This window comes from Rosa rugosa, chromosome 1 (assembly GCF_958449725.1).
Source record: "Rosa rugosa chromosome 1, drRosRugo1.1, whole genome shotgun sequence".
Taxonomy (NCBI): Eukaryota; Viridiplantae; Streptophyta; class Magnoliopsida; order Rosales; family Rosaceae; genus Rosa; species Rosa rugosa.
Genome location: NC_084820.1, coordinates 70,310,879 through 70,372,037, shown reverse-complemented (window position 1 = coordinate 70,372,037; position 61,159 = coordinate 70,310,879). Strand labels below are relative to the sequence as shown.

General features: G+C 37.0%; 5 protein-coding genes, 1 long non-coding RNA gene and 1 pseudogene across 9 annotated transcripts; 3 read left to right on the top strand and 4 right to left on the bottom strand.

Annotated features, from left to right (window-relative positions):
- Positions 1-16,257: 16,257 nt before the first annotated feature.
- On the bottom strand, positions 16,258-19,638 carry LOC133726563 (protease Do-like 1, chloroplastic). Its single transcript, XM_062154127.1, has 8 exons — positions 19,162-19,638; positions 18,947-19,069; positions 18,146-18,317; positions 17,562-17,599; positions 17,119-17,317; positions 16,862-17,014; positions 16,578-16,712; positions 16,258-16,353 (listed from the first exon to the last, which is right to left on the bottom strand). Exons 1-8 carry the CDS (start codon positions 19,578-19,580, stop codon positions 16,276-16,278), a joined length of 1,317 nt encoding a protein of 438 aa, XP_062010111.1. The 5' UTR covers positions 19,581-19,638; the 3' UTR covers positions 16,258-16,275.
- Positions 19,639-19,770: 132 nt separating this feature from the next.
- Positions 19,771-24,847, bottom strand: LOC133726565 (uncharacterized). The gene is made up of 14 exons (XM_062154128.1): positions 24,661-24,847; positions 23,995-24,139; positions 23,801-23,868; positions 23,635-23,688; positions 23,447-23,530; positions 23,279-23,364; positions 22,768-22,848; positions 21,997-22,127; positions 21,728-21,769; positions 21,565-21,641; positions 21,354-21,489; positions 21,184-21,265; positions 20,588-20,660; positions 19,771-20,436 (listed from the first exon to the last, which is right to left on the bottom strand). Exons 1-14 carry the CDS (start codon positions 24,747-24,749, stop codon positions 20,268-20,270), a joined length of 1,317 nt encoding a protein of 438 aa, XP_062010112.1. The 5' UTR covers positions 24,750-24,847; the 3' UTR covers positions 19,771-20,267.
- Positions 24,848-27,446: 2,599 nt separating this feature from the next.
- On the top strand, positions 27,447-32,218 carry LOC133726561 (L-aspartate oxidase 2-a, chloroplastic). The gene is made up of 8 exons (XM_062154125.1): positions 27,447-27,687; positions 28,352-28,469; positions 28,760-29,114; positions 29,498-29,740; positions 29,973-30,029; positions 30,188-30,268; positions 30,459-30,520; positions 30,832-32,218. The coding sequence occupies exons 2-8, from the start codon at positions 28,360-28,362 to the stop codon at positions 31,841-31,843; spliced, it is 1,920 nt and encodes a 639-aa protein (XP_062010109.1). The 5' UTR covers positions 27,447-27,687; positions 28,352-28,359; the 3' UTR covers positions 31,844-32,218.
- Positions 32,219-32,622: 404 nt separating this feature from the next.
- LOC133726562 (GDSL esterase/lipase At3g27950) lies at positions 32,623-34,702 on the top strand. Its single transcript, XM_062154126.1, has 5 exons — positions 32,623-33,189; positions 33,273-33,473; positions 33,637-33,791; positions 33,886-34,156; positions 34,240-34,702. Exons 1-5 carry the CDS (start codon positions 32,958-32,960, stop codon positions 34,476-34,478), a joined length of 1,098 nt encoding a protein of 365 aa, XP_062010110.1. The 5' UTR covers positions 32,623-32,957; the 3' UTR covers positions 34,479-34,702.
- A 76-nt stretch (positions 34,703-34,778) lies between these two features.
- On the bottom strand, positions 34,779-38,030 carry LOC133726560 (protein KINESIN LIGHT CHAIN-RELATED 2). Its single transcript, XM_062154124.1, has 3 exons — positions 37,793-38,030; positions 35,440-37,386; positions 34,779-35,296 (listed from the first exon to the last, which is right to left on the bottom strand). Exons 2-3 carry the CDS (start codon positions 37,347-37,349, stop codon positions 35,080-35,082), a joined length of 2,127 nt encoding a protein of 708 aa, XP_062010108.1. The 5' UTR covers positions 37,350-37,386; positions 37,793-38,030; the 3' UTR covers positions 34,779-35,079.
- A 12,479-nt stretch (positions 38,031-50,509) lies between these two features.
- LOC133726559 (peptidyl-prolyl cis-trans isomerase, chloroplastic-like) lies at positions 50,510-55,533 on the bottom strand (annotated as a pseudogene).
- Positions 55,534-55,758: 225 nt separating this feature from the next.
- Positions 55,759-60,709, top strand: LOC133726558 (uncharacterized). Of its 4 annotated transcripts, none has more exons than XR_009854874.1 (4): positions 55,759-55,836; positions 56,081-58,121; positions 58,682-59,172; positions 60,016-60,709. It is a non-coding gene; the product is annotated as an uncharacterized LOC133726558 (long non-coding RNA). The 4 variants fall into 4 exon arrangements; XR_009854873.1 differs by having other exon boundaries at positions 56,081-57,842; positions 58,045-58,121; positions 58,682-60,704; XR_009854872.1 differs by having other exon boundaries at positions 58,682-60,705.
- Positions 60,710-61,159: the final 450 nt, after the last annotated feature.

Here is a 61,159-nt window from a genome sequence, read left to right as displayed (position 1 = left end):
TGCAGTAGCAGAACAAGGGAGTATATGTAGTTTGCTATAGGATTTCAAAACACAATCCTGCACTTGTACTCCTGTTCTACTACTGCACTCGTTCTGAGCAGGATTGTGTTTTGAAATCCTATAGCAAACTACATATACCCCCTTGTTCTGCTACTGCACTTGTCATCGCTTAATCCTGCTACTGCACTCGTTCAATCCTGCTACTGTACTCGCTGCACTCATACTCGTCCAGTTCTACTACTGCACTTGTACTCGTGTTCTGCTACTGCACTAGTTCAATCCTGCTACTGTACTCGCTGCACTCATACTCGTCCAGTTCTACTACTGCACTTGTACTCGTGTTCTGCTACTGCACTCGTCATCGCCTAATCCTGCTACTGCACTCGTTCAATCCTGCTACTGTACTCGCTGCACTCATACTCGTCCAGTTCTACTAATGCACTTGTACTCGTGTTCTGCTACTGCACTCGTCATCGCCTAATCCTGCTACTGCACTCGCTGCACTCATACTCGTCCAGTTCTACTACTGCACTTGTACTCCTGTTATGCTACTGCAGTCGTTCAATCCTGCTAACTTTTTAAGGAATACAATACGTAATAATTGGGGGCAGTAGCATTTGTGCACTGCTATTATTGCCTTTGACATAAGTGAATAAAGGTTTCATCTTGAATTATAAAAATAAAAAATAAAAAATAAAAAACAATAAAAGTGGCATCAGAACCAAGTTTTCCAAGTATTTGCAACATCAAACTGTTAAGCTAATAGAAATGGCTCAATAATAATTATCTTGTACTAAGATAACATTGAAGATATTTAGTTTCGAGAACTATTAAGACTTAAGATAAGAGAAATGACTCAATAATAATGCCTCAAAGCTGCTGTGACAGAGCATAGCTCCCAAGTCTTTTTAGACCCTCCCGTAACCAAAAAAATAAAAAGAAGAGCACAGCTCCCAAGTAAATGTTGAAGAAAGATCTTATCGTTTAATTAACATTTGGGTTGCATAATTAATATGAGTCAAGAGTAGGGATGGTGAGTTTCCTTATCATCTTCACTCTCTCTCTCTCTCTCGATGAAAGCTCAGTAACCCACCAGACTCCATGGACCTCCTCTTTGTTAACCTGTACTCTATCTCCGACGGCCTCAAACTCTCCCCCAACCTCACTGCCTCCTCTCTCCCTTCCCAAACCCATCTCGTCATCCGTCTCAGACCCGCCTCATAATCATCCATCTCTGTAGGCCTACATCTCCGTCATTGAAGATGTTTAGTACCAAAGCTTTACGGCAAAACCCGAGTCTCAGAGAGTAGTAAGCTGAGGAAGATGACTGACCGGAAGAATGACCGGGCAATAGACCTGGGTGGTCCATTGCTCAATGACATCGCCAATGCTTTCGTAGATCCCAAAATTTTTTGGGTTATACTTTGTAGTAGCAGCGATGAAATCTGTGTTCGGGACGATAATGTGTTTGGGGTTAACTGATCCTCAATGGCATTAATGTAAATTTTTGAAAAAACTAAACATTTTGGTAATTTTTCATAAAAATTCAGAAGCAGGCCTACTTTATTTGTTTTGCACGTGAGCTCCATGTCCTTATTTGTTTAAATCTCATACAAGGTGAGTTTTCTGTTTTTCATTCTTTGGTCTGTTACTTGTATGTAATTTTCTAAAAAAAAAAAAGGTTTAAAATATGAAAGGACAGAAATACCCTTCAAAAATGGTCAGCTGGCAACCTCCGTAACAGAGGTAACGGTTATAAGTACCAATCTTCGGTCGGACAAAGAACCTCAGGTACTGTATTGATATTTTTTGAAGTTCATGTACCAAAAGTTATAAGGAGGAAAAGTTCAGATAACTTACGGACTATTTTACCTTAAAAACATCGAAAAAAATTAGTTATTTACACTTGGAGCCAGTGTACTTGATTATTGAATCATCCACCGCCCCGCTTTCCCGATCAAACTTCACCGCCCTGCTCTCCCGTTATTAAAGCTAAGATAAAGACTATGAAGGAATAAGCAGCAGCTACCCAGCAAATCCATGTGAGGTTGTTTGGAAGGAAGATGCTTGCCAATAGATAAAACCCGACCGCAGTAGAAAGAACCCCCATTTGCTCAAGGAAGCGTCCTGCCCTTAACCTCGGATAGGCACGGCTTAGAACAGTACCAGAGAAGGAACATGCAAAAGCAAGTAGCATGATCATTCCAAAGATATGCAAATGATGCATTCCGTCTGACTGATCAAGTGGTTTGCCTACAAGACCCAAGCCAACAACCGCCTGGAATGTGAGACCCGTAACTGTGTTGTCAAAGCCAAGTGGAGACTGAGGGTTTTGTGGCTGCCTTTGCATGTGCTGAGTAACTGGCAAGCCTGGAGAGGTACTTTCTGAACGATACCAGAGACCGCGTATCAAGGCAACCGGACTTTGAGAAACATGACCTTCTCTTTCCGTCACCGAGTGGTCAGCCGGAGGTGAACCGGTGGGGCTCTGGATTCCTAAACTTTGCCTCAGCTGAGTCTGGGAAGTGATGCCTCCGCTGGACTCAGGAAGATTACTAGGATTCGCTGCTTCCAAATCATCTGCAGCTGACAGGACGAGCTGATTCGGATTCGAAGAGCTGCTCTCCTGATGAGGCCGGAGACAGCTTAGCAGAACAAGTGCGATGAGGAGTACTGTCTGAATTCTTTGGTAAAGTCCTGTCGGACTCGGCGGCGCCATCTCGATTTAGAAAGCAAGTATATGGGAGAAATTAATTCATAGGACTTTATAGAAGTGAATTGTTCCCTATTCCTTTACCACATTTGGTGGTTATTTTCGTAGATGCTTCGCCACATTTGCTTGGCATTTTAATGACAACAAAAGCTGTAGCTTTGTTAGGTGATGACTTTTCTGGACATTCTTTAAATTCTCGTTCATTAAGTGAATAAATGCATTAATAAGATTTTTAATTATGAAGAATTTAAAGAAGGAGAGAGAGAAGAAGAAATATATTAATGCATAATGATTTAATATTATATATTGCATGTATTTGAATAGAACTAATAAATTATTTTTAATCTCAGCCATTAATAGTTAGTAAATTTAATAGATAAGATTTAGAGTATAATTTTAACTATAATTTAGGTGGCTACGGATCTGCTCCTTTTTATTTTTGTATTTTTTTTTTATCAAAATGAGAATTCATTCATTCAAACATAAACTATATCTTCTTCTTTTTTTTTTGAAAAGATTTTGATTTTTTTTATTGTACTAAAATAAACCATTTACATGACTGCATTATGAGTTTTTATTTAGTGGATTACACGGTATTCTAAACAATCCATATTTTGATGAAACTTAAGCGCTCAACTTTAGAGCATCTTTAGCAGACTCTCTATTTTGGCTCCTTAGCTATTTTACAGAGCATGTTTAGTTTTTTATCTATTTTATTAGCTGCACCAGACATCTAAGTGATTCTCCATTATAATTTTAGCTATCTCGCTCATAAATATAGAGAATAATATGAGACTCTCTATAATTTAAAACATTTATTTTGATTTATTTTACGTAATTTATAAATACATTTAAACTATTTAATCTTCATTTAAAAATTAATATAAATTCAAAATTAGCTAAAATTAATTTTTTTTTTTTTTGGGTGTGCTCCCAGTTGATCATGAAAGCTAACTGGAGTTTAGAAGTGTGCAAAAAAAAAAAATTCTTTTATTATTGGAACATCGCATATATAACAGAGGTATGAATAGATAAAAATAGGGGTAAATTAGGAAGTTCAGTGGCAAAAAAAATGAAGAGAGGTCCAAATAATAAATTGGGAGGTCTGAATAGACCCACCCCATAAAAATAGGCAATTGACACACGCGTAAGCGTATGTTAAGAGGCCAGTAAAACACTGATGCTAATAATAAAACTCGTGAAGCTGATCATGCAAATCAAGTCATATGCTTGAAAGAAAGACCACTCATGGAATACAGTTCTTTACAAACTCAGGAAGATAAAATGCAAAAAAAATTCGTGCCATTCTCTTCACACTGCCTATGATTTTAGGTTATTTGGGTAGTTCCTTCATCATTTTGTTAATTTTAATTTGTTTTTTTTTTTTGGTCACATAATTTTAATTTTTTTCTTTAATTTTCTTTCTTTTTGTGGGTTATTTTTTTGTGTTTTTAAAGTGACTAGACAAAATGACTTTTTAACTGTTTTGGCTAAAATTTGACAAAAAAATTACTAGCATTGCTAAAGATACTATATAATATAGATATAATATTTATAAAGTTAGCTATATATGTTTGAATTTCTATCATAACGTAGTTATTATTATTTCAAAAATAATTAATCCGATATCAAAGTTAACGGTTCTAGAAAGGTATTAAGAAATTTAATAATTATTACCACCCTGAGACGTTATTGATAGTTTGATACTGTATTTCAGACACTATAATTATTAAATATGTTAGTGACGGTCGTCTCTTGACAATGCATTCAACTATGGCTGCTAAATATTTTCTATGTTATTATTATTTCTTAATACTCTTCATGTTAGTTCGCATGTGAGGAATACAAGTGACAGATGGGAATGAAATGAATATGGGACCATGTGGGTTTCCTGCTCTTTTCCTTCTATAATGAATATTGACCATGAGTTTCCTTCTCTTTTCCTTCTATAATGAAATTGAAAGAATATTGACCATGAGTTTCCTTCTCTTTTCAATGTGGGTTTCCTTCTGTTTTCATTCTATAATGGGAAACCTTCTCTTTTCCTTCTATAGTGAAAATAAAAGAAAATTGACTATGAGGGTCTTCCATGCTCGGAGCTTTGCATGCTCGGAGCTTTGGGCCCAGACACGTGCAGCTCACATGTCAAACATATAAAGAGGAAATATTAATGGGAAAGGCTTAGCCTGTTCACGGTTGACGTTGGGTGAAAAGATTTCTACGCAGAAGGACAACCCCATTCTCTTAAGCCGAGACTGCTGGGTTCCTTTGAAGTCTGAAGACCCATGCTTGCGTTCATCTCCTTTTCCCTACGAGAGGAAGGACATGGCCTGAGGAAGATTAGGAATTCTAGTTTCGAGGTCCGACACTCCGACCTGTGGCAATCGATTAGCTACTGGCGCAGTCAAGTGATCAACTTCGTTTGGTGCAACAGGATCGATCAGATAGGACTCAGAAGGAACGCAAGCAACAATACCCAACAATAGCTATCGGAGACGAATCAAAAACTCCGGAACCGCTGCCGGAAACCCACAATTTAGAGTTTACAGAACCCGATTACATATCAACAACTTCATATGAGCATATCAACAACTTCACAACCATTATCATGACAAAACTTCAAGTTTACAGAACCCGATTACATATCAACAACTTCATACGAGCAACCCATTCCAATCCAATTAACCATTCTCATAAACGCAGATTCACCGTAAGCACAAGCAACACATGCAGCCAATTTTAGTCCACAATCTCAATTCAAATATCAATTCCCAGATTTACTTGCAACAACTTAAAACACCATAAACAAGACAACATAACCAATTCGATAACAGAGTCTTCAATTTCACCATATCAAACCAAACTCAGTTCCATAACTTCCGATCACTAACACAAGAACAAAACGTGATTCTAGTTCGAGATTATACCTTCGAAATCGGAAATCAACTTTAATCAACCCAACTCAGTTCCCAGGACAAGCCTGATGACGAAAATCCAATTTCCTAGTGTCACTGCCGAAGATGAACTTGTGAGTGTGATGCCAACAACCAGAAAGCTTTTCGATTGTTAGCCTATGAGTGCAGCCGAGCAAGAAACGAAGCCTAGAAAGGCCGGAGAAGTTGTCGGCGTTGAAGAACACGGCGGAGCAGAAGGTAACCCAGAAACCCAATCAGTCAAAATCGTTCGAATTGAAAAAATAATTGGTCTAAGGTATAGAGATTGACGAGAGGATGAGTTTTCCTATCACATGCAGCTTAATCGGTGACCGGAGTCGCCGGAATTCGTTGAAACTCACTAGAGGAGACTCGGAGCTTCGGGTCTTCGATTCTCCTTCTTCGTTCAATGCATGGACAACCAGAGGCCACGGGCGTGACGAAGATGGCTAGGCGGAGAGAATGCCGGTGGTCCGCCGCTGTGCTGTGGCCAGACGGAGTAGAGCCAGTCGGATCCTCTTTGCGGGTCTCCGGGTCGCGTCAAGTCAGAGAACTCTGGTTCTCTCTCTCGATCCTTCTGGATGGATCATCTGATTACAAGCCTACTTATAGGCCTTTTTCAATTAATATTCGATGGCTGTGATCAGTCGGTGGATTTATGGATGGCTAGGATCGCACCAAGTTGATCTCTGCTTTTCCAAAATATTTTCCTTTAATCTGAAACTTCCAAAAATCACCAAAAATAGCTTGAAAGTTCGGAAAATTCCCCGAAAATTCCAACAAACTCGTCATGTCGCGTACTTTATTATCCAATCCTTAAATCGAGGATTTCACTCATGAAAAAGTTCAGAAAATATTCTCAAGCACCTTTTCTAAAACCCGAGATCGATAAGTAAATTATCAAACTATCTCAATTAGGCATGATAAACTTTTCGGCTCACAGGTAATGTCAAATTTATCGAATTTCAATTTCAATTTTTTGAATCGCACAATATTCTTATATGTCTACTAATGTGGTATAACAAGTTTATTAGTTGTAATGAAAAGTATACATTCCCTGAGCAACTATGTGTAGGAAATAGACTTTATCAAAATCGACCATAGGATGTTATCATCACAAGAAGAAATGGTTATGGTCAAAATTTCAGCTATTTTTGTCGTCATTTGGGTCTCGATCTAATAGATCAACCCTAAACATTAAATACCACATATATCTAATATGCACATAACCGCTCACTCGTAACTTATTTTTTTGATCTGTCAGCTATCACACTCTCGTGGGTAGGAGCTGTATCAAATAATGTAAAATTTTCGGAAATTTTATCTCCTCAATGGTCAGCTCCCCTTAGGGAAGTAGAAGCTTTTAAAGGGTTGACCGGTTTATTTCATGTCGAAATGGTGGCGAATTGGGTTAATTTTTTTACACAATACATATTAATACGCTATAAATATATGTGTAATATCAAATTTATCGATTTTTAATTTCGATTGTTTAGATCGCAAAAAATAGTTATATGTCTACTAATGTGTTCAAACTTCTCTATTAGTTGTAACAAATACTATACCTTCCATGGAGAACAATGTGGAGGAAATAGATTTTATCAAAATCGGCCGTTGGATATCATCATGACAAGAATATATAATTATAGTCAAAATTTCAGCTATTTTCGTCGTTATTTGGGTCTCGATCTACTAGGTCAACCCTAAACCCTAAATACCACATAAAACTAATATGCTCATAACCGCTCACTCGCAACTTCTTTTTTTGATCTGTCAGCTCTCACACTCTCGTGGCTATGGCCTATATCAATTAATATAAAAATTTCAGAAAGTTTATCTACTCGTGGTTAAGCTCCCCTTGGGGAGTTATAAGTGTGTAAGTTGTTAACCGCTTTATTTGACAACTAAATGATGGCGGATCGGGTTAATTTTTTTACACAATACCTACTAATACGCTATAAATAGATGGGTAATGTCAAATTTATCGATTTTTAGTTTTGATTGTTTAGATCGTACGAAATCCGTATATGCCTACTAATGTGATTTAACTTGTTTATTAGTTGTATTGAAAAATATACCTTCCATGAGGAACAATGTGGAGGAAATAGACTTTATCAAAATCGTCTGTTGGATGTCATCATGATAAGAAGATATAATTATGGTAAAAAATTTCAGCTATTTTTGAAGTTGTTTGGGTCTCGATCTATTAGGTCAACTCTAAACCCTAAATACCACATAAAACTAATATACTCATAACTGCTCACTCGCAACTTCTTTTTTCGATCTGTCAGCTCTCACACTCTCGTGGCTATGATCTATATCAACTAATATAAAAATTTCAGAAAGTTGATCTACTCGTGGTTAAGCTCCCCTTAGGGAGTTATAAGTGTGTAATTGGTTGACCGCTTTATTTGACATCAAAATGATGGTGGATCGGATTAATTTTTTTACACAGTACCTATTAATAAGCTATAAATAGATGGGTAATGTCAAATTTATCAATTTTCAGTTTCGATTGTTTAGATCACATGAAATCTTTATATGCCTACTAATGCGGTTTAACTTGTTTATTAGTTGTATTGAAAAATATACCTTCCATGAGGAACAATATGGAGGAAATAGACTTTATCAAAATCGGCCGTTAGATGTCATCATGATAAGAAGATATAATTATGGTCAAAATTTCAGCTATTTTGGAAGTTATTTGGGACTCGATCTACTAGGTCAACCCTAAACCCTAAATACCACATAGAACTAATATGTTCATGACCGCTCACTCACAACTTCTTTTTTTGATATGTCAGCTCTCACACTCTCATGGCTATGACCTATATCAACTAATGTAAAAATTTTAGAAAGTTTATCTACTCGTGGTTAAGCTCCCCTTAGGGAGTTATAAGTGTATTAAGTGATTGACCGCTTTATTTGACGTCGAAATGATGGCGGATCGGGTTAATTTTTTTACACAATACCTATTAATACGTTATAAATAGATATTAAGTTCAAATTTATCGATTTCTAATTTCAATTTTTTGGATAGCACAAAATTCTTCTATGTCTACTAATGTGGTATAATTAGTTTATTAGTTGTAATGAAAAATATATATTCCATGAGCAACAATATGTAGGAAATAGACTTTATCAAAATCGACCGTAGGATGTTATCATGATAAGAAGAAATGGTTATGGTCAAAATTTCAGCTATTTTCGGCGTCGTTTGGGTCTCGATCTAGTAGGTCAACCCTAAACCTTAAATATCACATAAAACTATTTATGCTCATAACCGCTCACTCGTAACTTATTTTTCGATCTGTCAGCTCTCACGCTCTCGTATTTTAAATCCTAATTCTGCCCTTGTATAAATAGTTTTTTTCATTTTCATGGATTATATTTTCTCAAAACTTGATTATCAGAAAAGAGAAAATAAAATTTAATGATAAAAAAGTTCTTATATTTTAATATTTAATTATTTATTAATTCAACTACCCTAACCCCTCGAGACCCAAAAAAAAAAAAAGAAGAAGCAAAAAGCTGCCTGAATCCCTTTCGTCTTCTTTACATCTCCATCACCCTTCTACTCTAGTTTTTTTCGTTCTCTCCAGTTCACCCTCACAGATGCTGCATCTTCTAGTTTACTTTTATAATAAAACCTAACCCCAACTCCATCTCAACTTCCTACGACGTCGAAGAAGACGGTCTTATTTGATTTTGTGAGGTTGGAGACCGTTTGGCTTGGACTTTAGACATCGCCGACGGCGTTAATCGAGGTAGAAGAGGGTAGATTCCGGGATCTTTTCGGGGGTGATATAGATGGATTAGCCATCAGTTGAGTTTGAAGGGAGAGAGGTTTTTCGCCTTCGGTGGTATTTGAGAGGTAGAAAAATGTTCTACAAAAAAAGTGTTGTAATAGAAAAACAAATTCTCTGCCCAGATCCTCTCTCCCCAACTCTGCCACGACAACAACAAACCCAATTCGCAGAGATTTAGAATCTGAAATCTTGGATCAATAGTAGGGAACTCATATCCAACAATAATCACATGAGCAGCTCCTAGTCCATTTGATCAATTTTATTCCATAACTCGTCTCACACCTTTTGAGATCTATCTCTTGCACTGAATTTCTGTTTTCAACCCACACCAATACTGGTTATCTAGTTTCTTTATATTCATGAGCTAATGATTCGTGAATCTTCCTCTCATCTAATATTGTGTTTTTCATGTGGAACAATTCAGTAAATTTGGTCTATTTAAGAGGAAAAATTAAATGAATAAAAAATTTGTTGGCAAAATAAAGATCAAAGGATCGTTGGCTCTGCTCTGGTTCGACTCTGTTGGAGTGTCTTCGATGGAGTATTCAACCTTGATTGTTTCGATGGATGGTGATATCACCACGACACCACTGACACAAGGGAGGTGAGCAAATTCATTTCCTCCTTCACTGTGTGTGTTGCGTAGACAAATTGATTCGACTGCCACCAGTAAATTTCCGTGTGTGTTGGTTGTATAATTTTATTACTGACTCACTTTTGCAGTAAAACAATCAAGTGCATGTGAAAAGTATGTGGGACCGGTGTAGTGTTATTAAACTTCTTTAGCAGGTTACCAGTTTATCAAAATATGTGGCCATGATTACACAATCAAAACTGACCATTGAATTGGCTGCTTATGTGGCCGAGCACTCCATGCTTGGAGCATGGAAGAATTTTCGCTTTTTCCTTCTATAATGAAATGTGGGTTTCCTTCTCTTTTCCTTCTATAATGAAATAAAAAGAATATTGACCGTGAGTTTCCTTCTCTTTTCCTTCTATAATGAAATGTGGGTTTCCTTCTCTTTTCCTTCTATAATGAAATAAAAAGAATATTGACCGTGAGTTTCCTTCTCTTTTCCTTCTATAATGAAAATAAAAGAAAATTGACCGTGTCAGCCTTTTCCGTCTACCGACTAAAAATTTGACCTTGTTCTTTTGACCTGAGTCACCTGACTGACCTCTACATGCAGGTCAGGAATACCAAGTGACAGACGGGAAATTAGTATGTGGGTTTCCTTCTCTTTTCCAATAACCGTAGTTCATGTGGGGTCCACAACTTTTTTTTTTCCTTCGCGGACCCTTCCTTCTCTTTTCCTTGACCAGCTGGTCTCATCCAGCTAACATAAATAGGGGCAGTTTTTTCGTTACATAACCAGGAGGGGATCCAATTCCAGTTTTTATATCTCAAAATTGAGAAAAATCCACCGTCGTTCTCTCAATTTAAGTGTTAAGGCCAATTTAAAACTCAAATTCACAATCACAATATCTGAACTCTATATTTGCTATCAATGACATGCTTTCGTTACTTTTCCGTCAATGCTATGTTAGATACGAAACATTTTACCTATTTTATTAACTAAAATGACATAATTATCTTTGAAATTCTTTATCTATTTAATTAAATGGTTATAGATAATTTTTTTTCTCTCTCCACTTCTTCTTCCTTTGTTTTCTCTCTTCCTCTGCAACAAATCAAAATCATAACCAGATCAAAACTTGTGATCAAACTCACCTTGTGATCAAACTTGATCAAGATCAAAACTCCAAATTTGCAGGTATGCGTCCGACGAAGAACACAGCAACCCAATTTCCTCACTTAAGCCACCAACAAAAAATATTCGGACTTTACTCTCAAATCAAGTTAGGTATGCTGCGGGCCTACAAGCTGTTTTGTAAGAAAGTTAGGCGTTGATATTTTCATAACATAGTATTTCAACAGAGTATCCAGTTAATATGAGCACATCAACTTTCTTACAAAACATAGCTTGCAGGCTTGCAACATACCTAACGCTTCTCTCATGAGCAATCTGATTGTAAGAACACCCACAATAACACAAATATCAGATGGCGCAAGTGCACTCAAAGCAAATAGAGTAGTCATTCGTGCACTCTTTGCTAATTGGTGCTTGTTAGAATACATATATTTTGTAGAGAATTCTGCTATTATTTCAAGATATTCTCTTTATGCTTATTGTAATCTAGGGTTTAGATTCTACGTCCCCCCTTGTATTCTGCAATTTCATTAATCAAGACTTGAGGGCTGCCGCACTAGCCCCCCTTTCAAAAAAAAATAAAGATAGAATTCAAGTTACCAGAAAAAGAACCATGGAGTGTGGATTTCATTCCCCTAATTTTATCTTAGTTAAATTTTAATTTATTTTGAAATAAGTATTATGTGAATGGAAGATTTTGAGTGTAATTTATAATTTATAATTTTAAATATTCTATAATGAAAATAAAAGAAAATTGACCGCGTCAGCCTTTTCCGTCTTGCGACCTAAAAATTTGACCTTGTTCTTTTGACCTCTGCAAGTGCATGCAAATGCAGGCGAGGAATTCACCAAGTGATAGACGGGAACGAATATGAGACCATGTGGGTTTCCTTCTCTTTTCCTCAACCAGCCGTTGTTCATGTGCGGTCCACATCGGATTTGAAAAAGGAATTGATCGTGATTTTTTCCTTTCCCACACTTATTTTCCTTGTCTTTTCCTCAAGCAGCCATAAGCTGAACAGTTCTGTTCCCTTTACACGCACCTTCCTTCTCTTTTCTTTTCTTTGTTTTTTGGTCTTTGACCTTCCTTCTCCCGAAGCAGCTGGTTACATAAATAGATGCAGAGTGTTTATCGTTACATAACCAAGAGGGTATCCAATTCCAGTTTTCAGATCTCAAAATTCATATTAGCAAGAAGATATGAAGGTCGCGCAAACGCCTGTACGGTATCAGCAGCATAAGCATAACGACGATCAGCCGAGATTGCAACATGGTGGGATTTTCACGGCAATGATAAGTTGTATTATCGTTGGTTGCTTTGCAACAGCCACCGTTCTCATCCAAAGTCCACATGAATATATTAACGGAGCTCCTATTCCGACAGTACCATTTAAAGGCCTCCCATCTACCTTCTACGCCTTCATCATCTCGATCATCTTAGCTTTCTCCTGTGCTTTCAGTGCGTTGATGATGTTGCCGGGAAGGCCCAATATTGCAACGATTAGCGGATACTGTTCTATACTTTCTATGGCTTCAGCTATGGCTCTGCTGATATGGGCAATGTACTCGTCATAAAGCAACAATTATAGACGGTAAGAGGAAGGAGCAGGCAGCTGGTTCCTTTTTGTTCTTGTTTATATAAACACTTATAATTTATTTTATCGAAGAACACCACAACTAAAATTGTCGTCTTCCATCTCTTCTTCTTCCGATCCCCGCTGTTACAGACTTTCTCCTCACTATTTCTCTCTGTTTCTCTTCACCTTTGTTAGAAGAGTATTTTACTAAATAAATCTGATAAGAGCTGGGATTTGAGATTCAAGGACGGGATTTTGGTTTTGGTTTTGGAAGTTCTCCCTTTCTCCCTATACGAATAGAGAGAGGGTCAAGTGTGTCGTAGACATCTGTAACATAGCTTGATGTAACTGTGTGTTAAACTTTATGTTTTTGAATAAGATAGTTGGGTACGTTGGGTATCCTAATTCTTAAGAAGTCAGTTGGTTTACCAAGTCTTTAGGAGTGAAGTTGAGTAGGAGTCTTGTTTTGATTTACTTCCTTAATTTGTGTAAAAGCTATTTCAAGTGCAGTGTGTATATATATTTGAAACAGAGGAAATAAGATACGCTTTTGAGTCGAATTGCTCACTAAGCTTTCAGTTACAATTCTCTCTTGCTTTTAACATTGTGGTATCATAGGCCCCACTGGGCTGAGGTAGAAAGAAGCAGCAGCTTTCTTGCAGTAGCTAGTGAACATGGCATTCGACAACAACAACTATGTGCAACCAGCGATTCCACGCTTTGATGGTCACTATGACCATTGGAGCATGCTCATGGAAAATTTTCTGAGGTCCAAGGAGTAATGGAGCATCATTGAAACCGGGATTGCTAAACCAGCCGCTGCTGGAGAAGTGTTGATGGCTGCACAGAAAAGGGTGTAGGAAGAGCAGCAGTTGAAGGATCTCAAGACGAAAAATTACTTGTTTCAAGCAATTGACAGCACAATTTTAGAGACTATTCTCCAAAAGGACACATCCAAGCAAATTTGGGATTCGATCAGGAAGAAGTATCAAGGATCAGCCAAAGTGAAGCGTGCACAGCATCAAGCCCTCCGCAGAGATTTTGAGACTCTTCGAATGAAGACTGGAGAGTCAGTCAATGATTACTTCTCAAGAGTCATGGCGATTGCAAACAAGATGCGAATCCATGGTGACAAGCTGGGAGATGTCACCATTATTGAAAAAATTCTTCGATCGATGCATACACAATTTGAGTATGTTGTATGTTTGATTGAGGAATCACATAACATTGATGAAGTTTCGATTGATGAGCTGCAAAGTTCGTTGTTGGTTCATGAGCAGAGAATTAATCAAGGGGCTACAACAGAGGAGCGAGACCAACACTCCAGTTGCTTTTGACGGTGTAGGACGTGGTCAAGGAAGAGGAAGAGGCAGAGGCAGATTCAATTCCTATTCCAGAGGCAGAGGGCGTGGTCAAGGATCAAGGTTTGACAAATCCAATATTGAATGCTTTAATTGCCACAGGTATGGCCATTATAGGTCAGAATATCCTAATTTCTTTAGAGGTCAGGGAGAAAGATCAAATTATGCTGTGATAGAAGAAGAAGAAGAAGAAACAACCTTATTGATGGCATGTTATAACAAGGAAGAAAAGTCTAATGATCTGTGGTTTTTAGATTCAGGATGCAGTAATCATATGTGTGGCAATAAGTTGTTATTTTCTGACTTGGATGAATCCTTTAGAGATACTGTGAAGTTCGGAGACAATTCTACTGTCTCTGTTATGGGGAAAGGAAGTATCAATGTTCGTATGAAAAATGATGTTGTTGAAAGAGTTCCCAGTGTGTTCTACGTTCCAGATTTGAAAAGCAACTTGCTTAGACTGGGTCAACTACAAGAGAAGGGCTATCAGATCAGCATTAAAAATGGAGTTTGCCTCATTGAAGATTCAACAAGAGGTGTAATTGCTCGGGTTAAAATGACATCAGACCGATTGTTTCCCATAATTATTCAAGATGATGGTCCAAGTCTCCAAGCTTGTTTCTCTGCAAAAGTAAAAGATTTGGCATGGCTGTGGCATTTTCGTTATGGGCATCTCAATTTCAATGGGCTGCAGACTCTAAAACAGAAAAGCATGGTGACAGGTCTTCCACAAATTGTCTCTCCATCACAAGTGTGTGAAGATTGTATTGTTGGCAAACAACACCGTGATCACTTCCCCAGAGGAAATGCATGGAGAGTTCTAAACCCATTAGAGCTGGTTCATTCAGACATTTGCGGAACTATAAATCCAACCTCTAATGGTGGTAAGAGGTATTTTATACCGTTCATTGATGATTATAGCCGGAAGACATGGCTATACTTTTTTGCAAGTAAAGTCTTAAGGCTTTTACGGTTTTTAAGAGCTTCAAAGCTCTTGTGGAGAATGAAGTTGAAAGAGCAATTAAGGTCTTGCGAACAGATCGTGGTGGAGAGTTCAACTCTAAAGAGTTTGCAAGTTTCTGTGAGATGAATGGCATTAGAAGGCAACTCACTGCAGCTTACACACCACAACAGAATGGCGTTAGTGAGAGAAAGAACCGTACAATCTTGAATATGGTTCGAAGCATGCTGTCAAACAAATGCATTTCCAAAAGCTTTTGTCCTGAAGCTGTGAATTGGAGCATCCACATATTGAACAGAAGCCCAACATTTGCTGTCAAGAACATGACTCCTGAAGAAGCCTGGAAGCGACACAAACCAGCAGTGGATCATTTCTGCATTTTTGGATGCATCGCTTTTGCTCATGTTCCAGATGAGAAGAGGAAGAAACTTGATGACAGGGGAGAGTAAGTGCATTTTTCTTGGTGTGTGTGTGTACATATCAATAAGGAGCAACTGCCAATTTCAGACACTTTGAACATAACGTCTCAAAAGTTTCAGAGGTTCTGTGCCAAACTAGAAAAATGACACACCTACATGCTTGTGGATGAAAATTTCATTAAAATAACAAAAAAGAAAAACCAATGAAAATTTCATTAAAAAAAAAAAACATGTAAATGCATTATAAATATGAATTTATAAATTCAGTCACATTCAGCTACTGCAAGTAATGGTTGTTTCAAAGGTCAAACTTGTCCTCCAATGTACATGTTGTTGGTGCCCCTCTCATCACGACTTCACGAGTCACACAATAATACAATTGCTTCTGGGATACAATCCGAGGCATGCATGCTGCAAATTCAGATTAGTTTTGAAGGCTATTGTTTGTTTCTCTGAAAACTAATTCCAATGTGGCTAGCTAGACACGCCAGTTAACATCCTTCCAATCTGGCTAGCTAGACAGGCCAGTTAACAATCCAATTCCATCATTCTGACCTTATAACATGCATTTCATATTCTTCGCCAATGACATAAAAGGGCTCTGTTTTATGCACGTACTAGTTCTACATCATATGCATTGAACTACATATAAAGCATAAGGGGTAATTACAGCAGTTAAATTATGTACAAGAGAACCCTTGCATCAAGCTAGTATACAAAAGAACAAATGGCAATCCATCGATCTGATATGTATTACATTTTAGATACACGAACCCAACCATTTGGTAAGTCACGACTCGTCAGCCTTCGGTTCCAGTACAACAGGGATTTTCTCTTTCTGATCACCACGCAACACCTCGACAATCACCTGAGTTCAAAGCAGTATATTATTGAAAGATGCACAAAACATGCAGAGTCACATCAGTTTTGCCCATCTAAAATTCCCATTAGAGACTAGAAATTCAATAAAACTCATCACCATATGTATGAAGAAATGTGTGGTTGTACTAGAATTACTAGTTCTAAACGGTTCCAGGGTAGTTTTAATTTGGAAATAATAAAGGAACAAGGTCATGGAATGGAAGACTATACCTTATCACCCACGTGACATTGGTCAAGAATTCTATACAGGTCGCTGCCATTGGTGACTTTTTTTCCATTCACAGAAGTTATAATGTCACCCAATATGAGTCTACCATACGAATCACGCTTTGTTGGTAGCAGTCCCTGCATATTGGAGGCTCATGAGCTCTACTTCAATGGAAGCACAACAACATATTTCCATCCCACGATTCTAGAATCATGTTAACTTGAAAGTGGAAATCATTTTCTGTAGTACATGAAACTCAAGGAAAAAGAGATGAGGCAAAAAGTACCGCTTTTCCAGCTGGACCATTTGCCGGTGCATCTAGGACAAGTACTCCACTGACCCCCAACTGTTCAACAGATTGATCGGGTGCAAACTTAATTCCTAAAATAGGTCTGGTGACCTTCCCGAATTTGACCAACTGGTCAACAATGCCATTTACCTGAATATTTTTTACAAAAAGAAAGAAAGAGTCAGAAGAGATATCTCTCGCATGAAAGAATTGAAGGATTATTAGTGAAAGGAACTTCATTGGTGTCTACTCACAGTATCAACTGGAATAGAAAACCCAACACCGGATGATGCACCCGATGGAGAATATATTGCAGTATTTATCCCGATAAGGCTCCCTGCACTGTCTAGAAGTGGCCCCCCACTATTACCAGGGTTAATGGCAGCATCTGTCTGTATAACATCTTGGATTGGACGACCAGTTGCAGCAGAACTGATTTCTCTGCGTAGTCCACTATTTTTATAGGAAAGGAACTATGTTAAACAAATACATACTGTGGACAAAAAGTTCACAGGAGAAAAAAAATTTACAAGAGCTAAAACAACACAAAGCATCATCTAAGAAAAACTAGCTAATAGCTGCCTTCTAAATATGAAGCTTATTTCACGTTAGTTGTGCACGACTCAAGAGTGAAAGAATCAAATAAAGATAGAACAAAGGACTTCTTTTTAAGAGAAATGGATAATGGACTTTGTACCTGATAACACCAGTTGTAAGGGTATGGTCAAGTCCAAACTGCAAGTTACACACAAGGAAATAAACGCCTCAGTTAAGTGCAACCGTGCAACTATCTAGTAAGATGTAATCAGCCTTCATAACCAGTTAGTGAGTGAAGGATCATGCCATTATAAGGCTTGTTAAAAGTCAATAGCATTTCATACCCAACTGCATTAATAGTTATAAAAGCCTCTTGTTTGATAGAAGGCAAAACCCTGCTATGGCAAAAGCAATTCTAGAGCGATGGTCTTCTTTGCCTTAACAGAAAAGATGGGTATAAATAATACATTCAACTTTCAACCCATTCTCCAGAGATAAGGAATCAATACATTAAGTGATTTAAATAATAGAGGATCTTAGTAAATCACAAGGTGTTTGATTACGTAATTCGTGGACAATTTTGTGACATACAGTTCTAAAATCAACATCACCACATTAAGTGATTTAAACGAATAGAGGATCTCAGTAAATCACAGGTTTGATTACGTAAGATATGTCTAATGTATTAAGAAGTAATACCAACAATGCAAGGACGAATCAATTATGAAGTAATATCAAGCTTACAGGATTGCCGATAGCAAACACTTTCTGGCCAACTAGCAAGTCTGCAGAGACACCAATTGGTATGGGCCTTAGTTTGTCTTTGGGTGCATCAACATGTAAAACCGCAACATCCTTGTCTTGGTCAAATCCAACAACTTTTGCATCGAAAGTTGACTGGTCAGCAAGAGTGACCCTGGAAACAACTAGCATATCTTTAGATGCAAACCATGAGAGGTGCCATTTCACCGCAAAAGAAAAGAAAAGGAATACAAAATGAAATCTCCATCAAATAGAAAGCTTAGCTCAATTAGCAAAGGAAAGATGTCCCACACATGACAGGAGAAACATAAAATTGCACTAAACAGACTTTAAGAAGAGTTGCATAATACAGAGTATCATTTTGAGATGATGAAACCACCAAATATAGAGAAGCCCATCAATTAGTAGAACATACAGTTCCATAAGCACCACACACTTTTAACAAGATTCCATAGATGGCAGAAGAAATAACAAATTAACCATGCATCTGAGTCTCACAAACAAATCTTGTACACTCCAGTCCCGATAACTATACTGAAAGTATGTTAAATTTTAAATGAACTACATTCCTACAATTTACAATCGTATGAACCTATCGAAATTGAAGGCCAAAAGCATAGATAACTCATACATCTTTAGTACACTATTTTACCACTTACCAATACATACATTTCATCCTTAGCTAAACCAGAGGCACACAAATCATCAGATAAACAAAATTCTGAAGTAACAGAACACTATATATAGGCATTCCAATGGAACAAGAATTCGAATCCGACGAACCTGAGATCAGAAGCGCCGCGAATCACGTGGTAATTGGTGACAATGTTCCCACCTTTATCCCACACAAACCCCGACCCAGACCCCTGCGGCACCTCAAACACGTCCAAAGTAAACGCATCCTGCCTAAACCACCCCACAAACACTCACCCCATCAAAAACCAGTCCACGAAAACCACAGAATTGTCAACGAATCGAAACAAAATCAGAGCCATTACCTGGCCGCGAGATTGGTGATGTAAACCACAGAGGGAGTGTTCTCCTGGAACAGCCGCACCGTAGCCAGCTCATCCGTCTGCAGCTTCCTCTGCGGCGTGACCACAAAAGCAGAGGCAGAGTCGACGTCGGCGACGAGCAGGGACAGAGCCAGAGCTAGAGAAGTGCAGAGAATGAGCAAGGAGTCGAAGGCAAAGGAGAATGGATTCTTGGTGGTGAGGAGAAGCTTGTTGAGACATGGAGGGCAGAAGGGTCTGCAGGGAAGCAGAGAGCGTTTGTGGGGTTTGACATGTGAAGAAGATGGGGTTGGGATTTTGTGGAGGGAAACAATGGTGAGCTTTCGGATTGAGGAGCGAGGAGGAAACAATGGAGGAGGAGAAGAGAAGAGGAAGTTTGTGGAGATCAGGGAAGAAGCAGCCATGGCTGAGCTGCCCAATAAGGATTGACTAGTTTTGATTCCTCTTGTTATTTATATCCAAGTATTCATATTACAAAATGCTGATGGTGGATTCTAGATTGTAGTGAAAGCAGCTGGATATATCTACACCTTTTTTAAATAATAAAAAAGAAATAATTGGGTTTCTTTCACAGTTAACCGTTATGTACTTGTAACCACCATTTGAAAGGAATTTTTCCCTCGAGCCAAATGACTAGGCTGATATGTACAATGCTATATCCTTCTCAGGAAATTTCGTGCTTATTATAAAAATCTAAAGCAGAAATCTTTGTCATCAATTTGTTATCCTAATCGATCAGTCTAATCCGCTTTGGTAAATAATGTAATGAAGTAAAAAGGAAAATTACATGGGGTGAAAATTCTGACCTATGAAAGCGAACAATTCATTAGATTAGATTAGACTCTCCTAGGAGTACTCCAAAAGGATCAGCATATTCACAAAACTCATGATCGAAACTCCCATTTTATATCCCTCAAAAGAAAGAAAAGTAAAACCTCCTATATATTGAGATAAAGGCGGTTGGGATTCCAAACCCATATGGCTCTAGAATGCTCGGTGGAAATTTCCAATTGTGAAAAAAATCCAGTCTCTGAGCATTGATTAGTTCCAACTCCAAAGACTTCTGTAAATGAGCCACTCACGACGCAAAGTTACAGAATTTTTCGCAAGGGTTGTAATTCCATTGGTACGCCGTCAAAATTTCCAGCATTTATATTTGACTCTAGCATCGGCCGTTTCCCAGCTTGCCAAACAATGCCTTCTGCCAGGTGCTCCTTACTTGGTGTCAACATTACAAAATTTGGATCGGCTCTTTGGTAGCTGAAAAACGATCAAAATGAACAAATGAACCATCAGAAGTATGGCCTCAAAATGGAGAGCCCATTGACCCTTACACAAACAAATCATCCATCCCTGAAAAGAAGAAGAAAAAAGAAAATAACAGAACTAAAGAACAAGCAAATATGTGAACCTGGCTTGTCTGATATTCTCAACACGAATGCCAAAACCGTAAGCTGTATTTCCAAATATGTGATCTCTGACAGCTGCACACTCAAAAGGATCAGATGTCAAAAAGGATCCAGAACTTATAAGGAAAATAAAAGTGTCATTCAGACCCAAATCCAAGACATATACACTGGTCCTTAAGATGTCGAAAATGGTGTAGCAAGTCATAGGGTGTGCATCAAACAAAACAAATTTACCATGTATACTTCATTAGTTTAGGAAACATGGACTACCATCACCACTAGAAACTGCATTAGTTCTGTAGTTAAATGTGAAATGATCATTGGATCCCTAGATATAATTACTTGAGAAAACTGGCACCATTTAGAATATGTATGGGTAACAAAGCTAAAGTAGTAATTATTCCCATCATATGACCGCAAGATAGATGAATTTGTTCTGTCACTGCCTTACAACTCATGGCATGCCATACAAACAATGTCCCCATTTATGCCTGTAGATATGTTTGTATAGCATAGCAATCCTGGTGTACTTAACTAACTCTTCAATTAGGTGATAATAGGTCTGATGAGTCTCACAAAATCTAACATATAAAGATACCTGAAATGCTGAATGTGAAAGAAGGTTTCCACCATGATTTGAATGCCCATGCTAGCGATGAGCTGAGAGGGCCCACCTTTCCCTGCAGGGTTAAATAGAAATTAAGCACAGGTTTCATGATCTTGATATGCTCCAATATCACAAGCATAAGATTGCATCAGATAGGGTACCTTCAGCAAAAAGTTCTTGTTGGCTTGCCAAGATGCAGCTATTTGAAAGGTGGAATCTGGTATATTCTTAGGATCTGGTACTTTGTTTGAGTTTGATTCATCGTCTGATGTTTTGGTATCATCAAACCTATCAACCCTATAAACCAGCATCAAAATATAATCAGTCACCCAACATTTCTATTACTTTTTTAATATATATCTAATAATTCACCTTGATTGTAATTCAAAGCCAAAATCGATATAATTCGTAATCCCAACAACTTGATTTTCTTCGAGGGGGTTTTTCACCTGTAGCATTAAAGCAGTACAAAGTAATGAATGCCATATATGTCGACTAAAAAAATATCAAAAAACCATTGTTGATAGACTCTTACCCGTCTTTGGACCACCACATGTTGATAGAACGAGGCAGTGAACTGCAGTAGAAAAAATTAGTATTTGAGATCCACCGAATTGTTGTATAACACAATATCAATCGTGACTCACAGTGACTAGCGTCAGAACACAACCATACATATATATAATTATTAGCTTTAACTTTTAGAGGTGCTCGAGTTACAATTGTATGCAGGCTGTATGCAAATATATTGGACTGGAATCAGTTTGCACTCTAATCAATGGATCAAACTAAACAAAAACAAACCTGATTACTTCTCGAAAGCTCGAGACCAAAATTGAATGATGGACTCAAAGGGCTGCCTGATCCCACTCCATACCCAATTGCACCACTCCAATTCTTTAAGTCTTTGTATTTTTGACCATCTTTGCTCCCAACTTAAAAAATAAAAGAATAAAAAAAAATTAATACCAAATAGTTTCGTCTTCAATCAAATTGTATTAAGAATTTAAGATCCTTATCTATACTTTTAAGGAAACAGCTCGCGGCACTCAGTTTGAAGGTCCCACACAGTGGCAAGGTGCACAAAAGCGACCAAATTGAAAGTGAATAATCAAAAATTTGTAGAGTAAATATATTTCATACTATACATGGTCTTATTCTCTGCTAAGATTTTCTAGTAAAAAGGTTCTCATTTGACAAAACTACAATTTATTTTCAAAACATTCATGTGCAGCCAGTCTCAAACTCTAGCACTACAGTCATGGGAAAATCTGTTTCCCCCTCACACTTTTCAGAAAATGCATGATAACCATGAGTTTCAGTATAGAAGATAAATACACAAAACTTAGCATCATAAAGAATGTGAACAATCAGAAAACATGTCCATTGCAGAGCTCTAATGTGCACTCCATCCTAATTGCACTATAACATGATTTGCAGGTTCAGCTTATCTAGTCATAAATGGTAAGACTGAAACCAGTTCATCCAGTCAAGGCCAAGATCTTTGAAGAAATGAATAAGCAACAGAAGAGACAAAAATTGAACTCCATAACAAAAAAGAACTTTGTGACTTACATTCTGGCTCATACTGCACACCTGCAGTTAGACTTCCCATTTTGGTCACCAACCATGCCTTTCTTGGCAAATCATCTTTCACTGCAAAACAGAATAATTATTACTTAGTAATGCAAAATGCTACCGTAGAGTTCCCTCCTATCTAAAGCCAGATGATGCAAAAACAAAAGAAGGTTATAAAATAGTAGTAAACCAAAATGTTCAGAGCACCCAAACAAGAATTTACCAAACAATGTTTCACTTTTCCCATATTTTCTCATGGACATTCATAGCTACTAACTGTATGGACCAACCAGATAAAATAAGCTGCTCCAAAGCTGTTTGACTCGAAAATCGGAGAAAAAATAGGATCCAACTCATTCACAGCGACCTAGCCCCACCCCAAGAAAGAATTACTCCCATGTCAGACCTCTAAGTATTTGTGTGCTTGTGTGTGTGAGAATACAACAACGTAGGTAATTATAACTCACATGGGAAGAAACCTCATAAAACAGAAGGTCAGGTTACATACCAGAGAAAGGCATGACTGTGGCTCCAATTGATAAGTTTGCTGAGCCATATCTCAATCCCATAACACCAAAGTCCTCACATGTTATTCTACAGAAGTAATGAGATTTGTCAATATACACCCAAGAATCACTTAGAATATTTACAAGTTAGTTTTCCAGTATGCATGAACCTTTGTTTTAGCAGCACCGGGAAAACACCAAATGCTCCAAATCCAAATTTTGGGTAGTAAGCACATGCCCTCGTCTGCAAAATCCTGAAGTGACAGAAAAGTATGGCAGTGTGTAGATAAACAACAATTGCTCTGAGTATGAAATGTAGCAAAATGATACTCTTTTACTTCAAAAAGATGGTCCTTACGGATCTGAGTTTGATACGAAGAGGTCCACGAATGTGTGAGGATCATGAACATCACTGGTCAACAAAAGAAACATTAAGCAACTTTTAGCTACGACATAATAGTCCCCCAAAAAAAAAAAAAAACAACTCGATGTAAAACTGGAAATCTGAACTACTACAACAGTACCTTTGCCAGCGGAAAAATGCATTCCCAACAATGGTCTCCTCAGGTTTGTGATCAAGTGGACCAGAGAGCTAAACATGTTTAACAAAAAAAAATGGGAAGACTTAGAACTATTAAAGTGCTGGAAAGGTGCGCAATGAAATAGCATGATAAATATCTACAACAGTAAGAGCTAAAAGACAGATTATTATGGATACCGTTGCAACTAAATCCACATGAGGGTCATCAATCGGCTTTAGCATGATCATTGTGCTGAAATGCCTTGCTTGTTCAAAATAATCCTGAAACAGACCTTTCAAAGCAAGCTTCCCAAACAACAAGTCATATGACGACTCCAACATCCTGCATTGAAATTTTTCAGAACAGAAACACAGTCAGTAACTTGCTTTACATTGATCAACAATACATATGTTAATTAACCATATACAATATCATCTTCACATCCCTAAACTATTCAAGCCGGCCAATTAAGCCTTCACTTCCTTAGTTATGCCACTGTTCTTCTTCGTTTAATTAGAAATATTTCCAGTAACTACTAATTACTAAATTTCTTGTTCTTCATTGTGAAAAAAAAAAAAACATAGATTCAATCTTATTTCATCTAATTAACTACTACAGCTTATCTATAATCTAGCATAAACATGAAAATTAAATTTAAAGGAATTTAAAGGACTCAACACAAAGCTGATCAAAGAAAACGATTTTGATGCGTGCATAACAAAAAAGAAATGAACAATGCAGTCAAAATTCAACAAGGAACAGCCTCAATCCGGCTTAGTCTAACTAAGCAATTGAGAATTTGATACAGTTACAGCGCATAAGGTTAAGAACGAAGAACGACAACAATGAGGTGGAAGAGAAACCTGGTGCGAGCGGCGAGAGGCGGATAATCGAAGAGCGGCGGGACGAGCACTATAGGCGGCGGCGGCTCCTTGTCGAACAAATTCCCCATTCTAAACGATTGTGAACTCTCCGGCGATGGAAATTTCTAGGGTTTCTAAGAGAGAGTGAGAAGGAGTGAAGAAGAAGAAGAATAGGAGAAGCGAAAACCGCGCCTGAAAAGTTTTATTCAGGCCAAGACGATTTCAACCTTCCTAAAACGTGGCGGGTCCACGTGGCACTCTCTCATGGATCTTTGTGACAAAAGTTCCATACAGGCTCAAATTTTTTTAAATACAATTTATTAAATACAATGAACTCTATTTTGTTTTTTATTTGGTAGAACTGTAGAACTTTGGTTGATATCGATTTTAAATTTTATTGGTAATTTATCTATATTTATACTATTATTAAGAGAAGATGTCTTGTTAGCTAAAATTAAAAATTTTAACAGAAATAACTCTAAAATATTTTAAAAAATTAAGAGCGAGATTGCTAAGTTTTCTAACATTCTCGTCGAAAGAAGTTCTAACGCATGCCTGTTTGGTCTGATACAGATAGAGAAATCACTTTTATGGTATCCCATCTCTAAGCTAATTCAGTCTCTTGTGGATACTATATATGAGGTAGTTAGAAACGCCCCTTGGGGGATCAGCTGGGAAAGAGAGACTGATTAGAGAAAAGACTCGATCTAGGGTTTGCTATTCCCTGTACGTAGTACATATCCTATTTTCTTTTGTCCTCCGATCTCCTAATCTCCTATATATCTAATTTTAATTAATCATCTTATTCTCAAGGGTTTACTTTCATGTACATATATTTAGACACACTAGTCTTATATCATTATAAGTTACAATCAATGAAAACAAAGAAACAAAGAGAATGGTACTGTGGCACCATGGAACTATTGAAAACTTCTTAATCAAGTGCTTCATGTGAGTGCGTGGCACAAGCACTAACATTTATATGGTGTGGCCACCTTGTATTGTATATGACTATATGTTACATTTATGTGAGTGTGACTGCGTCGCGCATATATATCTTTAGTAGTGTTTGAGATCACAAGTCATGTCTACATGAACCCGACCATTTCGAATATAATCCATTCCACTCCCACTCATCACCGAGATACCTATGGTTTTTCTAGCCTCCTCTTTTGTTTCTTCGTTTTTAACAATAATAACAGTTGTCTTTCATTACTTTTTCTTTTCTAAAAGAAATATATATAAATACTTTGCACGTGCAGAGTTTGTGTGGACGAATGCTAGTATTTGGTAATCAAACAAAAAATTTGATATTATTAGCCATCGAATTGTGTTGTGTTAAGTTGGAGTTAATATTTATACCATATCGAGTTTGGATTGTGTCATTTTATACTGGATGTTAGATATTTGCATGCATCAAAATCCTGAAATTTGACAATTCTAATAATCTCTTGGATTGTCAAATCTCTACACAGAAAGAAAACCTGCCTGCCGAAACCTTTGTTCTTCCACTTCCATTCAATTGTCATATCCCTAAGGACCCTAACGAACATTTTCCTACTCCGAAATGAAAAAAACCCCAACCTTCCCTTTGTTTCCCTACAAACTTCAAAGCAGGTTCCTCAAAACTCTTGGAGATGTCTTGCCCGTAAAGTCATAGGGAGGAACAAGAGGAACGTACTAGACCTATATATATAGTCGTAGTATTTCAATTTGACTTAATTTGTTTGCTCACAACTCACATGCATCTCAATTCTCAAGGACCTACTTGCCCGGTTGGACTAAGGTTCTATGCGCATCGATCAATCTCAACAGAAATGGGACCCTACTCAGATTGGTTTTATTCCTCTTTTTGGACTGTGGGTGGCCAATCCATGATCACTTTTTGAAGATTATGCTGGAGTGGCTCAAAATTCTCGTGAATGTACCACGAAATGTGTAGTCTCTTTTCTAGCCCTTTTGACCAGGTTGGAAGTTGGAACTGCCTCCTCAGTTTTTGAATGGACAAGTTCATTCTAATCAGCCATCATAAATCAGTCAAAGAAAAAACAAATTCTAACTACTCATGGGATTATTTTCATACCCAAATTTGCAAAACAATGCTTACTATCTACTATGGACAATTGGTTAGTGTTTGTGTGAACTTTTTTCATTTCTTGGAATGTTCTATGACCTAATAGTTCCGGTCACTGAGTAAGTAATTAGATGAGCAATGCAATGTGCGAGACATGTGGACTTGAAACCAAATGAACGAGGTTGATCACATTTTAGCGAAGTCACATAAAACGCGTTTTCAAATTCTTGAGTATAAAGCGCCACACATTAGAAGTGGGAGGAGTAGGCTCTCTAAAATAACTTCTAACATCAATAGTCTATATAGATAACAAACGTAAATAATTATGAGTAATTCGACACTTTTAATGTAGTGAAGTAAACCACTGCAAGTGGCCTAGTGGTTCTTGCCCAGTTGGGTGTGCTCCCCAACCTAGGTTCGAACCCCGAAGCTGTCAAAGTGGCGAGGCACTGTGCTGCAATGCACAGTTGGAGCATTTCACATGCGCCGAAGGGGTTTATCTTGGGCCTAGGAAGCCTTTGGGTTCCCCTTGACAAAGTCAAAAAAATGTAGTGAAGTAAAAGAGAGAGAATTTTAAGTACATGACAGTTTATCTTTTTGATAAAAAAATATCCCACCTAGTATTACCGTTGAAAGTAAAGACAGAGAAAACAATCAAGGAAAAGAAAAGAAATAAAATGAGGGATGGCTGCCTATAAGGGAAGTATGGCGCGAAGTTCCAGGATGGTTCTGTAAGCAAAGGCTTGGTTGGGTTGGTGGGGGCGTATCGTTAATGAATGAAGACGTGATTCTTTTCCTCTTCATTTCTCTCAACCTCATATTTGTTGTATTCCACCTATAAAACTCTCGTAATATTCAGAATCTATTCGCTCCTTCCTTTCTTCTTGTTCTTCTTCTTCATTGGGTTAGGTTCATTGAAGCCCAAATTCAGATACTTGGTCAGCATAGTCTCTGTAAGTACTGAGATTCCAACTGTCTGGTTCTGTGTTTCAATCGGTTCTTGAATTTGTGGTGGTTTTGTTTCCGTTGAGAATGTTCCAGTGGGTTTTGTTATGGGGTGGTTTTGCTCATATGTTCAGTTTCTTAGTTTCTTTTTATCAGCTCTCATTTTTGGTGAAAGTAACTTAATGGGTAGTAATTTGGATGTGGGTGGCTGCTTTCCTCGTGATTAAAGATTGCTTCTGCTCAGCAAAGATTAAAACTTTTTTTTTTTTTTTGAATGGACAAAGATTAAAACTTTACCTTAATGGAGTTGGTGGGTGTTCTTTTGTACTAGTTGGTGTGGCAAAGTTTCGTTTTTGATAGATTCTGGGATACAATTGTTCCTTGTTTTTGTGTGGAAGTGATATGTGAATTGTTCTGTATGGTATTTCGATCATGAGGACACCTTTTTTTGATTGAAATGGATCATATATTGAAATGGGTTGAAGAAGAATCTTTCTTCATGAATGAAAAGGAGTGTAGGTGCATAGATGTGATCTCATTCCTTTGGTAGGTTCAGTTTACTTTTTTCCTTTTATAAGAGTTCTGTGATGGGGGTTTTGTCTAAAAAACAGGGTTCTTGTTCCTAGTTGAAACTGCTGATATAATTTTACACCAATTCTTGTAAACCTACAGAAGGAGCAATGACAACTTGTATACCAGCTGGAACTGGTAAACTGCATTTCAGAGTAAGGGACTTCAACGCACAAGGCTGTAGAAAGGCTTCTTGGGTCACATTTAGTGAGCTTTCATGGTACCTTATCACTGCCTTAGTCATGCAGCATTCCACATTTTTCTGAAATTAATTGTGCACATGTGGAATCATATAATGCCATATTGAAGCATCTCAGATACCATTTTTTATGCATAGAAGTTTTTATTGCACGCATATTGATGATACAATGCCAAATGCATTCACTCTCTCATGAATTCCAACATCATTTAAGTGTTTAATGGTAGTAGTGAGATTGCCTCTTTGATAGCAAAATGTGGGATTTTAGACAGCTTAACTTATCATTTATGCTTTATTGTATAACCATCCAGGTCGCGTGGGGTTTCAAAGTTCTTGCAAATTCAGAGATGTAACTCCTCCCAATCTCCAATTAATGAGAGCTCAAAGCCCTTAAGAACCATCACTTCATCAAGCTTGCGAGATGGTTCCACTAAATTCTTCGATTTTACTGTTATTGGTAGTGGAGTTGCTGGCCTCCGCTATGCCCTGGAAGTGGCAAAACATGGATCTGTTGCTGTCATTACCAAGGCTGAGCCTCATGAAAGTAATACAAATTATGCTCAAGGTGGTGTTAGTGCTGTACTGTGCCCTTCGGATTCTGTGGAGAGTCATGTCCAGGACACCATTGTAGCAGGAGCTTATCTATGTGATGAGGAGACTGTCAGAGTATGTTATAGAACCAATAACTTATCAACTTTGATCTGTGCCTCTGTGGATATTGCAGTTTCATATGCCATTGGTCGTGGTTTTGATATCCCAAAACTATATTTTTTAGGGTATCTTTATTTTGAGCAGTAAATAGTTCAAGGAAAGAAACTGAATGGGTTATTGGGATACCATCCATGAGTCCAAGTGAAGTATAATGCGTGTTCATTGTTCAGTATTGGTGCTTGTTTTATATATATTATCTACATTATTTACTGTGTATATAACACTTGGCCAAAATTTGCATTGGTAAATATAGATGGGAAACCAGTAATATGTGATTATCATGAATTATGGGGATGTACTTGTTCCTGCTTTTTCTCAGGTTTTTTCTTTTATTCCAGGTTGTTTGTACAGAGGGACCTGAAAGAATTAGAGAATTAATTGCAATGGGTGCATCATTTGATCACGGGGAGGATGGAAACTTGCACCTAACAAGAGAGGGGGGTCACTCTCATCACAGAATTGTTCATGCTGCTGATATGACGGGAAGGGAGATTGAACGGGCACTGTTGGAGGCAGTTATTAAGGATCCTAATATCTTCATGTTTCAACACCATTTTGCTATAGATTTGCTAACTTCTCAGGTTTGGTTTCTTCTCATGGCTTGTTTGTCTATGTAAAAGTACCACTTACTCCTATAAAAATTAGCCCTATGGGTTGACTTTCAGAAAGGCAACTTTATCATACCGTAGAACTTTAACACACACCTAGGGAAAAAATGGACATTGAGTCTTTGAGGGATGTTAAAACTGGTATGGAATTTTGTGATTGCTTTTGAGGTGTTTTTGCTAACATAAAATGTGTTTCTGGCAACAGGACGGTTCTGAGACAGTTTGCCTGGGTGTTGACACTTTGAATACAGAGACACTTGAGGTGACTACAACTGACACATACTCTCTCTAAAATTTTGAGGGCAATGTTTTGTTATAAGACATCTTTACCATCTTCATCATCCTTCTGCCTGCCTTTAACCATGATTGGAGATCTTATTCCGGTATTTAAATATGACCTTCCTTTTTTCGTACTTTCAGGTGATACGTTTTATTTCAAAGGTGACTTTACTAGCATCAGGTGGGGCTGGACAAATCTATCCAACCACTACAAATCCTCCGGTACTTAGTGTTTATGAATTATTCGTGTTATTTTTTTTTTCCCTTTGTATATCCTATAAAACAGATGCAGTTCCTTTTTTAAGGTAGTTAATTGGCAGCAATTGGGTGGTAGTAGACTGTAGTCACAGAATGTATGTGTGATATATCACAACTAGAATGCTGTATCTTATTGTTCATGATACTCTGATAGGTAGCCACTGGAGATGGAATTGCAATGGCTCATCGAGCTCAAGCTGTGGTCTCCAACATGGAGTAAGTTTCATGTTTAGAACCACTTTTGATGAAAAAATGTAGATCTTGTAGTCTTGACTAATCAATATTTACTGTTATGCTGTATGGGTATAGATCATGTCAGATAGGCCATTTTGAAATTTGACTAAGATACTTAGAACTCGGTTACTTTAGTTCGTAAGGTGTTCTTCTGGGAATGGTGTGAATGGAACATACTTTACTGTTTCCTAAACTAACAAACAAGGGTGCAAGTGGATTGGATAAGCTACATCTGAATGTTAAAGTGTAATATTAAAGGCTTTTAATGATCTTACTGTGATTTGTTTCTGCAGATTTGTTCAGTTCCACCCCACGGCTTTGGCTGATGAAGGTCTCCCTGTCAAATCTACCAAGGCTCGAGGAAATGCATTTCTCATCACTGAAGCTGTCAGGGGTGATGGTGGCATTCTGTACAATTTAGACATGGAAAGGTTCATGCCACTCTATGATGAACGAGCAGAACTTGCTACCAGGGATGTGGTAGCTAGAAGCATAGATGACCAGCTTAAAAAGCGTAATGAGAAGTATGTGCTACTTGATATAAGTCACAAGCCGAGGGACAAAATTCTATCACACTTCCCTAATATTGCCGCTGAGTGCCTTAGAGGTGGCTTGGATATAACTCGCCAGCCAATTCCTGTGGTTCCTGCAGCTCATTATATGTGTGGGGGTGTCCGTGCTGGACTCCAGGGAGAGACGAATGTGCAGGGCCTTTATGTGGCAGGCGAAGTTGCTTGCACAGGTTTGCATGGAGCTAACCGTCTTGCTAGTAACTCATTGCTTGAAGCTCTGGTTTTTGCACGAAGAGCAGTCCAGCCCTCCATTGATCACATGAAGAGCTCTAGCCTTGACTTCAGTGCTTCAAATTGGTGGTCCAGACCAGTTGTGCCTATGTCACTTGAGCGCAATGTCATCAACAAAATTTTGACCATGACCAGGAAAGTAAGAAAAGAATTGCAATCAATCATGTGGAACTATGTTGGAATTGTTCGTTCTACAACAAGGCTCGAGGCAGCAGAACAAAAGATTCATGATCTTGAGGCGAAATGGGAGGACTACTTATTCCGGTTGGGATGGGAACCCACAATGGTGGGGCTGGAGGCTTGTGAGATGAGAAACTTCTTTTGTTGTGCGAAGATGGTGGTGAGCAGTGCCCTTGCTAGACATGAGAGCCGTGGTCTTCACTACACGATTGATTTTCCTCATGTTGAAGAAAGTGAGAGGCTGCCAACAATAATATTCCCTTGTTCGTCTGTAAAGAGTACATGGAGTTCACGACAACTACACAATCAGCCAATGTGTTAGGAAATGCAGTTTTCCGGGATCTATTTCACCCAGTCATGCTTATAGGTACAGAAATTACAAATTCTCAGCATCATTAATAGTTCAATTGGGCAGCTTATGGTAAAAGCCACTACAGGTTGCACTTTTTACTTCTGGTTTCTTTATTTCTTTTACCTTTTACTGATTAACTGATTCTTTGGTTTAAATAAAAGAAATAAAAATTACTCTATTGAACCAGGTATGCTCAACTTCAGTACAAATGTGTATTTGGAACTGAAAGAACTATGATGTAATTTATGTCAGCTGCAATTACCGTAGTTGGTCTAGTTATCTTAATCTTTTACCGTAATTTTCTTACTGTACAATGATGTTATATATATCCTCTTTTTGCGTTGCTTGCCATCACTCTTAGTGAAGCAATTTCTGCTACAGAATTCTAAGTAGTAGGTCTGTTACAGTAATAAAACTTAGAGTGCAATTGCTTAATTGGTTCCAAGCCCAAATCCGTGGCCTTAGCTGTCACCGCTGCTTTAGCATGAAACTTTATATAAAGATCATAATAATGTTCAATTGGTTGATTCTTGACTTCTTGTATCCACAACAGAATATGGACCATAAACCCACTAAATGGATCCAAATAACTTGACCGTGTCGGTTGATTATTGTGACTGTGATAAAATGTAACGATGAATAACAATCTGAACATTTCGATTTGACGGTCGAAAAAGTGATGTGTGGCCAAATCTAACGATGAAAAACAATCTATGAACGAGCAATGAACCCCTTGATTCGAAGGTTTAAAAGGTGGAATTGCACGCCCGTATATGGCAATTAATTTTGGTTACTTGGATGGATCAGTTACAAAAGCTGTGATCTTATTGAAAGATTTGGTGAAGTTACAAATGTAATATCACTAAATATCTTCCTTCAAAGTTGTTGATAAGTAGGTCCACCAAAGAAACAGACATTAGACATGGTTGATGTCACAGTCTGTTTGTATTTATGGGGAAGTTCTGAGTCAGATTGTGGATATGAGTCGGTCTCTCTTTGTACATTATGCTGATAAACTCCAAATGCTACTGTCTCTTACTTTAAAGTACACCATACTTTCATAGTTGCCAAGGCTAAGGTTAGCATGGATCTTGTGAGGCTACTCTGTGCAGTACTCGGCATTTTAGCTCTGCGAGTGAATGCTGGTGGTTCTGGGAGTTGTAGGTTTCCTGCCATATACAACTTTGGTGACTCAAACTCCGATACCGGCGCTATATCAGCCGCCATAGAAGAGGTTCCTCCTCCCAATGGTGAAAGTTTCTTTGGACATTCTTCTGGACGCTTTTCTGATGGTCGCCTTGTTATAGATTTCATAGGTGAGGTAGCTATGCTAAGAGCCTGAGCTAAGCAAATTGTGTATCTCATTAGCTTGTGCTTACTTTGAAACTTTGTTGGGCAGCTGAGAAGTTGCAGCTACCATATCTCAGTCCATACTTGGACTCACTTGGGACTAATTTCAGGCATGGTGCAAATTTTGCAACTGGCGGTTCATCCATTAGGCCAGGCGGTTATAGCCCGTTTCATCTCGGCATTCAAGTTTCACAGTTCGTAAGATTCAAGTCTCAATCCATAGCCCTCTACAAGCAACTAAGTTCAAACAGTCAGTCTCTCACCCTTATACATAGTAGTGATAGTACTAGCATAATGTGCCCTGGTTCCATATATTTTTTCATGTTGATCAAGCATAGCCTTGGTTTAAATACTTTAGCTATTATGCTGCACACTCACTCATTCAAATGAGATTGATGAAACTTTGGCACCAGCTCAAAGCCTTCCTAGGCCGGAGGACTTCTCAAAAGCTTTGTACACAATTGATATTGGTCAGAATGATCTTGCCTATGGTTTTCAACACGGGACGATTCAGCAAGTTCGAGCCTCCATTCCTGATATTCTCACTCAGTTAGACCAAGCCATGAATGTATGTATGCAGCAGCACTGATTACTTGGAAATGACTAAAACATTGATTGGCATAAGGGCTTGTACTAATTCGAACGTATGTGCTATGTTTCAGAAACTATACAAAGAAGGGGCAAGGTTTTTTTGGGTGCATAACACAGGCCCTCATGGGTGCTTGCCCTATAATGTCATCTATGACAAATCAAAGCCAGGTAATCTGGACCGGATTGGCTGCGTGAAGCCTACCAACGAGGTGGCTCAGGAGTTCAATCGGCAGCTTAAGAACAGCATATTAAACTTGAGGAAGCAGCTCCCTCTTGCAGTATTCACTTATGTCGATGTGTATTCAGCTAAATATACAGTGATAAGCAACGCGAAAAATGAAGGTGATTTCAATGATCATTCACAAACATGTATGCAGCATCATATAACTGGTTTTTGTCTAACTTCTAATGTATGGTGATGACAGGTTTTGTGGATCCATTCGACTTCTGCTGTGGCAGTTACAAGGGGTACCATATTGATTGTGGAAAGAAGGCCATAGTGAATGGAACGGTATATGGCAACCCTTGTAATAATCCATCAAGACATATTAGTTGGGATGGCATACACTACTCTCAGGCAGCAAACATATTGCTTGCCAATCAAATTATTAACGGCTCACTATCTGATCCACCAGTTTCAATCACAGAGGCTTGTCATGGGTGAGCACATGCAATGAATCAATAATCATCGGTTGCTTGATTAGTTGGATATTTATTTGCTACACACGTAATTAGTAACCGTTAGCTTTATCTATCTGAGATAAGTTGGTTTAGCCTTTCGCATTACAACTCTTAATGCTTGACATGTTTGTGTGAAGTGCATCTCAGTAGTTAATGAATTCTGTTCAAGAAAACAAAGAAATATATGTCTAAGCTGGTACAATTCAATATCAGAGTTTAGTGCCTTGCTCATTCGTGCTAAGAAGCAATTGAAGTTGTATAACAGCATTTTGGTGCACCAACAAGAGAAAATGATGCTCCACCAATTCTTTATTGACAGTAAGGCATACAAAGAAGAATCTCACAAAGGATTTTATCACACGTCTAAAACAATTAAAGAAATAAGCAATCTTTTCTTCGACACAACAATGACCATTACTGATATTTCAATAAAGAAACTCATACCAGAATCCCCTTTCTGATGTTCTTCTTGTTATATGCTTATTTTATGACTAAAGAATCCCAATGACAACCTAACAGACACAAACCAACTAATTTTCTACTAGGACATGCTTTACATACGAAGCCTATATACATACATTGCATCACAGTACCTCAATAATGTCACTTCTTCTAATTTGGGGGTTGGCAGTGTCGAGAAGTGTCTCTAGTGATCTTGGTTTCCTGCTCCTCACCCTGCCTGCTTCTTTCAACAACACAGCCAACCTCCGCTTCTCATCGGCCACATCAGGATTTGCCGTTCCAAGCTTCTCTTCTCTCATCCCAACAACATATTCCAAAATTTCAATGGCATCATCCAACCTGTGCAAGTCACCAAAAGCATTAATGACACTGAAGAATAAAGCTTAACTAAAGCATGTCACAGCTTGCTAAATACTTCATCTGATGGAATGAGATACTGAAATAAAGTAAATGAATGCAAAGAAGAGAGAAAAGCATAGTACCTGCCCATTGCATCATATGTGCCAGCCAAATTACTATACACGCCCAATGTATCAGGGTGATATGGCCCGTATTCCTTCTCTAAGATATTCCTGGCTTCTTCAAACAGGTCTGCAGCCTCGTTTATTGAATAGCACTGCACACAGGCTAGACCCATTTGGTTCAGAGCAATCCCAAACAAGGCTGATTTTTTCTCTCCACTGGCCCTGAACTTGGTTGTGGAACTCTTGAAGGTGTTGTAGGAGTCTGAGTAATTTCCCATCATATAATACATGACCCCCATCTGAGCCTCAATTCCTGCAATTGTACTTTGTTGACCTGGGGAATCACCAAACATCTTCAAAGCCTTCTTGAGTAACTTGAGGGCCTGCTCCAAATCATTCATAGATTGATAGATAGCAGAAACATCAATAAGACCGCTAGCAATCTCTTCTGCAGTGATTCCAGGATTTGGCTTCCCGTAGATTTTATGTGCATTTTCACAGTATGACTTGGACTCCTTAAACTTCCCTATCTTGTTGTAAAGATCAGCTAACCGGACATAAACAGAAGCTACTGCTGGATGTGTCTCTCCTTTAGTGGTCTTAAACACAGTCAGTGCTTTCTGGAAAGCAAAGACTGCCTCATCATACCGAGCCAAGGCCAGATAAGCATCTCCAATACTGCAATCAATTGAAGCTGCATCTGTTTCGTGGCCATTGGCAGACATGGACATGCCTGCTAAAACATAATGCTCAAGAGCAGCTTCATAATCTCCTTTTGAGTCACAGATAAGTCCCATGAGTCTTCTATCTGCCGCCTCCTCTAGTGAAGCAAGAGAACCATTCTCTCTGTGGATTTCAAGGGCCATTAGACACAGCTTCTCAGCCTCATCAAACTGCAATGCTTGGACATGAGCCTCAGCTACATAGCGACATGTCTCACCAAATCGAGGGTCTGTTTCTCCCAAGACTTGCCTTTGTATCTCCATACCTGCTGTGTAGAACAGTATTGAATTCTCAATCTGACCGGTCATTGCATAAATGTCACCCAATTGCATGCACCCTGCAAACTTGGCTAGTGCGTGGTCATGGCCATCCTCTATAGCTGGAATATCAATGGCTCGCTCAAGAACTGGAATTGCCTCATTGTACTGGCCTAAGCTGCAATGGATTGATGCCAAAACATGCAAACACATGACCAACTCTAAACTGGGTTTCTCGGTTGTACATTTCTCAAATGATTTCACTGCCTGACGAGCCAACTCAAGCGCCTTCCGGGGACTTTCACCAGCAGAAATCATATCCCTTGCTTGCTTAAGCAAGAAGGGTCCAAGATCAGGGCTATCCAATCCCTCCACAGAGGGATCCTCGACTCCATTCTGAAGCTTCATCCCTCGTAAAGCTAAACTTCTCAGCTTGTTCTTCGACATCACTGAACTTGCATTTCTTGGACTCCTCTTGTCAAGGGGAGGCCTCTGATTGGGAGATTTGCTCCTAGGACTGAACTTAGGAGATTGCATCTTCACCTTTGTTCCCACAGACACATTTTCTTTTTCAGGAGTTGAAGTACTATCCTCTCTGGTTTCTACAACAACCTCTTTCCTTACCTCCACATCTCGATGAACATACCCAACAAGATGATTCAACTCTGAATCAATCCTCGACTCAGCTCCAAACGATCCAAAACTAGCCCTGGATGGAGATTGATCAGAGCTCTGCATTTCACATACATTGTGATACAGCTGCTCAATCGAGGTGTCAATCCGGCCATCCATAGGCATACCAATGGAGTCACTATGAGGACTTTGAGGACTCAATGGACTTCTCGGAGAGCCTTGCTGGTTATAGCCTTCCTTGTGAGGTGTATACTCTCCACTCTGCTCATCTACTACCCCATTCACATTCACTTCATCCATAGCTAATCCAGGCATTCCCTAATATAGCTTCACTCCAATATAACAAATAAACCTATACCCAAAAAATTAAAATCAGCAACAAGAAAAAAAACACAAAAGCAACAGACCAAATGTATAGCTGGGACAGACATAGTGACTTATCATATTGATCATAACCTTAACAAACCAATCCATATCCTGCCAAATCATAGTACAAAACATCCAAAAGCCAAACAACAAATAGAACAACCCAAATACTGATTCCAGATTACATAACTGAATCATATGACGACATATAAACCCAGAAACAGATTGAAACTCAATAGCTAAAAGAACCTATCTTTGTCTCTACAAATCACTAAAGCCATGTCCTTTATATCAAGAACACATAAACAACCACAACCCATTTAAATCAAACAGTGAATTACCCCAATGCTACATATAGAAAAATAAGATTAAGAACAAGAAATGAGGCGTACCTGAATATGAGAAGCAAAAGAGAATGGCAAAGTTATGTAACAGAGAAACACATGGAATGAGCCTATGATATATGTCTCTGTTATTCATAAAAACTTATATATACGTGTGAAAAAGAGGAAGAGGAGGAGGAAGAGAGAGCAAGGGGCAAATTGGGTAATAGAGAAGTACTGGTGTGAAGAAGAGTTGTGTTGTGGGGTTGCAGAGAGAGTTGGAATGTCGAAGCAATGAGGAAGGCGACCTCTCTCCCACTCCAATTCTCTATTTAGACTCTTAGAATTATTTTTCTTTTTTTTAATTAATTAAAAATTTGATATTTTTGGGTGTGACGTCGCAAGTTGGCGGGATTAACGGCTTTTCAACGCCAGAAGATCGACGGTGGAAATGTTCAGCTGTGACACCGCTGTTTGTTACGGGGATTTTCAAACTTTAGTTCTACTTTTTCCACGTGGCGATCGAGGAAAAAGGGAGAAGCCTCAGCTTTTCCCGGCTGTGATTTCATCATTGGTGCCTCGGTGGCTTTTACAGGATTCCACATCCAGCAAGGATTAACAACGTTTGGGACAAATCGGAAAATTCTATAGTATTTTTGAGTATTGAAATTATAGACTTGGTGGTCGCTGGTGTGACCCACAATCTCATTATCCAATATTTGTTGTCGGAAGTTTCAATACTTGGGAGTTGTAGGTGTAAATCATCATCCCACACGATAAACAAATTCAACCATTTATGTTTTAATATTTCAAAACTCAGAAGCACTGTAAAGCTTCTCTAATTAAATTATATTTCTAATTACATATTATTAGGCTAAACAATCTACAATTATCATGGGAATCCATAATATTTTTTAGCTTAATATTGTTAATGCCTCTATTAGGCTATGTGGATAGTGATGGTTAAATTTGAGTTTACATGTCTCAACTCTCAAACAAGATCAACATCTTGAATAATTGACATTGTATCTTTTTATATCACAGGTCTCTCATTTCTTTGGTTAATTGTTATCAATTATATGCGTCATTTAAATCTCTAAGCTAACATATTAACCATTGCATTTGGGATCAAAACATAATCATGACCACTTGTCATGTTATTGTTGTAGTATTGATTTAATACAGGTTTTAAAAGAAAGCCATATCACTAGGCTAATTATGCATTATGCTCAACAAGGTCTTGTGACAAGTAGTAGTGAAAATTGTTGACTAGCTAGTAGTCTTAAGAGATTTGATCTTATTCTTGGAGAAAGTTTGAAGTCCTTCTCTTATAATTAGGGAAAGAATCTTATAAATGTAGGGTCATGGAACAACCTTTAGACAGAATCAAATTATTGATATTGTTGGGGGACATCTACTTTTCGTTCATATTAGCACAATATTCTGATGGTGCAACAACGTACACTACACATATATAATAATATCCTTAAAGTTCTAAACTACAGTTTTAGACAATATAATATAGGCATTACTCTGTTTTGTTTTTATCTTTAATTCTTAATAAATATGAACTTATTTGACCTTAAAGTTCTAAACTACAGTTTAGACAATATAATATAAGCATTACTCTGTTTTGTTTTTATCTTTAATTCTTAATAAATATGAGCTTATTTGACCTTAAAGTTCTAAACTACAGTTTTAGACAATATAATATAGACATTACTCTGTTTTGTTTTTATCTTTAATTCTTAATAAATATGAGCTTATTTGAGTTATATTGATGTTAAGAGTCATGCGTCTCGATACACTATTGCTAGTAAGAAAATTAAAAAAACGCTGTAACTTAATTAAACTGAATGATCGATGATATGAAAATGTGTTAGACGAAGCATACTAGAATGAATCATCGAATTATGCTTGGCCAAATTAATTCTTATAAAATGCTTAAATCAAGTTGATTAGGTGATCCAACAATTTCATGATAGAGAATCTAAACCGGATGCACATATCAACAAACGAGAATATCAGATATAAACTAGAGAGAAGTTGTTTAAAGTAGACTTCAACTAATAAAGGTGGAACTTTCTCATCATCAACAGCAACAAAATGACAAATCCCACATCCAGATTAGAATCTAAACTACCCTAGCTAACCACTTCAACTTGAGCCATGGTTGGTAATGGTATGACCTATGAGCTAGACTTTGTTCACTTGGGCCGACTTCAGTTGGATCAATTATGTTCTTTTCTGTTCAAGATAGTCCGGCCTAGTTTATACTTTATACTTTGTTCACCGAACAATTTTGATGGCACTGACATATTTGCCGCAGATGATAAACCAAAACGAGGGTAAGTCAAAATCAGATTTTCTGACAAGGTACAAATTACCATCTCTGTTGGATAAAAAAAAAAATCCATCTCTGACCTCATTCCTCATTCTACTAAGTTGAAAGACATGTGCTTTAATCGAAAGCAATAGCCAACGTAAAAATAAAGTTAAAAAGAAAAAGACAATGTGAAAGAGAGAGTAAATTTTATGTAAACAAAGTTAAAAAGGAAAATACAATGTAAGTTGTATAGGGGAAGTCTAAGGTGTGTTGATGTTTGTCATACATCAATTTTTTAATAAATATATATTAAATTAAATTAGTTAGTGAAACCTGTTGTACAGGTCAACAGGTTATCCACTTATAATTTGACATGTGTACTAAAAAAAAAAATTATCATACTAAGTACTCATTTATTGTTTTATATGTAAATCGTTCAAAAACTTGTAATGAAGATCGTAAATGTAGTAATTACTCTGTTACAACTATAATTATCACTAAATACGTCCAATGTGGTTGTTTGTTGTAAAATGTCTCATCGATGATATAATTTACAAAAGAAAGGACTCTAGTTACAAAAAGAACAACTGGATTACAAGAATAAGGACTTGAAAAGTTTTAGGTCTAATATGATTATTTACCATATAAACGAAACATTTGTTGTAGCAGTGGTAAAATGATCGTTTTTTTTTGTAAATAGAATTGCATTTCAAGTAATTATCATAAAAACAACCATAATTACAACGCTATACCTCAATTGTTGTAATTTATAGTAAAATGCATTGTCAAACGAGTAATTATCTCATGGATGATGAGATTTACACAAGAGAAGTATTAAATTACAAAATATAGAACTTTAATACACAATTAAGGACTCGTGCCTCATTTACAACATATACATAAAGTTTTACCACTTTGACAACAATTCGTTGTCACATTAGTAAAATGGGTTTCAGACTTGTAATATAAAAAATTACCACAAATAAGAGCTTGATTACTACTTCTACAACAATTCGTTGTCTCATCAGTCAAATGGTTCTCAAACTTGTAATATTAAAGAATTACCATAAATACAACCTTAGTTACTACTTTGGACCTCAATTGTCGTAAAATTAGGAAAAAATATCGTTAAATAAGTAAATAACTCATAAAGGACAATAGTTACAAGATAGACAACCTTATTACACCATAAAGGACTCACCGCAAATTTACTTAAATATATGAAGTTTTACTATTATAGCAACACACTCGTTGTTTTATTAGTAAAATGGTTCTGAAAACTTGTAATAATGAAGTGTTAACACTTATTATAACTAAATTACCACTTTTTACCACAATTCATTGTTTTATTGGTAAAACGGTTCTCAAACTTGTTATAGTGAAATATTAACACTAATTACAACTTGACTACCACTTTTTACAATAAGTCGGGTTGGAATATCGAACATGGTTATTCAAGTTTTTTTTTTTCGAGAGAACTGAGGATTGGGATTCTCTATTTGCCTTTATCTTCCAGCGTCCTTCTTCCTTCTTCCTTCTTCCTTCTTGGTCCATTGTTGAAATTCTAGCGTGTCAGATCCATAGCTACCTGAACATCGCTCCTCTATCACTTCTCCGCTGCAATTCTCTCCATCCTTAGTTTCTCTCGTCTTTGAATTTACAGAAATCTAATCGAAGAAGCCCCAAAACCCCTAAATCAGAATTCCCAAACCCTAAAATTTTCAGTCTCTCTTAGTCATCCTCGGAGGCAGAAGCCGACTAATTCAAACTCCAATTCCAGTAATGTCTACTCCGTTGGGGTTTTGTTCCCTCCCTGACTCGTTAGTTCACCAATATTCCCTTCTGGTTTTTCTCTTCACCATCACATTCTCCTCATCATAAGGATTGGTTTTGTCTCAAGGTTACTTCACTACTAGTTTTTCTTCTTTTTCTTCCAGAGGCTCGACTTGTGTCAGCGATGTGGAGATGTCAAGTCTGGAGGAGGAGGAGGACTGGAATTTGGGGCTTTCAATGGTGGAAGGCTCGGAGGAGGAGGGTCTTCGTTCGGGTTCGGCAGCCCAACTATCGGCTCGGATGTGAAATTGTTCTTTGGATATATAGATTGCAATTCTGCACTTGATTGCAATTCGATCTGTTCTAGCATAGATTGCACTTATGTGTGAGCCTTGCTGATTTAGTTTTTGGTTAATCAATATTCTTTGTCAATGGTTAAGTAATTTGCTTGAATCGGTTCAAAATTCATACTTTGATTTTGTGTTTCTTCTTGCAGAGAGTAGGCAAATGATGGTATGAATAAAACAAATGCAGAAGTTTACATAATTATGTTTTTTTGATGAACAGTTTACAGAATTATGTTTGTAGTGTTTAAGTGGTGAGAAAACATTTCATTCCCTGCTTCAATGAATAGAAAACATATATTCAATCTTGCGAGTTTGTGTTTTTTAAATGTTGTTGCTTTCATGGTGCAGGGAATTGCAATTAGTTTTTTTGGGTTAGTTGTTCAATATGTCAACTCTTAGTCCTACTTCTTGATCATAATTTTTTCTTTTTCTCTTTCGACCTGCAATCCATAATTATTTTTTCATGTACTCTTCTCTTCTTTTCCCTTGAGCAGAACAAACCAACCACAATGAAGTGACTCTCCCTATTTTGCGTGTACTTAATCTCTTGTAGTCGTTTCTAACATCAAAACCCATGGCCTTCCAGTTTTTGTAAACTCTAACAAAGTGTCAGATCATTAAGGTACCTCCTGGTGGTAGATAAAGATGCGAACAACCACAGCCCACATATTAGATGTGAGAATAGAGAGATTGAACAATGTGGCTCCACTCATCTGAAACAAAAGACCCATAAGAAATATAACAATGAGAAGTTCAGAAAATTGCTTCACTTGCTGAATTTCTAGTTAGCTCTGCAAGTCATAATTCTGACATGAAGCAATGAATTCTACTGAGACTTGATCAGAAGGAAATTGACCTGAACAGAGAAGAAAAAGAGATCTTCATCTCATATATTATGTAATGCAGTAACTAAAGTTTCTACAAGTTCATCTTTCCTCCAGACTATATGAAATAAAAGCAATATGTACGAAAATATTACCCATCTCTAACAATTAATATAATTTCAAAACTCAGTTCAGTTTTTTACTGCAAGTCTAGATGGGTCCCTGCTTGCAAAAGATAATTATTTCGAAATGTTAAACAACCACCACATAAAATGATTAAGTGTTGATTAACATCTTGGTGAACTAAAGTTCATGCTTGCTCCTGCTTGATCCTAACAGGACTCCCATATCAAGGATATATCAATCTCACGTTCCAAGCAGGATAAACAATGGCCAAAGAAATGATATTCATTCTTCAAACCCTCTAGTCCCGAGCTTATGCAACTATACGACTACCTTGATGTTTCAACTCAAATTCTCAACACATGTGCTCAAGTTTTTTAAACAATGGACAAAAGAAATGTGATTATGATTTTCTCTCCAAGAATCTTAGTCCTAAGCTTATGCGAATAGCCAACTACCTTGATGTTTGAACTCATGTAAGGAAAGTTGTCTTAAACACCCAAAAAAAACAAGTCCATTGCTCCAATATCTGGATTGGTAACAGCTTCTCAACATGTTTGACAAGACCATACATGATTTCAACATCGACTGTGACCAACTATTTTTCTGATTAGATTAACAGATAGAAACAGTGAATAACTAAGTTTGTCTCACGTTATTTCTTGTATTTCCCATCAGTAATTAAAGGGGAATGCTGTAGACATTCAAAACAGGATATTGGACAATGGACTATCTTTTCAAAACTGAAGTTGTGCAGTAGATCTGGAGTTACATAGAGAATTCCATCAATATAGATATAGAAAGCAGGAGGACTATGAACTATCTTTTCAGAATTGTTATTGCACATCATCATCCAATTCAAATCACACAAAATATCAATCCCTGAACCACGTCATCCAATTTATATGAAACAGAAAGGAGAGGACAATCTGTTCTATTTCTATACCTGGTTGTGGTGTTTACTTGAAACAGAAAGGAGAGGACAGCTACACAGGCTAACGGGACAATTCTCGTTTTGTACGTACAAGAACAAAACTGGACTGAGTTTCTTCCTCTTTTTTTCGTCTTCTCTTCTCTTTTTCAATTTAGGGTTTTCTAAATTTTTTTTTTTGATATGTAATTGGGAATATTAAAAAAAAAAAAGAGTAGATACAGGTTACCTGGTAAGCAGGTTACCACTATTGAATATTCCAGACCGTCAGATATATTCAACTTTTAATTAAATCCAACGGTCTAAAATATTCAAAAAACTTGATGTATGACATACGTCAACATATACTAGAATTTTCCAGTTGTATATACTCGTTTTTCACTTCTTCTTTTTTTTCGTTTTTGAAAGGAAGGAACTCGTTTTTCATCTAGAATGAGGAAAGTTTACTTCTTGATTGAGTTGTAGTTGTCTAATTATCCTCTTGTAGTTATAACTACTCAATCTACTTCAAAAAAGCACAATATTTTTCCTCTTTCCCCTATAATAATATGAGAAGCTTCTAGACATTCTGGACTCAAGCCTTTTGAAGTAGGGGTAATTTCTATAGGCTTTTCTAAGACGTTTCTAGTTGATATTTGTACCACAATTGCGTGACTGGCAGATTAGACTAGATGAATATTTCTTCCTTAGAGAGCAAGACTACTCTTGCTTAGTTTAGGCTTGCTGTTCAGCAAGCGTCCCTTTAGATCTTAATGAGTTTAGAGTGGTTTAGATAGGTTATCCGGTTTGTCCTGGGTTTTCTTATGTAAGTTCTGTTAGACTCTGACATTTTCTTATGGCTTTGATATCTAATAACATCAAATCCTTTCAAAAAAATATGAGAATAATGAAAAGAACATAAAGTATCTCCTCTATACTTAAAAGTTCCAATAATCGTCAACTTTGTGAAAATTGAAAAATCAAGAATGCATTGTCCAAAGAAAAGAAAAATCAAGCATGTGTGTAATTCCGATCAAGATTGCAAACCATTTTTGGTGGCCAAGAAAAGAAAAGAAAAAATTACAACCAACAAGAGTCAAAACCAGGATGCCAGGTTAATAAAACACCAACGCCTTAACCAACAACCCCAGCCAGGGTGACGAGCAATGAGCATCTTCTTCAAAAGAATCTTAATTATGTTCACAGGTCCACCTCACACGGAGTAGTCACACCTAAAAGTTTGTTTTCACGTGTGTACAAATAATTTCACAATATTTGATTACTATTTTTACCTAAAGGAGTAATTCGTTTTACCGAAAGTTAGTTACTAATTTTCACACTAGATGATCTCAATGAAATCTCACTATAAATGGCGGAACTAGAATATTGTTTTTGGTGGGCCAAACAAGTAGAAACTTGTAATTGTCTTTCTTTTTTTTGTTGTTAGAAATATGGATTATTCTAAAAAAGACTTTTGATCTCAAAATAAATGTTATTTATTAAATTTAATTAAAAGGACTTGACGTTGGATCTTAATTGGTAATAACTACACCAAAATATTCAACAAGTTTAGTTCAAGAAAATTTCAAATTATATTGTTTTAAATTTACTTTTGTATTAAATAAGGGGTCAAATATAAAAACTATTTGTTTTTGCTTATTGTTTTAGGTAAATAAATAGTAAACAAAAATTTCAAATCAGATTGTTTTAAATTTAGTGTGTTGCTCATTCGTGCTAAGAAGCTTCGGGAAAGTTTGAAGTCCTTATCTTATAATTATTAATGTTGTTGGGGGCCATCTACTTTTCGTTCATATTAGCACAATATGCTGATGGTGCAACCACACTAAACATATATAATATCCGTAAAGTTTTAGTCTAAATCTAAATATTCTGTCTTTTGTTTTTGATCTCTAATCTCTACTATTATAAAAAGAGGCCATTCTTCTTTTTCTTTTCTTTTTTTTTTTCAAAAAAAAGAAAAAAAAAGAAAGAAAAACGAGGCCATTCTTTTGGTGTCCAAAGTTTCAGCAAAATATGGTTTGGCTAATAAACCCTTGCCTAGATGAAATAAAACTCAAATAATTATTAAATTTAAATGGTCTTACTGGAAGTAGATAAAGTACACAGATGTCCATAATAACAGTTATCTCATGAGAGACTTGATCACGTTCAAATCAATTTCCATCAGTTATCCCATGAGAGATTTAATCATGTTAAAGTCAGTTTCCATACTTCGAAGTCTCTCATGAGACTTAATCACGTTCAAATAAGTTTCCATGTTTCAAAAGTTTAGAGCACTATACAAACTCATGTTTGCCCATGTTAATATCAACAAAGAGCAGGTGAAGACAAATTATTAAACGTTGAGCCATTTGTTTTGGGGCTTCCTTATCAATTTTTTGAACACTAATTGAATCTCTTATTCAACTTTTCTATGCTGTAACAATTTATACAAAAGGTGATTGTCGGGGTGTTTATAGGAGAAACACATTTTGATGTGCTTTATAGAATAAATGAGTTCAAGATATTAAGCCATTTCGAACATCATCGTTCTTCATTATTTTTTCAATAACTCGTTCTAAACTATGTTACAACTTCAACTTTAGCTATGGATGGTACAAAGACAGACTTTGTTAATTGGCCCGAATGGTTGGTATGAGAGATAACTAGTTGGGCTATGTTGAGTTCTTTTGTTGCTCAAGTTAGTCTGACCCAGTTTATAATTTTTTATTTTTTTTCAAGCATTGATATTAATTTTCATATATTTTTGATTTTTTTGTTTTTAGTCCATTTTTAGTTGATCATACAATATTTATCCAAATTTTCAGTGTAAAATCCATCAATATTAGATATTTTTTCGATATTTCCATCAATTTTTTTTCAAATTCTCGATATTTCCATTACTTTCGTTATTTTGGTCATTATTCTCAACTAAAATGCAAATCAATACTCTTGGATTTGACAATTGAATCCAATTTTTCTTAAGAGTTGAGACCAACAGCAATATTCTAGAAATTGAGATATTAAAATCCAACAAAATTACATACATATCAATTGATTGCGGTGGTCTTTTTTTTTTCTTAAAGGGGGGTTGGTGTGGTGGTTTTTTCCTCTAACAATTGAATCGTGCAAAATCAAGTAAATGTTGGAAATTTTTTTCAAAATATATGAATTTGATAGAAATAAATTAAAGAGATTTTATCACAAATAGTGTATGAAATATGGATGATTCTACACTTTGGTGTATGAACTTTGAAAACTATCAGAATGGTGTATGAACTTTGCATTTCAACATCATTTTGGTATATCAAACTAACACCGTTAAGTTCTACTATTGGACTACTGTTGAAATTTTTGCAAAAATTTTAATATATCATGCAGATGAACAAAACCTTCCCACCTAAGGACTAGCCTTCAACATGAACTTCTAGACAAGATACGATCTAAATGTGCCATTATGAATAGTGAAAATAACTATTTACCTTCGAGTGCAGAGGATAGATCTATAGCTATAATAACACAAAAATATGGGCCCACTACGCTTTGTCAATTTTTTTTTTTGATAGGATAACGGAAAAATTAACGGCGTACACCAAAATGAAAGAATTGAGCAAACTTGATATACTAATATGATAGTTATAAAAGTTGGTATACTAAAGTGTAGAAATGCCTAAAGTTGGTGCATGGTTTGTGATATTTTCCCTAAATTAAAAGGTGTCAGTGTATTTGGGTTGCACATTTACTTCCCAAATTTTTGCAAAATGAAATTTGCCTAAACACTAGACTGATCACCACATTTCAAGAGGTAACATTTTGTAAAGTAACATGGCTAAAGTCAAATGGTACATTACCATTTGATGGGGTACATGTACTTCTATGTTTTTTAAAGGGCACATGTACTTCGGGTTATTCCTTAAATATGAAAGAGAATGATAAGAGGTGGAGTTAAAAGCATGTGAGACAAAATGCTTCAACTATTCTATAAAAGCCTTTTAGGAACAAATATCATGTGGAATCTGTGGCTGATGAAGGTAGCAATACTGTTGATGATAGACTGAAAAAAAAGTAGAAGAGAGAATCTTTATGATAGTTATATTATCATATTATGTGATATCAACTATGTACCAGCCACCCACTGTTGTTCCCGGCGGTGACCTTGCTAAGGTGCAGAGGGCTGTGTGCATGATCTCCAACTCGATCCACCAGTGTGGCTGAGGTGTTCTCCCGCATCGATCACAAGTTTGATCTGATGTACGCCAAGCGTGCTTTTGTGCATTGGTATGTGGGTGAGGGCATGGAGGAAGGAGAGTTCTCTGAGGCCCGTGAGGATCTCGCTGCTCTGGAGAAGGATTATGAGGAGGTTGATGCCGAGTGTGCTTAGGAAGTTGATGGCGTAGTTTGGTTCAGTTTCCACCGGGTGGTTCCATTTGGGTGTTGGATAAGTTACACATGCAAATAGAGCCCAAGAAAATAGATTGATATCAGGCTATCCTTAACATGTTTTTGCATCTTTCAGGCTGTCGATACTAGAGATGCTTTGGCAAAGTCGATACATGCATGTTTGTTTGAGTGGTTGGTTGAACAAATTAATAAATCACTTGCAGTAGGAAAGCAGCGTACTGGCAGATCTATTAGCATTCTCGCTATCTATGGCTTTGCATCCTTTGATGTATGTTTCATCTGAACTTTCATTGGAACTCGGTTTATTCCAAGTGTTTGTAACTGTACATTTGTCTTTTTCAGTAGAGAAATAGTTTTGAACTTCTGCATTAATTATGCAAATGAGAGATTGCAGTAACACTTCAATCACCACTTGTTCAAACTAGAGCAGGAGGTAATCTTCCATATTTCCTTTTCATCAGTATAATGGCAGAGACAGAGCCTAGTCCTGGCCACTTTTGTGTATCATGTTAGTTCATTACATAGAAACGTCTGTGATTCTTTTCTGCTTATCTGTTAAGAGAACTATGATAATGAGGGGAAGGAAGAAGGACCAAAGATTTGGTGTCGAGCCAATGATGAAAGAGACTGTGCTTGCCTTGTGTGAACCAAATTCTTAACCAACTCCTGATTTATTGCTCTGTATTTGACCTTGAACAAATTAATTGAATGGAGAGCTTTATGAAAGCAGAGACTTATATGTTGACTGCTATTTTCTTTTTCAGGAATTTATACAGGATGGCATTGATCGGACAAGAGTTGAATTTGAAGGCAACCAGGATTGCCTTGGTCTTTTTGAAGGTATTGAACTTGTCAATGATCAGCTTAAGTATATGTATTTCATCATTTTTACTGTACAGTAACTAGTTAACTTCGTGATTGTATAAAAGTTATATTTGGTACTTCAGGTTCGTTATCGATTAGATATCAGTGGGAAAATAAAGAGGATAAAAGAGTTAACTATGTATCAGATCGACCAAATTGAACAAATGATAGGTCAAGATCATGTTGTTCACTGGGAATCGAAGAGGGGACAACGAGCAGACATCGAACGATTAATTTCTATCCGATTTTTACAGTATGATGGTTAGCTGTTGACGGACTAGCTGTACCTACCTTTTCTTTTTCTAGGGTCAATATCAGCAATGCAGTTCATCCAACGATAAACCTAATCCGAATCATAGAAATTAAAGTGGTCCTCATATAGAAGTTTGACAAAATTTATGTGTTCATAGTTGTTCATGATATATATCTATAATTGCACTGGAAGGAAGTAATTGATCTACCTCTTGAAGTAATTTCTATCCGTGCATGGTTGAAGATTTTATTGTGCAGAAAGCTAGATTCCTAATAAATTCTTCATATGTAAGGTGACCTAATATATTGTGATTATGCATATCCAGTATTTGTTGAAGCATAAACTGCTGAGCACCTCTTATTTTGCTGGTTTGTGAAACTTGTACGTTAAGTTACCATACTTATTCCTCGTCTATGGTTGTCTCTCATTCAGCTTCTTTCCTCATGCTCATGCCACCTTCCTCAGATATTTGCATCTAGTATGCTCAATCGATCTGAGAAGCCTGTAGTTGGCCCCTTGCATAAATTAGGTGGAGCAGACTCCCAGAAGCTGAGTGTTGTAACAAAATTTTAGGTATGCTGCTTTCCATTTTTTTTGGATTTCTGTACATGATTATTAATTAAAGGAGGAGTATAATTATGGTAACGTGATTACTGGCTCTCAGGATTGTGGTAACATGATCATGTATGCTATCTGTCCTTTAGGAATGTCACATTCTTGAAAATTGAATACTATTAATAAATGAGTTTGGTTATTTGGTTTTATTCTCAAGCCCAACAATAGTCAAGCTCCTTCAATATATGAACAAGGAATTGTCCTGCAGCGACTAAAGATGTTGTGGAGTCCTTGAAGTTGTTCGAATATCGAGATCTAGCTTTCCTATCATAATGTCTCACAAGAAATTTGCAAGAAGGTAAGAAAAGATGACTTCACTCCTCTTTCAGCTCTCAGATACTTTATACCTCTCTCCGGGGTCTAATTATCGTTAGTCTAGTGTTATTAGATCTTGTATAGATATGGTTTTCTTCTGCTGGAGAATGTTGCATCACAGGAGCCACTTAATGTTTCAGTTGCTATTCTTCATCAGTTCAACATATTACTAGAGATGTATCAAGTGGGTTATACAAAATTGGTTTTCCGTACTGAACAGGTAAATTTATGTATTTGTGCTTCTTTATTGGGGAAAATGAAAAATATGCTATATAATCACAATCTAGTTAAACACAGGCATGACCTGGACTTGATTTCAGTCGATGAATACATTCTCGAATTTATATTATTCTCTAGAAATGATAGACTTCCAAATGGTTGCCGTGTATAAACTTGCAAATGGAAGACATAAGTAGACAGAGGCTTTTGTCTAGCCAGCAATCTTGTAGCTTGGATTCACTAGATTTTCCGGGCCAGAAACAACTTGGATAGATTCAATAGCATCACCAACCTTGAGATCTGCCAAGAAGTCCTCATTTTCTGTAATGTATCCGAACACTGCATACCGACCATCCAATACATTGGCGTTACTGGGAGTTAGTTCACTTTCCTTTAGTAAAATAATCTGGCTTGAAGCAGAATTGTTCACACATTAATGTTTCTCTCATCTCTGGCAATTGCCATTGTTCCAAATGCGTTAAATGGAATCTTTGTCTGAGTCGTGTATAGCCCGAATTCCTGGTCAAACACATCAATGTCAAAACCAAAACCACTATGAGATTATTTCCAGTTATACTGCTTAATTCATTCACAGACAATTAGGTGATGTCTTCTCTTTTTTACTTTTAGGTCTTATTGTTTTCAGCCTTCATCCATCACATATGCAACTGATCAACAGAATCACACACACATCATATACATACAAAGGGAGAGAGGGAGTGACTAGGAAGGAGGAATCTTACTTCCAAAGTTGCACCGTAAAAGGGTGCTTTCTCTCCATCTACAGAGATTTCTAAAGGTATCGTCCTGGTTTTCTCTGTACCAAAACCCTCTGCAGGTCCTTCCAGATCACCAATTTGTACAACAAATCCGTCAGCTGCAATCAAAACCATGACAATCTATATCTTGTTGAGGTAAGATGATCCAGTAAATACTAAGGAATGAGTGTCAAACTAATATCATATATTTTTGTGCTGTGAGATTTACCTCTTTGGATTTCCATGCCATCATAAAAGTGTGTCTTTCCACCAAGCCTTCCCCTGCTTCAGTGCTCGAGACGCCTGCCTCAAATTCTACACACAAATTAAAGTCTTGGTTATCATCTAATTCTTTTGACAAAACCCAAAACAAACACATAGCTTTCTAGTTTGATGTATTACCCTCTCAGTTGAACCTAGTGCCTTTGACTCCAGCTATCTTGAGACTCCCTGTGATATCTTCAAGCGGCTTTTGTACCTCCCTGATACCCTTGTTATTTATAGGCAGAGCATATCAGGGTCCTTCATTGGCCGTCCGGACATCAGTACAGCCAGATCAGGCAGCACTGGGGTAGCTGCATAGGAATCCTTAGACAATTCCAAATTTCCGATGCAGGAACTCCTGTTATTAGCCCCATGTCAAAGCTATTGAAATCACACACTCCTTTATCGAAAAAGAACTCCCTTTCTGCTGAAAACAAGTGAAAACGATTAATGTGTGTGCCTTAGCTACACAGGACAAACAACTTCTGCACAATTTCTAATGTTACTAACTGAACAACATATTATGAACAGTCCATACAATCTACAAATTTCTTTCACTTCATTGAACACAAATGCTGAGAAATATCAAAATCAAGGGAAAGTTCAATGTGTGTCTTATCTAGAAAGAAATTTTGCACATATTAGAACACATCCAATACCACTACAGTTCATCAACTCCAGTTCTAATTTGTGAGCTGAACATTATATTATATTATGAAAGTCCACACATTCTACAGATTTCTTAAATTCCCAGAATTTGATTGAACAAAATGCAGAGCATACATCAAAATCAAGGGTATCCAAATCACATATACATTTCAAGATTGCCTATAAAAAGATATAAAGGATAAGGAAATGAAAATAGGATAGCACACAGATAAGTAGTCTGTCGGGGTTGGTAAGTTGTTACTTGCTCTGTTGCTTAGGTTATAACAATAAAAATGTAAGTGGGAAACTAATGGCAGCCTGACATATGGGTCATCATCATCCTCAGTCCTCGTGATTTGGATAAGATTTTAGATTATTGGTGCAACTCTTACTTGGGTTCTACCACTCTTTCATGATGTTTCTTTACATGAATCCTCATTTACTTTTTGGAATACACTTGCATCAAACTCGGTTTGGACACAATTCCGTGGCGTTCATACTATTATATTTTTCATCACATAATGTTGTATCATGATATGAACTGCATCTCAAATGCACAGCTCAATTTGTCTGTGATGATTTCACATCATTTTATAGAAAATTAAGCACAATAGCAAACCTGGTGATCCATAATTAAGCACATTTGTGTTCCCAGGTTTCATTTATCCTATACCTCCTGAGCATCTTCTGACAAACCAGCCACGATAAACTGCAAAGATAGCTTAGACAGTCAAACAAATGAAACTAATTTGGGTAGGGATACCTAAAAAATAGTGACAATTAAACGTATTTACTTTGGGTGCAAGTTCTTTGATTCTGAATATAATCATTAGGCTTAATATACCTGATTGTATCACAATTGATGCATCACAAATGTTATTGAATTTCTTCCTTGCAATCCTGCTTTTCATCAGTCATACAACTCTATGCCTCTGTAGTAAGACTGCATACTCCTTTCTCGTTTTCTCTCCCCTTACAACTGAACAAAATAATTGAAATTATATTTCAAATATCTCAGTTTGCTTCCTAGCAAAAATATAATGTGATCCACCAAAATAGGTAAGGAGCAAGTCAATACATGATTGAAAAGCGTGGTGATTCCTCTTCTCAGCTCCTTAAGGTAACACTGAGCTTGGTGTCCTCTAAAGCAGCTTCGAACTCGTAAAAAATACCATGGAATGTAAGATCTCTGGTATCCTCAAGCACCCCAATCTGCACCAGATTTTTTACCATGTTTCAATCAGACACGTATATATATGATATGGAATCCATCTTCACAAAAGCTAGCAACAAACCAAGACAGTAAAACTCAGCAGAAATAATTTTATTGATAACACCCATCTTTTCTGTTTTCCAGAAGTTGTGATTATCCATAGGCAATGCCCAACCAAAAGGGTTCTCACATGTGGAGTCAATCTTCAATATGCAATTTACTGACTGAATCATGTATTTGTTAACCTCTGGTTCAAACTTCATCTTTAATAAGAAATCCATTAAAATTCAAACCAGTTAGCCATCTAATTATGTACACATAACTAAACTAGTATTAAACAGACAGAGTCATGCTTCACATAAATCAGAAGAAAACATTCATTCGATTTTCATAGATAGGAAAGAAAAGCATTACAAAAAAGTAACAGATAGTCTCCTCTTAGCACATACAACCTCTCAACTCTTAATACTAATTATATATATCAGATAGTCTCCTCTTAGCATACAACCTCTCCACTCTTAATACTACTATATATATATATCCAACTAATATTTTGCAGACCTATCAACTATTCATCCATGATTCCCCTATCCTTCCTCAATATCTCATCGACGAATTTTGGAGGCCTCGCCACCCAATTAGGTGGGGGATGGATCCAAGATGTCTCAACACCTTCAAAAACCTCGGTATTCACCAAATGAGAGACAAGGGCAACGGCAAGCGAATTGGCACGGCTTTTACATTCACTCCAAGAAAATTCTGCAATCGTGTTGAGTGTGGATTTGATGCCTTGAATTCGTGGGTAGATGCTCCATTTGTCGGTGATTACGTCTCCGGTGATGGCTCGGATCAGGAAGCTGCTCTGGCATTCGAAAACAATTTTGAAATCGGGAAATCGTCTTGCGAGCTCCACCGCTTGTTCGGCAGCGAGGACTTCGGCTGACACCAGGGTTGAGGCTGGAGACTTGAGCGTGACACCATCCAAAAGTTGCCCGGCCCTGTTTCTAGCAACCACGGCGATACAACCTGTACTCCCCTTGGCAAATTCGGCATGGAGGTTGATTTTCAACACTCCCACACTCGGACGGGTCCAGCTAACGAGCTTCTCAACCTCACCATCAAACTCTCCAACCCCGTTCCCAGCCATTCGACACACAAAAATTGAAACTCACAGTCTAAACTCACACAGACACACTCACACACAGACAAGAACAGTAAAGGAAACACGATTTGAAAAAAAGGGTGGACTGTTTGTTTATATAGGTTGAAATGAAGCGCGGGATCACGATAGAAATTCAAATTTCGAATCGAACATCGAAATTCAAATTTTAAATCGAAGATCCAAATTCAAATTTCAAAAAATTGGGTCATAAGGCAAGCACCGTTGGATTGTGAGAGGATGATAATGACCGTTAGATTAAAATAACCCCAAATCCTAATCCTAGTGCTTCCACCCTATTGGTGGAAACAGAATGACACGGATCGGCTTGGAATTCAATTTCCCCCCCCCAACGCTGAACCCAAATTACTTTTGTACCCATTGGGTTCCTCAATATTACAAGGACTAAAAACCAAGACAGATTTGCTTTGGTACCCATCGCCTTTGTCAAAATTACCCCAAAAAAACTGGACTGGAAATCGATTGGAAGAACAGAACAAAAGGCCCTAAAAAAAAAAAAATTTTGAAAACGGTACTTACCAGATTGTTCTTTCGAAACACTTGGTGTTGTTCAAATTTTCCATTCACATCGTCAAATTCATGGAAACTCTTCTTCGTGTTCTTCAAATTTTCCTTGACATCGCATCAAACTCATGGGAGAAGAATCACACTATATAGCCATCAAAAATCAAATCTTGGGAGAACGGGGGAGGGAAAGGAGAGAGACAGAAGTGAAATTTGAGAGGAGGAGGTCTCAAGATGCAATCTTGGGAGGAGGAGAGAGAGAGTGAGAGTGAGAGTCAGAGAGAGGTGAATGGCGTCGTAGGTTGTCCCGAAGTCTTATATAGGTGTTTTCGAGTTGTGTCTAAATTACCAAAATAACCCCATTTTTAGACCATCCGATATTTGACGCCTCCCAAGCTCCTTAAATCAAAGGGACCAAATTCCTTTCCTTTTTAAAAAAAATAAAAAATAAATAAAATCAAAAGAACCAAAATAGACGGACTGCATTAATTCCTACAGATTCTGAAAATTCTACTTTTCTCCAAGCTCCAAGATATAAACTTTCTTCACTGCTGCTCTAATCTGTTCATTATAAAGGTATTTTCTGATTCAAATTTCTCTACTTCCTCTTTCAATTGGAGTTATTAAACTCTTTAGTTTAGTTGATTGATTCTGTGTTTCAATTCATATTTAAAGTTTTAAGCTTTAGTTTCTCTAAAGCAATTCCATCCCTGGTTTTTTGTTGACTATGAATGATCAATGTTATTAGATTATCAATTCGATCCTGGTTTAAAGAGATTAATTATTTTGCTTAAATTGGCTCTATCTATCTATCTTACAGGTTCTTTAGAAGAAACTAAAGCTATTCAATTTGATGTGCAAGAAGCAACTGGAGGTTTGTAGTTCCAGGCTCTGATGTTGGTTAAGGGAGATTGGGCAAAAGCATCTACCAACTATAAATGGTCTTCCTCACAAAGAAGCCCTTTTAAGCTACTGTCAGAGTGGTATTCAGTTATATAATTGGGGAGTCTATGATATTGTTTTTGAATGTGGTCATCTGGTATAGTTTACAATTATCAAACTACAGTTGCTAGAGGTATTTGATCTTGCAAGATGTGTATTGTCTGTGCTTCTTTTATTGATGTTTGGTAATACCAGGGGTTCTATACCATTTTGCTTGAGAGTTTGGAGAGTGTTCTTGCACATGCATATGCAGGCTGGTTTCTACAATGATTGTCAGCGCAGAGTTTCATTCGGTACTTTTAAATACCAATGCTATAGTGAATCAGCTGCAAAGTAATTGTGGGTTTCTTGATAGTTATTGTGAAGGCATTCTATAACTATCAAGAAACCCTCAACAGATTTATAACACTATCAGTTGATGCGGTTATGATGTTGGGCTTGCTTCTCCACTTGCAGCTTCTGCTGTGGTACAAGTTGCATAACTTGTAGATAATGGTTATATAGCCAGAAGTTATATGCCTTATGGAGGGCATCAAAGAGACTATTTATTTTATGGCTGGACTTTACTGTTTTCGGGACTTTGGACTCTTATCAGTTTGCCTACATGAATGTTGCAGTGCATGAATTGAGGTGTTGGACATTATGATGTCTCAAACTCAGGGGGTGGATTCCTTCATGTCCCAAAAGTTAAGCTCTTCGCTACACATCTTGGGATCACAACTTTCTTTGTCATTGCTTTACCTAATAGGAAAAGAGTCAACCGATTAAAAATGGTGGAAGCCTATGCACTATCAAGCTAGGATTCACCAAATGATGTTTTCTTATACGTGGTGCATCTGATGTGCTTAATTTGAAGTGAGGCCCAACTGTCGAAATGATGAATGTACTAGGATGGATGATGAACTAGCAACTGAACGTAGAAGTTTAAGAGGATCATCTGTAGGTTCGCCATGGAACATTACTACTAGTGCCACAGTCTTCAATAATGGAGATACTGTAATTTGTCAAGCATACGGCAGTGTTAAAGTAAGGCTTCCTTCTTCAGTGATATTTGAATGCAGAAAATGAACTAAGGGTGATTTATTTAATGTTTATGAGCATTGCCAAATTTCCTAGTTAACCTAGAAAGATGATGAAAAGGTGTTGAGTTTTTATGTGATAGAGCACCTTGAGTGCCAAAAGTATGGAACTGAATCAGATCCTTCAGCAAAAGGTCAGTTCACAAGCCATATAAGTGAGAAAGTGCTCGGATTTATTATGGTAATGTTTGGAAAATCTGCAGGGAGGACAAATACCGCAGTCTCGTTCACATATGAATTTGTATCTTCTGGTTAGGAGTCATGGAGAAGAGTTTAAAGTGCATCTGTAATATTGGGGTGGCTAGTATCCCAGTTGCTTTTGGAGTTCTAATGAGCTGGATTCTGCCTCCTCATTATACTACGACAAATTTTTACCTTTATCTTCAGCATTGCATAGCCAATGGAATACTGAGAGTCTAAAGGAACAATCCTCTATTCTGCATTAAGAAATCTCCCTAACGAGGAAGAACTTGTGCAAAAAGATGCTGTTTCCATTTGATTGAGACGGAATATAGACATCAGAGCAACAACTTTGCATTCAGGCAAAATATCATTCGACAGGTAGAATTGCGATTACTGCTCGTATCAAAGTTGCTGAGGTGGCTCAAATAAGACTTTCAAATGAGTAGTTACCATTTCATGGGATCAATCTTGATGCACCAGGGATCAATATTTCGATTATATTAATCAATATTGCTTCTTCTTCTTCTTTTTTTTTTTTTTTCAAAACTTCAAGCCTTTCTTGTGGTTTTTTATTGACTAGGAGGCCCTCTTTATGAAGCTATGATGCTGTCCGCTTTGATGTTGCAAATTGCTATCCTGAAGCATATGCATGTCAAGGTCTGGTTCATTCTAATTATTATATCTTAATTTCGTTTGTAGAAAAAAAGGGAAAAAAAAAATTGTGGGACAAGCTGTGATGAGTGTTATTTTTTGCTTGGGTTTCATATATTTTGTATAATCAACAATTCAATTACGCAGAGGGGATATAAATTAATGGAAGCACAACAGTTCTATTTTAGTATCTCTTTGATTCTCTAAAATCTATTCTTGACTCCTCTTTTTCTAATTTTTGGTTGTACGTGCACAATGTGACATGGTGGTATTCCCTTGAAGTTGAACTATATCCTACCATCCTCAAATTACTTGGTGTTTATCATATCCCATATGGAACCATTAATATCTGTCTAATACATGCCTGTACTGGTCTTATAGAAGAGATAGATACCTTTACTGACCAAAGTCGTTGGTTGAGATGAAAATATGTCAAACCTCTGTGACTTACGCTGCATGGGTTTTATTTTTATTATTTTTTCTTTTCTTTTTAGTTTCTGAAACTTATTCTCTATGCTACTGTTTACATGTTTAAGATAAACTGATCAAATACTCTCTTTCTTCAGGTATCAGTGGGGAACATTTACATCCCTCAGAACCAAGTTATTCACATAGGAAAGCATCTTTGACTGAAGTTAAGTCTTTGACTGTTTGGTAACCATTACTTTCAAATTCATTTCTTGCACATTGCACTAATTTGTCATGATTATAGCATCTTTCATTTTACAGTTTGTCTCATTTAAGGGTTTAAGAAAACTCTCGATCTCAGGGATTGTTGCGCCTATATAGACCATTCTGAGTAAGCAATTTTGGCTATTATTATAATTTCAAAGCAAGTCATCGCAATGGTTTTTCAGGAACTGTGATCAAGTGTATCTTATTTAAATAGCTATCTCTTTATAGTTGAATTGATACTCTGCGGTGTTTAGATTGTCTGAGTTCTTAGAGGCTAAGAATATTGCAAAACCCGCAGAAGTTGGATAAATTGTTGAGAAGTGTTCAATAGCCAAAAGATTCAAGTTTGATTAGAGTTCAAATCTAAGACCTTTGGTATCAGGTGTGCATCACTCTCTTTCGAGTATCTATCGTGCTCACAAATGTACATCTATCACGTATCTACCATGCTTATACAGTTGCTTGTTAAAGTTTTCAGAACGCATTTTCATGTTCTGTTGTCTGCTTCTGTTAAAGAATTCTCCTTTCCTAAAGCAAGAAAGTGTTTCCCAAATACTAACTTTTTATGCTGACAATTTCAACGTTTTGGAATAAGCCTGTGTTATATACCCTTATTGTTCACGTTGGTGTGAACTTTAACTCAAACCTATTGAATACACTGTCATGATCTCATCTATAACAGACATTATAAGATTCCTTTGATGCAACTGTTATGCTGCGTATGCATGTTTCCCACTTTTTGTCATGTGTCATGGTGTACTGCCGTTTTTTTATTTTTTATTTTTTTTATTATTATTTTTTTTTTTATATTCTGTATGTGATAAATCCACATTTGCAAGTTGTACTATACTATGGTACTAGAATTTGATTGATAAATTTACGGTTTTCTATAGTTTATGGAATTTGTAATATATAATTTAACTGATGGTGTTATTTCAATTTCAATACTCCATTGTAAGAAAATGTCCTTGTTTTCAATTTGCTTGCAAAAACCTGTTGGAAATCTAAGACAAGTGATGAAACCCTTCCCTTTTGCCACTCTCTCTCATCCCCTCTCTCCATGGAATGTTGGATTTACAGTTCTTTGCTTAGAATAGATGAATCTTAGTAGATGTTAACTGGTGTACTCACTTTGTGTCCCATTTTCAGTCACTCTCTGTATTTGCTACGAGTACCTGCTTTCATAATATAATTTTATAATTGATCGACATTTCAATTGAAACAGGCAAGTGAAGCAGAGGTGGTATCCTTGAAACGAGAGAGAAAGATTAAAGAGGTTGATTGCTGAAGCGCAGGTTTAAGAGGCGGAGAATGTACAACATGGGGTGAATGGGAGAGGGTGAATACTGACCTAGTGAATGCACAAATCACAATCTGAAAATGTCACCTGTGCTCATCAAAATGCTCTCCTTAAGGTTGAGGGGATGAAACTGCAATAACTTCTGGCCTGAAGAATATCCCAGTTATTAAGTTCTGGACCATAAGTGCTATAATGGTCTGGAACAAACTGAGAAGTTCATTACTTCTGTGTTTGGAGAAATTTGATTCCCCTGAGTCTGACTTTACCTCAATAGTCATGATAAGTAAGGAGCCTGAGCTGCTCAGAAATGGATGTACTATGTAGACATGATTTGTGCTTTTGAAAGAAACTTACTTGAAGTAAAATTGCTGCCTTCTGGATATGAGGACAGTGACAATTCCCACTGGAAGAACATGCATTTCTACACATGTAGCTGCTATCTGAAGGATGTAAGATCATTCAGAAGGGGGAAAGTAAAATACAAAGTGAGGAGTGAGGACGACATCAGTACATCATTCATAAATACTCAACAGCCATGTTTAATTCATATTACTAAGGAAAAAAAAAAACATAAAATATGGAAGTGCATGAGGATATTCTTTGCTGTAGTTCCTTTTAAATCTACATAAATAAACTTTAAAAATTATTTTTTGGTTACAAAAAGCACTTTTTTACTTTAATAATCCTCTAATATTTTCTCAAGAAAAGAAAATCCTTCAATATTAAATAATCATTAATAAAAGCGGGTGTGTAATTCCAGTATTTTGTAAATACACACAACTTATCATTTTTACATTTACCCAAGATTTTTTTTATTAGATAAATAACTCAAATGCTACAACTAGTCTTGCATGAGTCAAACTCACAACCTCCCATTTACCTAAGCTTTTAAGAATTTTCTATTATTAAATTAATAAGAATTTGTTATCATTGTGTGATTTATCCAAGCATTAAGTCGAATTTCAATAATGGTAGTTTGTCAGTATACACATCTAAATTGCTACAGCTACAACTCATTATGCTAGGAAAATTTTTCAACAGTTTGTTTTCAAATACAAGTGATAATTGA

What these genes read in the sequence shown, in the direction of transcription:
- LOC133726561 (XM_062154125.1), top strand. Translation starts at nt 28,360, where the DNA reads ATGACAACTTGTATACCAGCTGGAACTGGTAAACTGCATTTCAGAGTA. An exon ending in GTGATGAGGAGACTGTCAGA is followed by an intron (nt 29,115 to 29,497) that starts GTATGTTATAGA and finishes CTTTTATTCCAG; the next exon opens with GTTGTTTGTACAGAGGGACC. An exon ending in GCTGTGGTCTCCAACATGGA is followed by an intron (nt 30,521 to 30,831) that starts GTAAGTTTCATG and finishes TTGTTTCTGCAG; the next exon opens with ATTTGTTCAGTTCCACCCCA.
- LOC133726562 (XM_062154126.1), top strand. Translation starts at nt 32,958, where the DNA reads ATGGATCTTGTGAGGCTACTCTGTGCAGTACTCGGCATTTTAGCTCTG. An exon ending in CAAGCAACTAAGTTCAAACA is followed by an intron (nt 33,474 to 33,636) that starts GTCAGTCTCTCA and finishes CTTTGGCACCAG; the next exon opens with CTCAAAGCCTTCCTAGGCCG. An exon ending in AGTTAGACCAAGCCATGAAT is followed by an intron (nt 33,792 to 33,885) that starts GTATGTATGCAG and finishes GCTATGTTTCAG; the next exon opens with AAACTATACAAAGAAGGGGC.
- LOC133726560 (XM_062154124.1), bottom strand. Translation starts at nt 37,349, where the DNA reads ATGCCTGGATTAGCTATGGATGAAGTGAATGTGAATGGGGTAGTAGAT. An exon ending in ACATATGATGCAATGGGCAG is followed by an intron (nt 35,297 to 35,439) that starts GTACTATGCTTT and finishes TGACTTGCACAG; the next exon opens with GTTGGATGATGCCATTGAAA.
- LOC133726565 (XM_062154128.1), bottom strand. Translation starts at nt 24,749, where the DNA reads ATGGGGAATTTGTTCGACAAGGAGCCGCCGCCGCCTATAGTGCTCGTC. An exon ending in ACAAGAACTTTTTGCTGAAG is followed by an intron (nt 21,266 to 21,353) that starts GTACCCTATCTG and finishes TTAACCCTGCAG; the next exon opens with GGAAAGGTGGGCCCTCTCAG. An exon ending in TTTCACATTCAGCATTTCAG is followed by an intron (nt 20,661 to 21,183) that starts GTATCTTTATAT and finishes TTGAGTGTGCAG; the next exon opens with CTGTCAGAGATCACATATTT.
- LOC133726563 (XM_062154127.1), bottom strand. Translation starts at nt 19,580, where the DNA reads ATGGCTGCTTCTTCCCTGATCTCCACAAACTTCCTCTTCTCTTCTCCT. An exon ending in CGCGGCGCTTCTGATCTCAG is followed by an intron (nt 18,318 to 18,946) that starts GTTCGTCGGATT and finishes AGTTGTTTCCAG; the next exon opens with GGTCACTCTTGCTGACCAGT. An exon ending in ATGGTCCAGCTGGAAAAGCG is followed by an intron (nt 16,713 to 16,861) that starts GTACTTTTTGCC and finishes TCCAATATGCAG; the next exon opens with GGACTGCTACCAACAAAGCG.